Genomic DNA, 60948 nt, shown 5'->3' with positions numbered 1-60948 from the left:
TGGCCTCCTGTGTAGGTACTTCTATAGTAGATGGTGCACTCTGTGCATTTCCCATAAAGCAAATCTTCCCATGTGTAGTCCCTCCTTAAGTAGATGGCCCACTGTGTAGTTCTCCCTTTAGTATATGGAACCCAGTTTAATCCACCTTTAGTAGATGGCCCTAAGTATGGTTTCCCCTTTAATAGATGTCCATCTGTGTAGTCCCCCCATAAGTCCATGGCCCCCCAGTGAATATATATCCCCCAGTGTAGTCCCCTTTAGTAGATGGCCCCCAGTGGAGTCTCGCTCCTGCAGGGCCGGTGAGCGTACTAAAAACAAAACTCACTTCTCATATGCTTCCCCATCACTGCAGCTCTCCCAACACCCTTTTATTTTCTGGCGCAGGCAGTTGGCTGACAGGTGGGTGGGATTTCCACCGCTGCCTTCAATGGGCCAGCTGGATGATCTAAGGATCCCCTCCTGTTGATCCCCGAGGCCCCTTGTACTGTTTCCTGCTGCACTGATCTTTATATTTCAACATTAAAGGACAACTCCCCCAAAAAAATTTTTTGGCTTATTTAACACACATTACAAAGTTATATAACTTTGTAATGTGGTTAAATAACCGGTCTGGCCCCCTTCCCCCACTTTCCGACTTTGCACACCAGCAGCCTTTTCAATGGCTGGAGCGCATCACATGGCTTCCAGCTTGCTCAGCCCTGATTGGCTGAGCTTGCTGGAAGCCATGTGATGCGCTCCAGCCAATGAAAAGGCTGCCAGTGCGCACTGGCAGCCTTTTCTCTCCCATGGACCCGGAAGTGAGAGACATCGCTGGACGGAGGACGCAGGTGACGGTGAGGCGGACGGCGGGCGAATCGAGTGGCGATCGTCACCAGAGGGATGGTGAGTATGGTGTCTGTGTGTGTCTGTGTTTGTTTTTTTTTGGGGTCCCGCCGGAGTTGTCCTTTAAGCATGTGGTCTTTTAACATGCTCTATTACATCAAATGATTATTGGCCAGAATGGCCGATAATCAACCAAGTATGGTAGAAAATCGTTTGGTGTGGTAGAGCCTTTAGGGTCTTCTTAAGGGCCTCTTACACTGGACAATTGTCGTGTTAAAAAAATCATTAAATCGTTTGAATTTAAGCGATGATCTTCTGGTGTAAATGCAGCATCAAAAAAACTAAAGGAAATTGCATAGCGTAGCGATGATCAGTGTTAGAAATCCAATGTAAAATGTATAAAAAGTGTAAAGTAAAAAAATGTAAAAAAGTTTTTAAAAACACACAATAGCCCCTCCCCCAATTTAAAATTAAATCACACCCCTTTCCCATTTTATAAATAAAACACAAAAAAAATAAAAAAATAAACATATTATATACCGTAGCGTGCATAATCGGCCGATCTATTAAAATAAAGCAATATAGTTCCCGCACGGTGAAGACTGATGATTTGTTTTACATTTTATATATTTTTTTTTAAATTCATAAAAATGTATCAATGTGTCCGATAGATACAATTATGTTACTAATAAAAACTAGAGACCATGGTGCAAAAAATGATACCCCATACAGCTCCATAGATGAAAAAATAAAAGCGATATATATAAGAGCCACAATAGGGCCATCGTAATCACACCTATTTGCAAAGTTTTGCTGTTAATAAAAATAGTAAAACATTAGAAAAGATATATAAACTACAAATCACTGTATTCAGACTGAACTATAGAATAAATAGATCATGTCAGTTTAACCATAAAGTGCATTACGTAAACACGGAACCCCCCCCCCAATTTGTAGAATTGTGTTTTTCCCCCAATTTCACCCCATAAATAATATTTTGGGGTTTTGTCATACATGTTATGGTAGATTGCACTTACACTTTTATCATTCAAACGTCTAATGTTTAGAAAAAAAGATGTGCAGCAGATAATGATGATTTCCCCGGCCCCACAAAAGATTTTAGACAAACTGATTATCCATTGAATTCGCATTCCTATGAACTCTTATTAGTAATAATCGGCCTCCATAAAAGTTCCTTAAAGGGGTACTCCAGTGGGGGGCACTTTTTTACTGGGACCAGGGAGGAGGTGGCCGAGGAAAAAGACGTCCACCCACCTCCCTGGTTCCAGCAGCGGGTCCCGCATCGCGGCGTTCCGGTGCCCGGTTCCCGGCCGCTTCCGGGTGTCTGACGCGGGACCGAGACGTGACATCTCAGGTCCGCTTAACCACTCAGTGAAGGAGGCGGGATCTGAGCGGACTTGAAACAGATCCCACCGCTGGAAACAGGGAGGTGAGTGGACGTCTTTTTCCTCAGCCACCTCCTCCCCGGTCCCAGTAAAAAAGTGCCCCCCCCCACTGGAGTACCCCTTTAAGCGTTTCTCTCCCCGTCTCGGCCATTGCTGCTTAACACAGACTTTATATTCAATGGCGATCTAGATGGAAAGAAAAGTGCTTACACCCAGATCTCTACCAATCTAAACTTTTGATGTGTCAGGGTTTAAGTGACATGGAAATTTAATGCTCGCCAATATCAGCTGAACTTAAAACCGTCCAAGTATCGAAAGTGTGTGGGGAGTTCCCATTTCCCAACTGATGGCAGATGTTGAAGAGGGGGGGATCAATATCTAAAATTCTTTTAAATGCATAAAGAATTTATAATTGCCTGACATAAACCTTTGGTTATCATACACAGCAAGGGTTATAGTCCTATAGAACATTTTATAACTTTTCTATTATACTATATACTTTGAATATTTACAGTTATTTAAACTACATCACTAACATGGACAACTCTGACAAAAGAGATGGATGTTGTGTATATTACAGCCTAAACCCCTGGCTAACTGTTACAGGGATGGGACTCAAGTACGCTCTTTAGCTTCCCTGGAATAATTAGAGTCAAATAGCATTGAATTTTTTTTTATTAACTTTATCTTTAAAAAAAAAATCTGTGTTGACTTCTTTATTGTTAACCTCCTCCTGCTGCTGCACTGTAAATTAATGTCGCTCCAGCGACGTTAATTTACTGCAGAGGATGGCACAGGTGTAGGAGGTATGCCTGTGTTATCCGCAGCAGGTCCTGGCTATCAGTGATAGCCGGGGACCCGCCGCAACTCTCAGCACTGGAGCCGCTCTCCGATGCTGAGAGTTAACCCTATAGATACTGCGGCCAGCAAGACCGCAGTATCTATAGGGCTCCGAAGAGACAATTCTCCCTCTACAGAGGGAGAATTGTCTCTCCGGTGTCCATCGGTGCTCTACGAACTGATCGCAGAGCCCCGATGGTAGTCATAGAAAGCCTGAGGCTTCCGGTTTCTATCTACGGAGGCCGGTGGGGGGGAAGGAGGTAAGGCAGGACGCGCGCCTGTGAGCTCTGCTGCCTCCCCTCTCTCCCCTGCCGCTGTTATAAGATAGTAACAGCAGCAGGGGACATCAGAGAGGCGGAAGAGCTAGAGGACATCAGCTTATGGGATCTTTATGATCCCATAAGTTGACGTAAAATCAAAACCTGGGCATTGAGGCATCAATGATCCCAGGTCGTGAAAGGGTTAAACCATGTCTGATGAAAAGACCAGAGTGAGTCTGGAAATTGTACAATTTTTGATTTTTTTTCCCAGTTTTCAACTACTGGGAACTCCTTGAAAAAATATTAGACATGACGAGTCTTACAAGATTAACTATATTAGTTGAGACGAGAATAGCCCTTTAATTTGTCATGGCCAGGGGTGACTAATTTGCATATTGCCAAAGGCATCGTGACTATCACATAATTTTATGGTTTCATAAGTGGTGGGTTGGGATGAGGGTGGAGGCTTAACTTCTACACAGTGATTGGCTAGCCCCCCTTCTCTATGGGGTTTATATAGATCCTCCTTAGCAGGTGTCTTGGTACAGTTGAACAACCCGATCCACAAGATGATGGAGCTCAGCTTGGTGTTACTGTGTCTGGCTACTTTCCCACTTAGTCATGCTCTTCCAATACTGGTGAGTCAAGATCTGCTCTAAAAAAAATTCCTTCGTGTCTTCTGATATTTGTTAGAAGGAAGATGACAGCTTCTTGTAGTTCCCTCAGCACTAACTTGTTATTTTTTTCCCCCTCCTTGTAGGCGACTGGAGATGATCAAGGTAACTTGCATCTTTTTATTTTTTGCTTTATTCCCTTTTCACTTCTCTTATTTTAAGTATGTCGGCAACTCATTGTCCTACAGTAGCTTTATTTTATTTAGTGTTTTATACATCGAGAAAATACCTATAGGGTATTCTGCTATAGCAGTGCATGAGAAGAGGTGTAAAAGAAGCCTCCACCCCCTAAGACTCTCTTTAGGCAGTTGTGATGACTTGTGATGTTCTTCTCCTTCCCAAATAATAAGGACAATAGAACAGTGACTAAAATAATTGAAGCAATAACTAAAAGTTAAGGCCCTAGTACACGGGCCGATCTGGAGGAGCAAGCGAGCACCAACCTGTTAGATCAGTGCTCTCTTACTCCTTGATCCACGCTTGCTGCAGGAGCTAATACATGACCTGGTAAAATTGGGGCGGGAGGGGGCATGGCAAGCTGCAGGATCTTTAGATCATCCGGGGAGCCCATAGGCAGGGCCGGCGTTAGGGGGGGGGCAAAGTAGGCACTTGCCCAGGGCCCCCATCCCCCAGGGGCCCCCTAGCTCCTTCCTTCATTAGTGGAGCAGGAAGCAGAGCAGCACAAGCAGCTCCCCTGCTCCACTAATGATCGAAGGAGCTGAGCTGTGAGGACGGAGCGCCCCTCCTGCAGAGCTGCCTGTTCCCTACAGAAGAGGAGGAACGGCAAGCCCAGGTAAAGAAATAGAGGGGGGGGGGGGGGTGTTAGAGGGTCACGGAGACTGGGGGCGGGACTTGCGGCCAGGGGGCGGTGCTTACGGCCCCGGGTGGGCGGAGCCTCGGGTGTCTTTATAAAACAGTAACCCCCTTCCCATATACTAGCCTAGCGACCGTATACAGGAAGGGGGCAGGGGATCTTGTATGATGCAGTCCCCCCTTCCACCATATACTGTTCAGGGCCCTCCTCCCTCTGTATCTATGGCCACCAGGCCCTGAGCAGTACATGATGGAGGTGGGTGCTGAATCACACAGTATCCTGTATGATAAAGTACCCCCATATCTCTCCTCTGCTCTACTACTACCCCCAATACTACTCCTAATACTGCCCTACTACTACCCCAATACTACTCCTAATACTGCTCTACTATTACCCCCAATACTACTCCTAATACTGCCCTACTATTACCCCCAATACTACTCCTAATACTGCTCTACTATTACCCCCAATACTACTCCTAATACTGCCCTACTATTACCCCCAATACTACTCCTAATACTGCCCTACTATTACCCCCAATAGTGCCCTACTACTACCCCAATACTACTCCTAATACTGCCCTACTACTACCCCCAATACTACTCCTAATACTGCCCTACTATTACCCCCAATAGTGCCCTACTACTACCCCAATACTACTCCTAATACTGCCCTACTACTACCCCCAATACTACTCCTAATACTGCCCTACTATTACCCCCAATAGTGCCCTACTACTAGCCCAATACTACTCCTAATACTGCCCTACTACTACCCCCAATACTACTCCTAATACTGCCCTACTACTACCCCCAATACTACTCCTAATACTGCTCTACTACTACCCCCAATAGTGCCCTACTACTACCACCATCAATACTACTCCTAATACTGCTCTACTACTACCCCCAATAGTGCCTTACTACTACCCCAATACTACTCCTAATACTGCCCTACTACTACCCCCAGTAGTGCCCTACTATTACCCCCAATACTACTCCTAATATTGCTCTACTACTACCCCCAATAGTGCCCTACTATTACCCCCAATACTACTCCTAATACTGCCCTACTACTACCCCCAATAGTGCCCTACTATTACCCCCAATACTACTCCTAATACTGCCCTACTACTACCCCCAATAGTGCCCTACTATTACCCCCAATACTACTCCTAATACTGCTCTACTACTACCCTCAATACTACTCCTAATACTGCCCTACTACTACCCCCAATAGTGCCCTACTACTACCACCATCAATACTACTCCTAATACTGCTCTACTACTACCCCCAATAGTGCCCTACTATTACCCCCAATACTACTCCAAATACTGCTCTACTACCCCCAATACTGCCCTACTACTACCCCCAATACTACTCCCAATACTGCTCTACTACTACCACAAATACTGCCCTACTACTACCCCAATACTACTCCTAATACTGCTCTACTACTACTCCCAATACTGCCCTACTACTACTCCTAATACTGCTCTACTACTACCCCCAATACTGCTCTACTACTACCCCCATAATGCCCTACTACTACCCCCAATACTACTCCTAATAGTGCTCTACTACTACCCCCAATACTACTCCTAATACTGCTCTACTACTACCCCCAATACTGCTCTACTACTACCCCCATACTGCCCTACTACTACCCCCAATACTACTCCTAATACTGCTCTACTACTACCCCCAATACTGCTCTACTACTACCCCCAATACTGCTCTACTACTACCCCCATACTGCCCTACTACTACCCCCAATACTACTCCTAATACTGCTCTACTACTACCCCAATACTGCTCTACTACTACTACTACTCCCAATACTACTCTACTACTACCCCTAATACTGCTCTACTACTACCCCCAATACTGCTCTACTACTACCCCCAATACTGCTCTACTAGCATTGCTATTATTACCTCCACTCCTGATACTACTACTACTCCCAAAACTGCTACTCCCCTTATCTACTACTACACCCCTCATCTTATATGCTTCTACTATCGCTACACCCCTTATCCACTATGCCTATACTACTACACCCATCAAAAAATAAATAAAAAAAATCGAGAAAAGAAAAAACGAGATTTTATTTTTTGCCCACATCACCCCAGCCCTAGGAGATGCTATGTGCTGGGGGCGGGGGGGCATTTAACTATCAGTGGAGATGCTATCTGCTGAGGGGGCAACTATCAGTGGAGATGCTATCTGCTGAGGGGGCAACTATCAGTGGAGATGCTATGTGCTGGGGGGGGGGGGGACAGGGGAGATGCTATGTGCTGGGGGGGGGGGGGTAACTATCAGGGGAGCTGCTATCTGCTGAGGGGGCAACTATCAGGGGGCTAGCTAACAGGTGTAAAACCTACAGTGAGATGCCTCCTATATTGGTGGATACTACATACTGGGTGGTGGAGGTAACTACCAGAAGAATTACCTACAGAGGGATACCGACTATATGTACTATGGAGGCACAGAGGGACCTATCTACTATATAGGGCACAGAGGGGTCTTATTTAAGGTCACAGAAGATCACCCCACCTCGAGCAGCGCGCCAACCGCTGACAAAAAAGTATTGGGACCTTAAATTGCTGCTACAATGTTTTAGCATTTGGGGCCCCACCTTCAACTTTGCCCAGGGCCACATTTTGTCTAAAACCGGCCCTGCCCATAGGAGATGGCGGCGGTCTACTGCCGCCGCACCCATTACACAGAGCAACGGCCAGCAGTCATATTGTTGTCATTTTTAAAAATATGTTGAAAGACTACGATCAGGCGACATCGTGCATGTCGGCTGATCGTTGACTTTTAACACTAGCTATTACACCAAGTGATTATCGACTATATTGACCGATAATCTGCTAATTACGGCCAATAATTGTTAGTCTAATAGGGCCTTCTTCACCCTTTCATAGTGCATCAGTCTACTATTTCCCCTTTTGCTTTACCCTTACCGCATTATTAACCATCATGCAATGCAACAGCCTCCTCTAGCTTACCAATAAGCATCTTATCAATATAGTCTAAACTCCCCTTCATTTTGTAATAAAGTGCTATGATGTGGTCTCTGGGTGCACCATGCAATCTCTCTAGACCAGTCTTAATAAACCCTGGTGTGGTATGTCGGAGGAGCGGCCAGTCACTTGCTCTAGATAGTAAGGTGTGATGCCACTTCTGTGGTGGTTGGCCGAGATACAGCCGGGCCTTAAGATGTTATGTCGTGATGCCAGTGCTGGTTGGGCACACAGTTGTAATAGAAAGCCTGCTTTTATTTTAGAAGGCTGGTTGTACCTTGTTCCCCTGTGGACAGTGTCCTGCCGGGCTGCTACAGGGTCCCTTGGGTTAGTGTACTCACGGATGGCCGGAATGGTGTAGTGACCCTCCCGGACTATTGGAACTGCCCCCCACAGAAAGGGAAAATTTCCCAAGGATGTGGTAAATACTGTGTCGGTGTGAGGTAAACAATCACAGAGTCTCTTTCTCATAAATAATCTTGTTTTTACTTGAAAAGTACTTGTGTGCAGCAAATTATATAGCTGTGACTTGACAGGGTGTGATACACTTGATACAATAGCAAAGAAAGTTCATTCAGCTCACCTGGCTAGTGTTACGACCTAGAGGCATCCAAATCCTCAACAGCAGCAGACAATGGAAAAGAGTAGTGGTCGGCACTTTCAAGAGTATAAAAAAGTAGCTTTATTTTGTCATTTAAAATCCATGTCCCAAATCCAAAAATATGTACAAGGCACGATCTGACGCGTTTCTGGCACTCAGCCCTTAGTCATAGATAACGTGCATAAGACAAACATGTTACTTAAATAAGGGGGCCAGAGCCCTGGATCCTCCCCCACTCACACATGCTAGCTAATAAGCTAACTAATACAAGTAACTTGCTGGCTGCATATAACAAATGTAATCATATTAAAATACATCTAGAACATCATACATAAGTAAAATAAGCAGATCAGTAGTTTATTAACAAGTCTAGTCTATGATTAAGTCCTGCAGGAAAGGATGTACCCATCATGAGTATCCAAAAACCTTCACGGTTCAGGAGCTTCTGTTTTCTATCTCCACCCCGATAAGGGTTAAACACCCTTTCGAGGCCAGTGATGGTAAGCGTAGATACGTCCCATGCATGAACTAAGGAAAAATGTTTAGATACATTAGAGGGGTTACGTACTGTGGTATATTTAGCACCATATATATGCTCCCTCAATCTATCTTTTAGACGGCGGCTTGTGCAACCCACATAGCCGACATTACATGAAGTACACTTAATGTAATACACAACCCATGTTGTATTACAGTTTATGTACGATCTAATAGTATGCATTTTATTGTCTACAGATTTATGAATCATTTTGTCATTAGTGATATAATCACAACATCCACATCTGGTGCCACTACATTTGTAGTTGCCTTTATACTGTAACCAGGTGGTGGGTTTGGATGTAACTATATGGGAAGGTGACAACAATGTTCCTATTGTAGGGGGTCGTTTCGTAGAAAACCTACATCCCTTTCCAAGAATATTTTTTAATTTATCATCTTGGTATAGCACCGGAAGATATTTACTCAGGATGTTACGTATGGCATAAAACTGTTTGGAATATGTGGTAACAAATGTTGGAATGTTATTAGTTTTATTCTCAGGCATAACAACAAAGTTTTTGGGGAGAAGTAATTCAGTTCTATCCCTATTCCTCACTTTAGTGAATGCTCGCTCTATATTTTTGTCACAATAGCCGTGTCTTTTTAATCTGGATGTAAGCTGCTTCGCTTCCAATGTGAACGCTTCCATAGTGTGTTCAGGATGACATGAATCCGCTCGTAATAATGAATTACCTGCTGTAGGCTTTCTGTAATTTATTGTAGTTATCTCATTCCCATGTCCAATCAACTGAATATCCAAAAAGGGTATTTGATGGCGATTAAACTCATAAGTAAACCTCAACGAAAAAGGATTATTGTTACAATAAGAAACTTTATTTCTTATTGTAACAATAATCCTTTTTCGTTGAGGTTTAATACCCTTTTTGGATATTCATACCCTTTTTGGCATCCTTTCCTGCAGGACTTAATCATAGACTAGACTTGTTATTAAACTACTGATCTGCAAATTTTACTTATGTATGATGTTCTAGATGTATTTTAATATGATTACATTTGTTATATGCAGCCAGCAAGTTACTTGTATTAGTTAGCTAATTAGCTAGCATGTGTGAGTGGGGGAGGATCCAGGGCTCTGGCCCCCTTATTTAAGTAACATGTTTGTCTTATGCACGTTATCTATGACTAAGGGCTGAGTGTCAGAAACGCGTCAGATCGTGCCTTGTACATATTTTTGGATTTGGGACATGGATTTTAAATGACAAAATAAAGCTAAGTTTTTTACTCTTGAAAGGGATACACTTGATAGTTCCCTTGATAAAGCACTTGATAAGACACTTGATAATACAGCAACCAGATCTGTGATATGAATACAGTGAGGAATACAGTCGTGCTGACTGAGTAGTGTTTTGAGAGATACAAAGAATCAGAGTAGCAGAGAGGAGGATGTAGTGAGAGTCTCAACCCAAGTAGTACAGTGCTCTGCCGGGATGTTGGAGGATGAGGTAGAAGAATACTTAGAAGAAGAAGAGAATACTTATGCCTGTGTATTGACCTTTGGGTCTTCACACCACCCAATGCCCACCAGTGTCAGGTGACCCATCCTATGAGGGTGACACAAGGCCCCAGACCTTGTTACCTGGGATGAGTGGAATGCTGAGGGTTCCCTGCTGACAAACGTGCTGCAAGATAGAGTTCTTAGGCTCTTAGGCTCATTTCTCGATCCGGATCAGTTCCTAGCTTACTGCTGTCTGTGGATACTGTCCTGCTCTGTCACTCTTCTGCTCCTAGTGGGTTGAGGTTGTCTCTGACTTGTCCTCTCCTGTAGGAGTTTAACACTGCATAGTGTTGTGTACAGTAAGAGAAACTGTTAGCTGTGTCTTGTCTTGCTTCCTACCAATACGGGGATCTGACTAAGACTGTACTTCTTGAGAGTAGGGGGACCTGGCAGAGGGCCAGGGCCCAGAGAGGACCACTGTAGAGAGCTGTCTAGCTTGCGTCCTTCCTCTATAATGTCCAACACGAAAGACTGATGCACTTCCTCTATCCATGTGACTTCCTTCCTCAGCGTATCTAAGGTGGGCTGTGAGTGGGTGAAGAGTGCAATAGAAGAAGTAAAGAGAGAGGTGATAGGACAGAAGAAGGAAAGATTCCCATCAGTCAGTCATCTGAAATTACAGATACTCACCCCACCCTCCCCTTTTCCCATTTTACTAATTAAAAAAATATATATATATTGTGGGATTGCATTTTTTGTTACATTATATATCAGAAAATAATTAATAAAAAGTAATCAAAGATTCCCATCTACATCAGTATGAACACAATAAAAACTATATATTGTAGCACAAAAATTACCTCCAAACAGCCCCAAAAGTAGAAAAATAAGAGTTCTGGTTCTTAGAAGTTGAGGAGGAATAGATGTAGAGCACTGCTTCTGTGTGACCCGGACAGAACGTGCATCAATGGCCATTGGTCATGAAGGAATTTACTGGCCAAAATAGACTTATCCACAGGATCAGCTGCTCAGTGCCCACACTACACAGAGATCGGGGCCAGAAGCGGTAGCAGCAGCAGTAGCAACTTAAAATTGCAGCTCAGGTGCTGTTGACTTGAATGGGAGCTGAGCTGCATTCGTAGGTCACTGCCACTACAGAGCATGCTAACTGCTTCTAACCCTGTTCACTGTGTAGTACAGAGAACAGCTGATCAGCAAGGTGTGACACCTGTCACTCTTGCTGATCAGTGACCAATGACTTATCCTGTGGATAGCTCATCGGTCTATTATGGCCAGAAAAAAATCTTTAAGGTAAAGCTGAGTTTGGACAGCACTAACACTGTTTAAACGCAGCCTCACATGTTGATGCAATGTATTTTTAGGGGGCACTACAACTCCCAGCAGTTCCTTAAGGTCTATGGCTAGAACATGCAGGGAGTTGTAGCCAGGGCCGGGCTTAGGGTAAATGGCGCCCTGTGTGAAACCTTTTTTCGGCGCACCCACAAACCTTTAAGGCAACATAAAGCTCCTTCAGACTCCCAGCCCTCCAGACAACACCCATCACCCGACCCTCCCAGCCATTCACACAACTACCCCTGCCAAACACACAACTACCTTACCCCCCCAGCCATACACACAACTACCCTACCCCCAGCCATACATGCAACTACCCCTCCGCCATTCACACATCTACCCCCCCAGCCCAACACACTACCCCTGAGCCATTCACAAAACTAACCCCCAGCCATACACACAACTACCCCCCCCCACACACAACTACCACACCCAGCCCCCCAAAAAACTACCAACCCCAGCTCCCCAAAATATCTCCCCCCCCACACACACACACACAACTACCACCCCCAGCCCCCCACACAACCAGTAGCGGATTATAATAGGTCCATTTTGGGCGGTAGCCTGAGGCCTTGAGCTACAGGGGGGCCCATGGCCACCCAAACAGACTCATACATTTGGTGGTTTATTATCTCCTGGCTACAGTTCTGTCATGATTTGCAAAAAATGCTGCTTTTGTACATCAATTTTGCATATATCAGGGAATCATGACATTATCTATCCTGTACTATGAACACCATGCTAATTCTGCCATAGATACAGTGGGCTGGGGGGGCCCAGCCTTGGTCAACAGCCCGGGGCCTATGGTAAAGTTAATCCGCCCCTGCACACAACTACAGCCCCCCACACAGATACCCACAAACACACACAGACACACACATCACACATAGACACATACATACGCATAGCACATGCAGACACACACATACACACATAAGCCTCCACACCAAGGGTCTATTCATACAAGGGAAAATACACTTAGGATTTTCTGCAGCAGGTCTGAGTGCAGAAAATCTGCAGTCTATCAGCAAAGTGGAAAGGGAACCAATCAGCATAATTGGGCTGATATGGTTGCCAGGAGCGCTGTATAAAGCTTCTGCAGCAGCCATGGCATGTACAGGACATGGCTGCTGCAGAAGCTTTATACCAGAGAAAAACGAGTTTTATTCCCTTGGTGCATGACAGGCAAAGGCGGGGAGGTAGTCATCTGGGTGGCTCACCACCCATGTCTAGTCCCCACTCTCTGTCTGTCAGCACACTCGGAGGGATGATTGACAGGCAGAAAGGTCAATTACTGGCCTTTCTGGCCTCTACCCAGATGACTACCTCCCCGCCTCTGCCTGTTACGTGCCCGGGGAATAAAACTTGCTTTTCTCCAGTATAAAGCTTTTGAAGCAGCCGCAGACGGTACATCCCACGGCTGCTGCAGGAGCTTTATACAGCGCTCCTGGGAACCATATTGGTTCCCTTTAAATGTCTTCTTTCCCGCCAATCTCCCATGATGCGACTCATGACATAGATGCGCACATACACTTCATACATATACAAATACATGCATATATATATATATATATATATATATATATATATTTGCCTCTATAGTACTACCACACAACTAGACGCTAGAGATAAGCGAATACGATTCGATCGAGATGATATTCGATTAAATATTGCGGTATTCAAAAGACTCGAATTCAATCAAATAGTGTGGCGAATCCGCTGGAAACATTCGAAAGCCCTCCCATCGCAGTTGGCGCTTTTTTAATCCACTCACCATGCAGGGAGGCCGTGAGGGACCCTGGGAGTACGCACACAGCGCGAAAACGGCGTCTACCCTCATTGAATGGCTGAACCACATGACCTCGAATCTTAAATACTTAGCTACCGACTCTCGACTGCAGATGAGCTTTCAACCTAGCCAGGGAGAAATAGGTTTTAGTAGCAATTTGGTTAGGCAGGCTTACTAGAGAACCCAAAAGTCCTTTTCAGGGCTAAGATCCAGCAAAAAAGTCATCACTGAATCCAAAGTACTTTTCAGTGCTAAGAAATAGATGAGCAGAACAGCAGCATCAGCAGCTGTATTCATTCCAGTATCCTGTGTGTACAAGTGACTTATAGTGTCCCTGGTTTAGCCCACTAAGGGCACGTTATACATACTGTTCCAGTAGCCCACTAAGGGCACCTGATATATACTGTTCCAGTAGCCCAGTAAAAGGCACGTGATACATATTGTTCCAGTAGCCCAGAAAAAGGCACGTCATACATACTGTTCCAGTAACGTTCGCACAGCATTACGCGTGATACACACAAATAACACGACGCTCTGCAGACGCACATTGGAATCATGTATGTAACGCTGCGCAAGAAATAAGTATAAATGTGTGAGCATTGCCATAAACGTTCGCAAATATTTTTCCTTCGCAACTGCTGAGAGTGGCATTATACTGTGATTTTGGGGTGTTGGGTGCACCCAGGCATGCTCCCTCTAATGTCCCAGTGTCATCCCGGAGGTGTTCACATCATTTAGCGAGGTTTTATGGGGGACTTGGTGACCTCCAAGTGGTCGAATTTTGATTTCCAAGTGATTTCCAAATTTTTTTCCCATAGACTATAATGGGATTGAATATTCGTTTGAATAGTCGAATCTCGGTGCCTATTCGATTCGAATTCTCGAAAGCCGAATATTTCACTACTCGCTCATCTCTACTAGACACATAACACATACACAACACATAGATGGGCACATTACACAAGTACACAAATTACACAGATACAAACACATGCATATTATATTTAGGCTATGTTCACGCTACGTATATGTCCGGCCGCATATTTTTCGCGGCCAGACATATACGTGTGAAACTCCGGACAGGGATTTACGTAAGTTGCAGCCGGCTAGGTACGGTCCGCAAATTTACGCCCGTAGTCTGCTTACGCTTCCCGAGCACCGTACGGAACGATCTGACAGCGGTCTTTTACTTGGAAATCTTCGGCTAGCCCCGGACAACCCACAGAACCTTTTGGATCGGCGAATCAAAGTGCAAAAATGAAGAAATCACCACTCCGTACGGGACCGCTTGTTACGCTACGGGCATAAGTTTCAGCATTTCCGTCCTCAAACAATGGTCTGGTTCATTTTCTACGGCGCCGCATACGATCCTGGTGTATGTTCTTACGTAGTGTGAACTGTGCAGCCGTAGATCGTATACTTTCTATTGTACGCAAACTACGTAAATCTCCGGCCACTTATTCACGGAACGCGCTACGGCCGGAAACTTACGTAGTGTGAACATAGCCTTATACTTTACATGTATAGTACTAACCCACACACAGGCAAACACATGACAGAGCTATGTACACACACACACAGACAGACAGACACATGACAGAGCTATGTACACACACAGACAGGCACATGACAGAAATAGGCACATCACAAAGACAGACACATGACAGAGCTATGTACACACACAGACAGGCACATGACAGAGATAGCACATCACACAGACAGACACATGACAGAGCTATGTACACACATAGACAGGCACATGACAAAGCTATGTATACACACAGACAGGCACATGACAGAGATAGCACATCACACAGACAGACACATGACAGAGCTATGTACACACATAGACAGGCACATGACAAAGCTATGTATACACACAGACAGACACATGACAGAGATAGGCACATCACACAGACAGACACTTGAAAGAGCTATGTAAACACAGACACACAGACAAGACTCATGACAGAGCTATGTACACACACACAGACACATGACAGAGCTTATGTACACATACACATACACACACACAGACACATGACAGAGCTATGTACACACACAGACAGACACATGACAGAGCTATGTACACACACACACACAGACAGACACATGAAAGAGCTTATGTACACACACACACACGCACACACAGACACATGACAGAGTTATGTACACACACAGACAGACACATGACAGAGCTATGTAAACATGCGGTAACCAGGCCCCGGGTTGCCACTTGCAAGGTGGTATGGTCACGGTTATGGAAGAGGGTACGTGGCTAGTCCACGGGAGCCTGATCACGCAGCCCAATTCTTCGTCGTCCCTAGTCAAGGCACCAATGATGAGACCAATGCCAGGGTCCGGAAACAACGGTAGTTGTATGTTTATTTGAGCAGCAACTCTATTAGCAACAGTTTCTGGATGCAACCAGGGATGATCAACTTGACAACAGGCAGAATTATTTATAACTGGAGATATAGGTGGGGTTGCAATAGGCCGAGATCTATCAAGACTAGAGAGGAAGTGGCCTAAACCCTAGCCAAAAGCTCGGTGGCTATTGGAGTTGCTATGGTAGTAGGGGATCACATGACACTAGGCCTCTTGCATCACCACACTACATGACTGACAAATAAGTACACCAATATACATAGCAGGATTATAACAGAGAAAGATGCAATACCATAATTAACCACTGGGGGCAACATGAGACAAGCTTTTGCAGTGTCTATTACACTTTCCAGCACTATACTAAGCAGGATACCATATAAAGAAAAGAACCTATGTGCTGGGACACTGCATACCTCCACGCTAAGAATGAGCCGACCTCGGTGAATCAGAATTTAAGAGACTTACAAGGGAAATAGGTTTACAAGACAACATAGACATGAAAGAGATTATCTGTACGTTCCACGCTCAAGGACACAGGTAATAAGAGACTTGAAGAAATACAAAGAAAACCCTAGTGGCAGGACTTAAGCTAGGGGTGCCTAACGTACTCTGGTGACCAGGTAGCTAGTGCGTGAACCATCTGACATGTGAGCCAGGACTACTCTACTGTTGGCGGGAGACCCTCAAATTCCATACAGTTTGGACAGTAGGTTTACAGTATCCATGGGTTACCCTACTGGAGAAGATACTTCGGAACCTGTGTTGATCCTTGGGTGTTTGACAGACTTGAGAATGTGTGTGAAGTTTATGAAGCATTTTTGGACACCTTAGGAAAGGGAAAAGAATAAAATAAAAAACACAACCATACATTGGGGCCCCATACATACCAAACAATCATACAATTCCATTATTCAATAGACCATGCGCACAAAAAAGGTGCCAAAGGTGTAGTATAGTATATAGTTAACAAGTGTATGTATTTAATGCCACTATGTGTAGTAACTACTGGGTATTAAAAGAATGTGTTACGGAACAGACCATGAATGGACAAAACAATTAAGGCACATTGAGAAGAAATATAGAATACATAGACTATTCTGAGGTCTTGAAGGGCTGGATTATGAAATCTTCCCAGCTGGAAAATACAACAACAGCACACAAAATATTATAAGGATGAAATACTTCCTGAAAAAATACACTCTCTTCCTGAGGTTACTCATGTAAACTTCCACCTTACTCAGAAGAGGAAAATATATGAAAATAAACTCTTTGCTTTAGTGCAATAATCAACCACATAAACAATACACCTTTTTTTTGGAAAGTGCTTTTAGGAAGAACTTTTTCCTTTTTAGTACTGGAACTGGATAAGTGTCTCTGTGATAGGAGAGTCTCTTTCAGCAATTATGACCATTGTCCTTCAAAGGCTCTAGGAGCAGGCACTGAAGAAATAGAATAACAACAACTGAATGTCCTGAGGCAATAAGGTGCATGGTCTGGAGGACCAGGTTTTCTGAGGCTTAAACGTTACAAAGTTTACTAACTAAGGTAGTGCATTTCAGAAAGAAAACATATGTACAGTGGCATATAACACTAGCAGAGTCTTTACTCCCTGTAGCGAACTGGTGGTGTTCCTCAAGTTGAGCGCTCATACCGTCTCAGCATAATGGTACCTTCATCGGTAGCTTGCTCTGGAGCCGGTTGATAGTCATCCACTGTAGCTAGCTGGGGGGAAGGAGCTGCAGGAGGAGGCGTGACTGGGGTGTCCACGGGGACCCCTTGATAGCCCACTGGAATGAGGAACGGAACAGTTTGCAACATGTCGGTGGCTTAGGCGGAGTCTCTGGAGTAGACTGATGTACCTGAACAGGTGCTGGATAGGATGCTGCGAGGCCTTGAAGATCCTCTTTTGTACAGCGCTTCATCCTATTTCAGTGCACAGTTTGAGGTGCTAGTCCTAGTTTTTTGACCTCATATACGTCAGGCTCTGGATAGGGGATTAAGGAGATGGTGTAAGGTTCAGGTTCCCAAAGGCTTTCCAATTTGTGAGAGCGATGGTACTTTTTGAGCCAGACTTTATTCCCCACTTCTAGTCTCTCTGATTATAGGAGTTTTCTTGCCGTTGGTGAGCTTCTCCCATCTTCTGATCGACAATCTCTCTAGCATCCTGGATCCTCCTCTGATGTTCCTGCACCCAATCAGTATTTGGCAGAGGATTGAGGGTGTCAGGAACCTGAACTCCGAGGGCTCGGTCTTGAGGAAGTTGACCTTGACGACCAAACATTAAACAGAAAGGAGAGTAGCCAGTGGAACAATGAGTGGTGTTATTGTATATCTCGACCAGCTCGTCCAGCAGATGTGGCCATTCGACTCTCTTAGACACAGAAGCCGTCCTCAGCAAATTTATAAAGACTTGATTGATTTTCTCATAGAGGCCATTCCCTTGGGGGTGATAGGCTGTAGTACGAAGTTTCTTGCACTCGTGATAGGTACACAGTTCTCGAAAGAGCTGGGATTCAAATGCAGGGCCCAGGTCTGTTAGTAGGGATTCTGGGCAGCCATAATGTTTCACGTACTCTCTGTAGAAGGTGATGGCTGTCGTCCTGGCAGTTAGATCCCTGACAGGCACTACGACTACCCACTTCGAGTAGTAATCGACCATAGTTAGGGCATTTGTATATCCACACCTCGTCGGAGCCAACTTCACATGATCCAAGGCGACAAGTTGATTCGGCCTGTGAGACACGATAGGATGCAAGGGAGCTCTGGTCTCCTTCCTCCCGGCTTTAGATATATTGCAAGCGGGACAGTCGGTACACCGGTTCTCGATATCGGCCCTCATCCCTATCCAGTAGAACCGCTGGCGAATAGTTGCTTCAGTCTTGTGGACACCGAAATGGCCGGACTGGTCATGATAGGCATCAAGCACTATCTTGGCATCACGCCTGGTTATAAGGATTTGATGGCACTTTTCCCCTGAAACTGGATCCAGTGAGTTCCTCAGTATTAGGCCTTTGTGAAGGAAGAGTCTCTTCCGCTGCCTCCAGAGACGCCTCAGCTCAATGTCTGGGTAGGGTCTTCTGATCCGCATAGGGACTCTACCAGTAGAGAGGTAGTCGTAGATCTCTCCCAGAACTCTGGACTCATTTTGAATGGTCTGCCATCTAGACAAGTCTTGATAGGGACTCGTTTGGAGTGAGGTTCTCCTGCCTTAACCACGGTCACGATACTCTGTGTGGCAAACCTCTGATAGAAGGGAGGCATCTCTACATCCTCCCAATCATCGTCCTCCGGAGGCTCTTCACCTTTAGGCAACCGGGACAATAGATCAGCGTTCACGTTAGCCTTGCCACTTTGGTATTTGATCTCGAAGTTGAAGTTCGCCAACCTAGAGGCCCAGCGTTGCTCCAAGGCACCCAGCCGTGCGGTGTTGAGGTGAGCTAGCAGATTGCTGTTGGTGTGTAGATGGTGAACGGTGTAGCTGCGAGGTAATCCTTGAATTTCTCAGTAACGGCCCACACTAGAGCAAGCAGTTCCAGCTTGAACGAGCTGTAGTTGTTATCATTCTTCTCCGCACCTCTTAGGCTTTGGCTGGCGTAGGCGATGACCCTCTCTCTATTGCCTTGGACTTGTGATAGGACAGCCCCTAGGCCTTGGAAACTGGCATCAGTATAGAGGCGAAAGGGGTGATTATAGTCAGGATAGGCCTAAGACTGGAGGCAACGTCAACAGGGTCTTCAAGGTTCGGAACGCTGTCTCCTGACGTTCGGACCACTCTACAGGAAGTCTTCGGTTATAGTTCTCTCACGGACACCCACGGAGTAACTCATTGAGCGGCTCTGCTACTTGCGCAAAGTGATGTATGAAGCGGCGGTAGTAGCCGGCAAAACCGAGGAAACTTCTCACTTCCTTCACTTTTCTGGTGGTGTCCCAATTCTCCACAGCCGAGACTTTCCCAGGATCTGGCTGTATCCCTTCGGCACTTACGACATCTCCCAAGTAGTTCACTCGTGGCTTGAGGAGATGGCACTTAGATAGCTTTATCTTTAAGCAGACAGAGGATTAGAGGACAGTGGTACAGTACATTAGAGGAGACAGTGGTACAGTACATTAGAGAGGATAGTGGTACAGTACATTAGAGGGGACAGTGGTACAGTACATTAGAAGGGACAGTGGTACAGTACATTAGAGGGGACAGTGGTACAGTACATTAGAGGGGAGCAGTGGCACAGTACATTAGAGAGGACAGTGGTACAGGTCATTAGAGGGGACAGTGGCACAGTTCATTAGAGGGGACAGTGGTACAGTACATTACAGTGGACAGTGGTACATTACAGTAGAGAGGACAGTGGTACAGTACATTAGAGGACAGTGGTACAGTACATTAGAGGACAGTGGTACAGTACATTAGAGGGGACAGCGGTACAGTACATTAGAGGGGACAGTGGTACAGTACATTAGAGGGGAGCAGTGGCACAGTACATTAGAGGGGACAGTGGTACAGTACATTACAGTGGACAGTGGTACAGTACATTACAGTGGACAGTGGTACATTACATTAGAGAGGACAGTGGTACAGTACATTAGAGGACAGTGGTACAGTACATTAGAGGGGACAGCGGTACAGTACATTAGAGGGGACAGTGGTACAGTACATTAGAGGGGACAGTGGTACAGTACATTAGAGGGGAGCAGTGGCACAGTACATTAGAGGGGACAGTGGTACAGTACATTACAGTGGACAGTGGTACAGTACATTACAGTGGACAGTGGTACATTACATTACAGTGGACAGTGGTACATTACATTAGAGGACAGTGGTACAGTACATTAGAGGACAGTGGTACAGTACATTAGAGGACAGCGGTACCGTACATTAGAGGGGACAGCGGTACAGTTCATTAGAGGACAGCGGTACAGTACATTAGACGGGACAGCGGTACAGTACATTAGATGGGAGCGCGGTACAGTACATTAGAGGACAGTGGTACAGTACATTAGAGGGGAGCAGTGGCACAGTACATTAGAGGGGACAGCGGTACAGTACATTAGAGGACAGTGGTACAGTACATTATACATTAGAGGGGACAGTGGTACAGGACATTAGAGGGGACAGTGGTACAGTACATTACAGTGGACAGTGGTACATTACATTACAGTGGACAGTGGTACATTACATTAGAGGACAGTGGTACAGTACATTAGAGGACAGCGGTACAGTACATTAGAGAGGACAGCGGTACAGTTCATTAGAGGGGACAGTGGTACAGTACATTAGAGGGGACAGTGGTACAGTACATTGGAGGGCAGTAGTAATAGTTTATTAGGCAAACTACATTGTGGGCACAGTATAATATGGGGACAGTAACACTATTTAATATAGGCACAGTTTATCCAGGGGGCAGTGGTACAGTTTATTAGGACAAAGGGGTACCATTTATTTAGCACAAGGGGGGGGGGATAACTGCAGATGGAGGCACAAAGTGGGGGCTCAACTAGTGATGAGGGCTAAAAGGGGGTGGGCCTAACTGCGGAGGGCAAAGAGTGGGAGCACAACTACAGATGAGGCACAAAGAGGGGGTCTCATTACAGATGAAAACACAATGATGGATCCTAACTGCAGATACAGGCATGAAGAAGGGATCTAAGTATAGAAATAAGCACAGAAAAGGAAAATGACTACAGATTGGTCTTCAAAGAAGTCTCTTCTACTGTTTAGGGGCACTATGATGGAGAGTTTGTATAGAGGTGGTTAAAGGTGCGGTAAAAGTAAGGTGCTGAAGATGTTTGTCTGGCAGATACTGCTGAGATGACTTGTGGTTGAAGAAGTCTTCATGACACTGACACTGATCAGAGAAGACGTCACCTGTGAGTCACTAAATGTGTCTACACTGTACATACATGGTAGACAGAGCTTATGTACAGCTGGTATCTACTGCTATTTGTTCACTGTATGGGGGGAATATTGGCCCCTGTGTGGTGGAGTGTAGTACCAGTATAGTAGTAATGCTTGTGAAGTGATGGTATTATTAAGTAACCATTTATAATGTAGTTACTGTGTGATTATAGTATGTGGTCGTGGGGGTATTATTTGACCCTTGTATTATTGGTTATATTAATATACAGGGTTTGGTCAGTAATAGTATGTTCTCCATGTCCATACCAGGTACAATCCAATCCAGAGCAGATTAAACTCTGGCCTGGAAACATAAAAAAGAATCTATACTTACCCATCCCCATGCCCCTGAAGCACAGGGTCACCAGCTCTCTCACAGCTGCTGTTATCCTGTTCCTCATGCTCCTGCATTTTCATGTCCCGGCGGGAAGTACCCACTCGCCCCAGTATATGACTTTGCAGGACCAGGAGCTGCAGGAGGCTGGTCTGTGAGCAAAGACGAGCAAATACTGCGGGGGCACAGGGACAGGTAAGTGTGGATTATTTTTTATGTTCCCCTCACCCCCTTGGGATGTTTAGGTTTGGCAACAGTTCCCTGTGCCCTCACGATTGTCCACTACTCATGGGCCACTGCTGTGTGCTTGCCCCCCAGACTAAAGTTTGCCAGCCAGCCCCTGAATGGCGGCCATACCTATTTAGTTTATTTATTTGGGGGTATTAGGCCAATTAGTTTATAAGGTTAAAAAGGACAGGTGTGCATCAAATTCAACCTGTGCTGATCAAGAGGAAGGCAAAGAACCCTTGTGAGACAGACGATAGCCTCATCATAGGGGAAAAATTCCTTCCCGACTCCATAATGGCAATCAGAATAATCCCTGGATCAACGTGACCCCTGAAATAGAAATAAGGGACAGAATTTAGATAATGTAGAACTCCAATGACGTGTGGTGCGCCTTGAAGCGATCCAGTATGCAGAGGCCGGGGTGATCAGGACAGGTGTCACACTGGAAAATGGTGTCCTTCCTGATCCCCCTGTTACGCTACACTCCACACTTCTTCTGGGGTCTCCCTTTCTCCAGTGTGGGGGACGTCAACTGGAAAATGTTGTCCTGGTACGATGGGTTCTTCATATGCAGAAGCGCTGGGTCCGCTCCATGGCTGCTAAATATTAGGGCTCTATTACTGCTTCTGATATTTTTGGATTGTGCCGCAAGTTACAGTAGCTTGGGCAGCGAGGGACCGGAAGAGGGGGTGCTGGTTTAAAAGTTATCCCCGTACAGGTGGTAAACTTTATCCAGCAGTGGGAAGATCAGTTCCCAAACTATCTTCCCACTAACTCCGAGGAAGGGGAGGGGGGGGGACATCTGGGGGCTGGATTCAGTTGTCCCTTCCTTCATACAGTGTAAGGGTACGTGCACACTGCGGAATGGCGAAGGATAACCCTTTGTGCATTCTGCAGCTGGCACCCACCAGCGGACTGATGTGGACGTGCACGTCTCCGCTCGTGTCATAGACTCCATTCTATGCCATTCCTTCACCATTCCGCAGTGTGCATGTACCCTTAATCTGTAAGTGTACCCTGAGGTACTCTCACAGAGTTTGTAGAATTTCATGCCATACCGTAATCTCTTATTGGGGTGGTACTGGCAGAAAAGACGTGTCGGGGGGCAGCGTATGCTACGCTACCCCCAGACATGTCACTGGATGATGATGATGAGGATGATGAGGATGAATGGAGGAAAAAAGGATCCCCCCATTCATCCTCACTGGCTGTTTCGGTGCCGGAGGCAATAATAACGTATGCGTCCGACGCCGAAAACACCCTGGGGGCCATCTTTACATGGGGATTGGTATATGGGGTATGTAAATGTGTACTGGTGTAGTGTAAAACTTTATTCCATGTAGTGTGGTGTAATGTAGTGTTTTTTTAAGTTTTTTTTTTACAGTAAGAAAAAATATACCTACGCCAAGAAAGGAGTTGCTGATAAATGCCGCATATGCGGCACTTATCAGCAGACAGTGGCGGTAGGCTATAGGAGGGGGGGAAACGCCCCTACAGCAAAAAGGAGGAGTTGGTGATCAGCAGCGCACTTATGTGCGATGCTGATCAGTACTCAGCGGCGTTAGGGTGCATAAAAAGAAAAAAAAAATGTGAAAAAAAAAAAAACTTTTTAACCCAAAGCAACTGATGAGCCGCTAGGGGGCAGTAGAGCAAAGCAGCCGAAGCCCGCAGAGCCGAAGATCTCTGACGATTTCCGAAGACCTGAACGAAACCCGGAAGTAAGCCGACGGATGCCGCGGACAGCCGATCGTCGCTTCGGACAACGGGATCAGGTGAGTATAGTGCACCTACACTACACACACCTGTTCTGTACCTCTCAGCTACCTAGCTGAGGGGTGCAGAACCCGGGGGGACACTTTTTTTAACACTTTGATCGCCATGATGGGCCGGCCGGTACTGGTCGGCCCATCACGGCGATCGTGGGGGTGGCACCGGCACCGTTTTTCCGGAGCACACTAATGGCGATTGGTGCTGTCTCAGACAGCTGTCTGGCCATTCCGATGTCTTGCTGTCTCGCCATTCCGATGACCCGGAAAGCTGAATTTAGCTGCTTTATGCTGATCTGTATTGATCAGCCTATAGCAGCGATCGTCGGCACTGGGGGGGGGGGTAATCACCCCCCCGTGCCGACGAGCAGAGATGGCCTGCTATACATTATAGCAGGACATCTTTCCCGATTGCTGTTACACAGCGAACGGGGAAACATTGTAAATGTACGTCCGTTTGCGCTAAGTACCAGCGTGTGGGGGCGTACGTTTAAGCCCAATGTCGTTAAGGGGTTAAAAAATTCCTGTGTATAAGGTAGACCCACTTCTGAATGACAAAGCATGATACATGCATTGCGAGCTTTTATCGAAACATATGGCACCCTATTTATCATTATTTTCCCCAAATCCTTTAACCCCTTAAGGTCAAAGCCAATTTTCGTTTTTGCGCTTTTGCTTATTCCATTTTAAGTTTAAAAGTCCATAGCGCTTGCATTTTTTCACCTAGAGACGTATATGAGCGCTTAGTTTTTGCGAAACCAATTGTACTTTGCAATGACAGGCATTATTTTTCCATAACATATGCTGCGAAAACGGAAAAAAACAATTTGCGCTGTCAAATTGAAAAAAAACTAATGTGTTTTGATTTCGGGGAGTTTTGCATTTACGCCGTTCGTCCTATGGTAAAATTGACTTGTTATGCATGTTCCTCAAGTCGTTACGATTACTATGATATATAATATGTATAACTTATATTGTATCTGATGGCCTGTAAAAAATTCAAACCGTTGTTAACAAATATACGTTCCTTAAAATCGCTCCATTCCCAGGCTTATAACACTTTTATCCTTTGGTCTATGGGGCTGTGTGAGGTGTCATTTTTTGCGCCATGTTGTGTTCTTTCTATCGGTACCTTAATTGCACATATACGACTTTTTGATAGTTTTTTATTACATTTTTTCTGGATTTCATGCGACCAAAAATGCGCAATTTTGCACTTTGGAATTTTTTTGCGCTGACGCCGTTTACCGTGCGAGATCAGGAATGTGATTAATTAATAGTTCGGCCGATTACGCGCGCGGCAATACTAAATATGTTTATTTACTTATTAATTTATATTTATAAAATGGGAAAAAGGGGGTGATTTGGACTTTTATTAGGGGAGGGGATTTTTTATTAATAAAAACACTTTTTTACTTTTTTTTTTACTTTAACTAGAAGCCCCCCTGGGGGGCTTGTATATACATAGCACTGATCTCTCATAGAGATCAATGCTGTGTATATACACAGCAAAGATCGATTAGATCGGTCATAGATTACTATGGCCTGCTGCAGGCCATAGCAATCTATTGCCGAGCCGGGATCAGCGTCATTCCGACGCTGAGGCCCGGCACGGGCAGAAGAACGGATCTCCCCCCCGCGATCGCATGGGGGAGATCCGTCCCACTAGACACCAGGGACACAGAGAGCACAGCATCTAAGTGCAGCTGTCAGGTTTGACAGCTGCACTTAGAGGCTTAATTAGCCGGCGCGGCAACGGGACCCGCGCCAGCTAATAGAGGCACTGCCCGGCTGCACGTGTCAGCCGGGATCAGCACCGTTCAGAGCGGGGTCCCGGCGGGACCCCTCTCTGAACACCCCGAGCGGCACCATGACGTATCAGATACGTCATGGGTCGCTAAGGGGTTAAGAAGGTAACTGGTTAGTTATATATTTCCTATATGTTCCCTGTCAGAGAAGGCTTCAGTAATACAGTATGTTCACATACTGACAGGGAGGACTAAAAGATAGAGTCCCTAGGCATATGCCCAGTTTACCATCCCATAAAACAAGCCCCGATGATAGCATCCTATTGTGTGTTCAATTTCATGTCAGCTACGCTCCTATATATATAACCAATATATAACCAACTTAGCAACAGTTATATGTAAATCAATAAATAATGATTTTTTTTTTATCATAATCTTATCATTTATCTGTATGGACTGACTCTGTTATCTTGGTTTTCATAGTGATGACCCATTGACTTCACATACTAAAGTTTACTTTTTACTAATATATTTTCATCTTTGGCAGGTAACAATGAGCCTGACCTGGACCCCTATATATTTGATATGATTTTGGAAGCTAACCAAGGTAAATATAATATATATATATATATATATATATATATATAAGGTTTTTGCTCATGTTGTTCATAGAGGAGGGTTTATGTACTTTTCGTGTTCCTGAAGCTAGTTTTTTGTTATATAGTTTTATATATGGCTATATACAGGGCCGGATTAAAGGGAGGGCACCAGGGGCACATGCCCCGGGGCCTCCACCACTTAGGGGCCCCCACCAGCTCGAACCCTAGCAGAACGGTGCTGCTTACCCAGGATATCAGGCCATGTAATAGGGCCCTAACACAGTGGGCAACAGCGCACAGAAAGTGCTGTGTTCTCACATTGCGTTATTAACACAAACACAATGTGGGAATACACTCTGATACTTAGTCCCCCCCCCCTCTGCTCCTGTCTCTAGGGCCTTGCATCTTCCCCTGTACTGCAGCCTCTAGTGGCCACGTGCATAACAGAAGAGGATGCTGATCCATACAGCCAGGAGCGAGGAGGGGTCTGTGCTAAGTCATCTACAGTAAGCAGCCATCTGTATAGATTGCGGTATTGTTTATCTATATTATTTTTTGTGGGGGGGGGGGGGGGGATTGTCGCCCCGGGCCTCCACCAACCTTAATCCGGCCCTGGCTATATAGAAAGGGTTTATGTACGTTTCGTGCTTCTGGAGTACACAGCTAGTTTTTTGGTAGATTGACAGGGAACATTGTGAATCATAAATTGTACAGCTCATTCATTACAGGAGTATTCCGTAGGTGAATTTCTTTGTGTAAGAACTATGCCTGGACAGCTGTATAACACAAAAATAACACGGATTTATCCTCTATGCTCCACCACCTACTTTACACCTGCCTTGGCATAGTTCTTAAAAAAAAATAATAATCTTAAAAAATACCCCTTTAAGACCACCTCTAATTGTGAAACCCCAGCAATCAGGGTAAGCTATGTCTGGTTATATATTTCCCTGCAGTGGCCTCTGCAGGTGAAAGCTAGCATTACATGCCAGTCATTTAAAGGGGTTATCCAGCAAAAATCTTTTTCTTTCAAATTAACTTGTCTCAGAAAGTTATACAGATTTGTAATTTACTTCTATTTAAAACATCTTCCCATACTTATCAGCTGCTGTATGTCCTGCAGGAAATGTCATTTCCTTTTCAGTCTGACACAGTGCTCTCTGCTGCCATCTCTGTCCGAGACAGGAACTGTCCAGAGCAGTAGCAAAGCCCCATAGGAAACAGTTCCTGTCTCGACCAGAGATGTAAGCAGAGAGCACTGTGACTGAAGAGAAAACATTTCAAGTAAATTACAAATCTATATAATTTTCTGAAACCAGTTTATTTGACAGAAAAGGATTTTCGCTGGAGAACCCCTTTAAATTAATGCACAATCATGTAAAGCATGGACATAATGGGTCCTTCAGAGGGAAAGATGATATGTTACTGTCTATCTATTCTGGATGTAAGGGTATTTGATGGCATCCATATGTGCTAACAGGCTGTATGTACAAGGATTATTGTTCCCTATGTGGCTGGAGTGTGTTTAGCTGTGGCAGATGGATGAGAGAATGACAGTAGGATCAGACTACACAGGGATTGTTTGTAGTCTGTAACCATGGTGACCCATTTTACTGTATAGACATAGTGTTAGTGTAAACGAAAGTGTATATACCTGAGTCATGCATTATAAATACTCCCATTTTTCCTGCTACATTGCTGAATTGTTCGGGCTCGGCAATGTTCCTGAACCAGAACCCTCTGCTTTTGACTTCTAGTGGCTGGAGAGGAACTTCAGTGTGTTTAGGTTCAGAGAACAGTGCCAAACCTGAACAGTTCATAAATTTCACTCAACACTAATAATTTGTTTTCTTAGATATTACCCTTACTCAAACGCTGAAGGAAGGGGATATTGCCGTTGACAATACCCGCAATGCTTTAAATTGTGATGGATGCCTGTGGGACAAAAACAACAATGGAAACGTCATAGTACCATATCTTTTGGATCCTAAATTCTGTAAGTGCTTCCTATTTGTTTTAACATTTTGTTTTTATATGTTTTGGGTACCCTAAGCAATATCAACAATAAATTATATTCAAGCCCAACATTTAACCTATACACTGGGAAAAGCTCCATGAACAATGGTGAAAGTGGCAATGTAGACAGGATCTTTTGTTGTTTTGTACCATATTAGCCTTTGGTTACTTGCTTCTAGCAGGATTTACTGAGAACTGGATATTAACCCATCATAAAGGTCCTTTTAGACCTAAAGATTCTTGGCCGGGCCGCACAAACGATGCCTGTATCGTTTGTGCGGCCATTTAAAGTAGTAAAACTGACAGCACAGATATGCATACATCCGTGCTGCCAGTTTCCAGATGCCGATCATAGCGGCCAGAGAGCGGGGCTGGAGCAGGGCCCAAAGGACACTAGAAGGAAGAAAGTGAAGATGCCAGATCACACAGCAGCGCTGATGGTAAATATACTCTACTGATGGTGATCGGCATCTGGAAACTGAAAGCGTGCATATATGCATATCCGTGCCCTCAGTTTCCTTTTTTCCATTGGCCTCACATCTTTTGTATACACAGGAAGATGTGTGGCCAATAACGATAATATTTGAACCCTGCTCTAGAGATCAAGGATTGGGGGTTTTCCCGCTGATCACTGTCACTGATATGCGGACTGATTTTTGGCCAGATGAGTGTTTCTAGGAACGCTTGTTGCAGATAATTGGCTCATGTAAAAGGCCCCTACAGCTTTGTATAGGACCTAACAAGCAGGAGGAGGCAGGTGCAGATTTCTGACTCCCTGGTCAAGCCAGGACTAACTAAAAAGTTCTAGCCATCTGGGGAATGAGAGTGATCAGTTGGGGGACTAGGAGAGTGTCACTTGTTTAAGATGTTTACAGCGCCCCCTGCTGCCCAACACTTTTTTTTTTATTTTACCCAGACATCCCCTTTAAGACAAGTTTTAAGTTTTCAGAAACTGGTAGAAAAAGGTAATTACTCCTATCGCTATAATATAGTACTATATGGAGTTACCACATGATAGTGCCTATGATACTGAACTGTAGGGACTTTGTATGTTATTCTAATGGCTTGGTTCACACAGCTAAGGTTTATTTGACTTATTCTCTTCTTCAGCTGAAACAAATGCTGATCGGATCAATCAGGTCTTTAAAGAATTTGAGGCGATGACCTGTGTTCAGTTTGTGACCCGGACCTCGGAAAAAGACTATCTCAATATAAAGTCCGATCAAGGGTAAGTCCCAATATTCACTTAAATAATAAAAAAGAACCTGGTTCCCATTTACTACAGTACTACATAATCTACATTATTAAAGGGGTTGTCCAGCGGTCGGCCTTCTTTAATATATTGCAGCTGGTGCATATAAAAGAATTAACATGTTATCCTTACCTGTCTACACTCCGGGATGTCCTCCTCTAGTGTTGCCTGTGTCCTCCACTGACTGCAGAGCCCCCACTTCTGTGACGAACTTGTCTCGGTAGTGATAGCCAATCACCGGCCGCAAGGCTGTCCCGTCTCAATCAGTGATTGGCTGAGCAGGCTGTCACTCCTGAGACAAGTTCATCTCAGGAATTGGGGGCTCTGCAGTCAGCAGGGATCACTGGTGACACTAAAAGACACTGAGGGAGCATGCACAGGTAAGGGTAACATGTATATTTTTTTTATATGCACCAGCAGCAGTACATTGAAAAAGGCCATTGGACAACCTGTTTTAAGCGGCTCTGTACCTGGGGTCGGTTCAGCAGGTGATGCAGTTATTGTCCTAAAAAAGAACTTTTAAACTTGCAGCCTTGTGTCAAATTGGTGTGGCCTAGAGTGTCTGTGCCCTAGACCTTCACCGATTCTTTGTCCTTCCTCCGCGCCCTCTTCCCCATAAGGAACATCCCTGGGCAGGATTTCTCCTAATCACCACTTGTCTGAACACTGCACATGTGCTGGATTAACGCCCATGTGCAGTGTTTAGACAAGTGATGAATAGGAGAAATCCTGCCTGAAGCATTCCTAATGGTGAAGAGGGCAGGGAGGAGGGACAGAGAAGTGGTGCAAGCCTAGGGCACAGACACTCTACGCCACGCCAATTTGACACAAGGCTGCACAGGGTTGTTTAAAAGTAGTTTTTTTAGGACAATAACTGCATCTCCTGCTGAACAGACCCCAGGACAGATCTTAGATTAAAAGCAGCTATCCAAAGGTACAAGAGGTTGGGGGGGGGGGGGGCAGATTGTGGGTACAGAGTCACTGTAAGCGATACTTGTAAAAACCCTTATTTGGAATTGAGAACATTAGCATGATGCCAGAAAACTGTTTCATGTGTCCTTCTTGATAAAGCATTTCTATTGTCTTAAGGTGACTCTGTACCCACAATCTTACTCCCCCAACCCACTTGTACCATTGGATAGCTGATTTAATCCAAGATCTGTTTTGGGGTCTGTTCAGCAGGTGATGCAGTTATTGTGCTTAAAACAACTGTTAAACTTGCAGTCCTATGTCAGATTGGGATGGCCTAGAGTACCCATGTCCTAGGATTGCCACACTCCTCCGTCTCTCCTTCCTGCCCTCTGCATCATTAGGAATGCCCCTAGAACAATTTCTCCTATTCATCACCTGTGTGAACACTGCATATGTGCTGGATGGTTAAGGCACCTGTTCACTATTCAGACAGGTGATGAATAGGGAAATCCTGTCCAGGGGCGCTCCTAGTGATGAGGAGGACAGGGAGGAGGGGCGTCGCAATCTTAGGGTACGGGTACTCTAGGCCACGCCAATTTGACACAGGGCTACAAGTTTAAAAGTTGTTTTTTAGGACAATAACTGCATCACCTGCCGAATGGACCTCAGGACAGATCTTGGATTAAAAGCAGCTATCTGATGGTACAAGCAATTTGGGGAGGGGGGGGGGCAGATTGCGAGTACAGAGTTGCTTCAGGACCACAAAGAACCTTATTTTCAAGGGAAATTTCAGGTATTACGGAATAAAGATATATTAATAGAAGGGGTTGAAGGGAAATTTGCTCATCAACAGATGTCAGGGTTTACCCCATGGTATCAAAGGTGCTGCCATGTTAGGGGAGTATAAGAAGGAAGTGAAATTAATAGTTTACCCAATATAGCTCGTTCAATGTGTCAACGCTTATCAGAGTTACCATCTGACCTAAAGATGGTGCCCAGTAATATTTAGATATATCTGAAAGGTTCATGCCTCCACAGGATTTGTTTCTGGTCATGGTTGCAAACTTAATTCTAGTCCTGTGACTTGTCCCAACAAAATCACCAAAAATCTTTTGTAGTTTTTAAAGTATGAGTTTGCTAGTTGGACAACAAGACGGTGAAAATAGTAAAGAATCTTAGGGGGAACCATCTTGCCTGTCCAGGAGAAGAATACATGGGAATATGACTGAAGGATCCGAGGGATGGGATACTCTCTATCGAGTCTTCTCTGCGTCCAGAGTCAGCAGTAGAGAAGGCATTGGACAAGCTCTTGCTACATGAATTAGATTTTAGTTTATATAATTTTTGTAAAGTTTAAAGTTTAAAAATTAAATTCCTACATTGTTTTTTATTCTTTTAAAGGAGACCTGTCACCCCCCGTGCCAGGGTGACAGGCTCCCGACCCCCCGTTAGAGCCCCCTATACTCACCTGATCCCGCCGGGTCCCACTTCCTGAGCCGGTCGGGTCACGGAGATATCAGCGCCCGAAGCCCGGCGCACGCGCTGACAGTAGAGTTAAATGCCCATAGAGAATGAATGGGGAGTCCGATGCTCCGTCATTCTCTATGGGCATCGGACTCTCCTGTCAGCGCGCATGCTGGGCTTCGGGTGCTGATATCTCAGTGACCCGACCGGCTCAGGAAGCGGGACCCGGCGGGATCACGTGAGTATAGGGGGCTCTAACGGGGGGTCGGGAGCCTGTCACCCCGGCACGGGGGGTGACAGGTCCTCTTTAACAGACGTAAATCTTTAGGGTTAGCTGGCTTCCCAGCACGTTCATGAAATATCAGTAAGAAATGCATCAGATCTTCAAAATGGAATCTTTACAGTCAATATGAAATATATCTAATATTTCCTCTTCAAATCTTAGTGGCTGCTGGTCGAACATTGGAAAAACGTCTGAGGAACAAGTAGTAAGCCTCAGTGCTGATTACTGCATGGTGTACGGAACAATACAACATGAAATAATGCACAGCCTTGGTTTCTTCCATGAACATACCAGAAAGGACCGGGATGACTACATTAACATCTTATGGGAGAACATTGATCAAGGTAAGAAGGGTCACAGCCATCCATAGTCTCTGACAGAAAAAAGGGTAAATTTCTAAATGATTATCCTCGTATCAACCAATATAGTTATACTTATATATTTTTGAAAATACAATCATTTAGCAAACTTGTCTCCTCCTGATATGCTGCTCTTTCCATCCCATTGTTGACAGCTCGTTGTCTAGGATACCAACCACCACTCTGCTATAAAAGCAATGATCTGGCTGGTGTATATATACTGTATAACATATATACTAAATATCCATATGTATACTATAGCTACATATATACCAGCCAGGTGGTCTGTTACCTAGGCAACAAGATGTACACAATGGGAGGAAAAGACAAGCATATCAGGAGATGGAGGCAAGTTTGCAAAATAAATGTATTTGCAAACATTTTTTTAACCTGACGAGTCCTACAAATATAACTATATTCGCTGAGATGAGAATATCCCTGCAAATGTGCACTATGCACAAAGACAATAAAAGTGAACCTGGTCAGCCCTTACATACACTTGCGGTAATAGATAGTAACATCTTCTCTTTCTTCCAGGTGGTATAGGAAGTTTCGACATTAAGAATGGGGACACCTTAGGTCTTCCCTATGATTACGCCTCAGTACTGCATTACCCCCCGTAAGTTTAGATGTGTTATATTCCTTTGTTTCCTGTCTCCTTCAATGTACTCTTATTTTGGGTAAAAATAATATCCAGAATCTAACCACCTCAGAGTCAAATTTTCTTCACAACAATTTTTTTCCATTGAAGCAGAGGTCTGCAAACTTAGACCTGTACCAGTACTCTATAACTTTAGACCTGTACTAGTACTCTATATCCTTACACCTGTAACAGTACTCTATACCTTACACATGTAACAGTACTCTATAACCTTACACCTGTATAACTACTCTATATCCTTACACTTGTACCAGTACTCTATAACCTTACACCTGTTTCATTAATCTATATCCTTACACCTATAACAGTACTATATAACCTCAGGGTGATAATTGGCCAAATTGGCCCCGATTCAGACGATTATCGCTCGGTGGAATAGAGAAAACGATCAGCCGATGATCATGTCAACGGCTGAACGTTTATTTAGGCCCAAACCTAAAATCATCGGTCACCCAGCACACATCGCTTCGTAAAATAGCGGTGTGTGGAGGGAGACCGACGATTTGAGAATCACCATACATTACCTTGCAGGGCTTCTTCTTCGCTCCGTCTTCCTCCCCGGGTCCGGCGGCGCAGCATCAACTCCGGAGCGGCCTGACTGAGCTGTCAGACCGCATAGCCAATCACAGGCCGCGGTGGTCCTGGCCAGTGATTGGCTGAGCGGTCTGACAGCTCAGTCAGGCCGCACCGAAGCTGATGTTGCGCCGCGGGACCCGGGGAGGAAGACGGAGTGGAGGAGAAGCCCTGCAAGGTAATGTATGGTGCAAGGGCTGCAAGGACATCGGTAACGATGTCCCTGCAGCCCTCGCGTAACGATCATCGGGCCTTGGAATAGGCCCAGTAAACGAGCGCCTATCTAGCAGAATGGCGCTCGTTTACACTGTTGATCGGGCCCATGTAATAGGGCCCTTACACCTGTAACAGTACTCTATAACCTTACACATGTACCAGTACTCTATAACCTTACACATGTACCAGTACTCTATTACTTTAGACCTGTAACAGTGCTCTATAACCTTAGATCTGTACCAATACTCTATACCTTAGACCTGTACCAGTACTCTATTACTTTATACCCGTACCAGTTCTCTATAACCCTACACCTGTACTGGTACTCTATAACCTTACATCGGTAATAGTACTCTATTACCTTATACATGTAATGTATATACATGTATACGTGTACTCTATAGTCTTAGACCTGTACCGGTTCTCTATAACCTTATCAGTACCCAATAGGCTTACAACTGTAACAGTACTTTATACCCCTAGACCTTTGACCCTAATGACTTAATGTTGCCCCTATTGGTACCCTATTTTTCCACTATGCAACATAAAGACCTGAAGACCCCAAGGTCAGTGAGGATAACTCAAAACTTGTTCTACCACATATAATTAAATGGTTATCTTATTTGGAAAAAAGTTATCTCAAGTCCAGCTTCTGGAATTGGGCTACATTTTGGCGGCTGTATGTAACAGTTATTTGACAAACTGTAAAAGTCTACAATCCTATTAATATAGTATACAAATTGATCATCCATAGAGATGCCTATTCGAAAAATGATTTGCCTACTATAGTCCCGAAGCCTGACAGTAGTGTACCTATTGGACAACGAACAGGGATGAGTAATCTGGATTTGATGAAGATTAACGCCTTATATAAGTGCAGTAAGTTCCTTACCATATATATTATTTGAAATTCTTATTCTTCTTATCTATGTGTTATTTGATGTGAACTTTATGCTCCTCGCTAACAATTATCTTTTATATAACCACAATTCTAGACCTTTGTAGGACAAAGTTGATGACCAATTCAGGATCTTTCTCCGGAAACAGTAGTTTTGCAAACCAGTACGGTGGAAACTGCCTCTGGCTTATTCAACTGTCGAGTGGCAAGGTAAAGTCCATAAACATACATTAATAAATCAACATGCAAAATAGATATTATGGAAATTTTTGAAGCTTTCTCTCAACTTAATGGCCACCTCTTTGGATTTGTTCCAGATTTCTTTGCAGTTTAGCAATCTTGCCATCTCTTCTACTGATTATATTAAAGTCTATGATGGTGTCAGCAAATCATCACGTGTCCTCTTGGATAAGACCTATGGAACGAAAAACATCTCACCTGTAGTTTCATCTGACCGTAACATGCTTGTAGAGTTTGTGAGCAAAGCCGGTTCCAAATCAAGTCAATTTAGTGTCTCGTATCGCACCAGTAAGTGACTAGCATTTATCTAAAGATGGTCCTTAAGAATTATCCAACAAAAAACAAGGAATCGATTGTAACACAATGTCCTCCTGTCTCCTGTCCCAGCTTGGCCTACTCCATTACTGAGCATGTAAAGCTTCACCAAAGGATCATGTTATTTCTGTTCATGAGGGAAATAAGGGATGGTCAAACATGCCCCATAGACATAAAATAGGATCCAGTAGTTATGTCTATGATCTCTTTATGGTCACAGGTCACACACAAGATGTTTGGCAATTGCCTATTTCCTTAAATATAGAGCCAACAGCTGTCTTAAGGTGACTATACACCTCCAATAACTGTTATCTCATCCTCTCCCCATCATCCCTATACATAGGGTTAAGCTACATTTCCAGACTTCCCTACTAGTGGCTTATCTCCAACATTATTATGGAGTTTTGGTAGAACCCCAGGTACAGACGACAAAAGTATAAAGTGTGTAAGACCTTTATGTATATTGCTAGATTTAATGCCAGGTGTCCATTTATTTATTTATTTATTTTGCTAGATCTAGGCAACTTGAAGGGATTTTGGCGAGTATTTAATGGTGAAATTGCTAACACAGCAGTGACCCAAAGATAACCCCTTTTGGAGCTAACTTTGGAGCTACTCAGTTGCTACCAAGATTTTTTTAATTCCTGAGTGACTCCCGAGTAAAGGTCAAAGCCTGATGGCATTGCGCTGTGGGGAAGTGAGCACCGACCAATCAGCTCAGCGCTTGCTTCCCCTCATTCCATTGTTCGCTAAACTGTGCTATTACAGTGACCAGAGAGCAGCTGGGGGGAGTCACCCAAACAATTGTTAGATTGTTTGGAAACCCCATTGAAGTCACTGACGGTCTGATGTTGCATCTGCTATTGCATGGATTGATGCGGAATGCCAATCAGCCCACATCTGTAAAATTTAATAGATGGGAAATGGTCTGCAGCTCATCACTCTGTGTAGAGACGGTTGATCGTGGCCTTTCGACATGTGTTATTACACTGAACGATTATCTGCCTGAATGGTTGGTAATTGGCCAAGTAAGGCCAATAATTGTTCAGTGTAATAGGACTTTTCCTCACCTGTCCAACCTAAGGTTATTGAGTGTAGTAGCTTCAGTGGGTGCCCTGATCTCTGCTAAGATTCCACACTTGACCATTGCAGGGAATCCGTGTCCTCAGTGGTTACGTGCAGTACTCCTGGCGTCACTGAAGTCACTTATTGGCGGCAGTGGTCACGTTTCGATCACTAGTAAACAAAGACTTGTTGACTACTGGAGTTTCTGGCCTGGATCAGTGAGAATATGAGCAGTGGAAAGATGGTGGTGGTGGTGGGTGAGAGTAAAAAGCAGAAGTCTACTCAAAAGTTATAACCATTTCATGATTCATAATTCATAATTTCTCATTACTTTTCTTCTTTAGCTTCTTGAGGAAGAGAAGAAACAAAGATACCAGCGAGAGGAGCTGCAGATAACCGGGATGATAAACACTTTTCTTCTGTTCATTTTACATCATCAATTTTCTTTGTATGTGTAGATATTTTTATTTTTAATGTCATTGATTGTGCTACGTATTCATTGTGAATTTCAGTTCACAATTTGAATTTAAACATCATCTTTACATCTTGGTACGCTCCGGTATAAGCTTGGTTGTAATTTTGTTTGAAAATATAAAAGAATAAAAATATAGCAAAAACAAAAAGACAAATAACTCCTGGGCTCCATCTTTCATGTGTTATTAATAATACTTGTGTCTTTTTATATTGCTTTGCTATCTAAAGTAACCTTCCATACCCTACATGTACTAGCCCCAGGGATCAATTTGTCGAAGAACTTCTGTCTATAAGGTCAAAAGCAGAAATATGGTCTCCCCCCAAAAAGGGCTCCCTAAATGTGGGCAGCTGATACATTGTAAAAAGTCTATACAGAAGTTTTTAACTATCTCCTGGACAGGGAAAGGGCAGCCCAAAAATCGTAACCAAAAGAATGCTCAGAGCGTTACACATGGCCCCCCTCTCTTATCCAAACTGCTGCCCATGCCCCCCCTCTGTTCTCCACACTAGCGAATAGTGAAATATTCGAATATTCGATATTTGTATCAATATCTTCCGAATAATCGAATATTCGATACCATTAGAGTCTATGGGAATAAGTATTCGATTGTTGAAAAACATCTATTCGTCCACTTGGAGGTAAAAACCGGAAGCTGGTGGATTTGAACGCTTATCGAAAATTTATCGAATATTCGGCAAACTATTCGATAATATTCTATAGATCGAATACATTACTATTCGATCGAATATCTATTCGATCGAATATCTATTCGATCGAACAGTATTCGATCATCACTACTCCACACTGCTCCCATATATTGCTTTGTAAAATAAACAAATTTATGTACTATTATACAATGAGTGGCTGCAGTAAGTTGTGACATGGCCCCCCTGCTGTCACTAACATTTGTGTTAGAAACTGCAGGGCTGCCCAAGCCCTTGTTCCTGCTGACTTAAGGCCGTATTACACAAAGTGATTATTAGCCATATATTGTCCGTTAATCGTTTTGTGTAATAGAAGACAATGATCAGCCGACTTGCACAATGTCGGCTGATCGTTGCCTTTCAACAGGCTAAAATGCCAATGATTGGCTTGGTAACGATCTGCTGCCATCGCTTCATACAACAAGAGCGGTGGCAGCAGACCGCAGCTGTCTTCTATGGGCTGCCCGGACAATCTGACTATCACCGGGGCAGCCCCCCGCAGCCCTACTGGCTCTTACCCTCTCCTCCTCATGTAATAGCACTGGCACTGGGTGAGGGAATGAGGAGCAAACGAGTAGAGATGAGCGAACTTTTCAAAAGTTCATTCCGACCGGACTTCCGGATTTTTTCGGAAAGTTCGGTTCCACTATGCAGGAAAAAGGCCACAAATGCAGTGAAGGAGCAGCAGTAGTCATTGGAGGCCAGTGGAGGTCCAACACGTATGTCATATACACTCTCACAAGGGAGACAGTATAGTACTTATATATCTGTAGAGACCTTTTTTTTAGAGTTTTATTCTCCACAAATGCACAAGGTATATTTGTGCCTCAGGAGAATACCTATGTCATATACACTCTCACAAGGGAGACAGTATAGTACTTAGATATCTGTAGAGCATGTTTTTCTTCTGTGCACCCTTTGCTTTCCCATGCCTAATCTATCTATCTTTCACCCTCTCTATTTTTCTCTCTCAATCAGTATATGTTTCTCCTCTCCGCTTTCGTAATAATCTTGTGGTCTTTTCTTTTGTAAATATCTTCTCAGTAGTCAGTACAGCAGAGTACAGCAGCAGCAGCAGCGTTTTAACACTGACGAGCTGTGTACAGTAACAGACTCCTTCCTCTCTCTCTCTCAGTGCAGACTGCGTGGTGCAGTCATGTGACCGATCCTCTTAAAGCAATACCACGTCACACAGGGGGTGGGCTAGTGCAAGATTCCTGCTGATTGGATGTGTTCCGGGCATCATGGGAAAGCATTTTTTTCGCCCAGAACACTTCCTGCTTTCTAAAATGGCGGCTGCAATTTTGGAAAGCAAGAAAAGAAAAAAAAATCAGAGCGGACTTCCAAAAATTCCACCGGATTCGGACTTTTGGAAAAATCTGAACCGGATCCCATACTGGCCGAACCGGTTTGCTCATCTCTACAAACGAGCACTGACCTGACAGGTCGGGGCTCGCTTGCTCTCCATATCTTCCCGTGAAATAGGGGCTTCAGCGCTGCTGTAGTCACAGGACTACTGGTACAGAGCCCCCCTTGACTTCTGTTATCAGAATTATCCACTTTCCCTTCTCTTCTCTATTCAGTCCGGACCATCATGAAGACTTCTTTTATCTATGACTTGTCCCTGCAGTAGGGATGGTCTGAACCTGCCGAGGTTTGGGTTCGTACGAACCTGAACTCTTGGCAATGATTCCCGCTGTCTGCCCGCTCCGTGGAGAGGGTGGATAAAGCCAGAGGACCGCCTGGAAAACTGGGATACAGCCTATGGCTATGGCTGTATCCCAGTTTTCCAGGCAGTCCTTTGGCTGTATCCACCCGCTGCACAAAGCGGGCAGACAGCGGGAATCATTGCCAAGAGTTCAGGTTCGTACTGTCCCACAATATCTATGTCTGTAGAGTGTTCACACAATGCTTTAGGAATGTCCCACAGTAGAAGCATTCAGAGGTATCGATATCTCTTTGTGTCAAGTAAAGAAATATTGCATATAAAGAAAAATTGGTGTAATACACCTCTCACCGGGTCACTGTTAGATAAGCCACCTCGAAGGAGATATGTGCCTTGTGGTGTGCTGGAGAGTTCTCCGCTCCGCATTAGAGACCGCTGCCGCGAGTCGGTGGAGCCATGTTGGCTTCGGTCTTGTGGATGTCAGATCAACGCACAGAGTCCTTCCCGCTGGTGGCCACCATGGACTGCGCTCGAGTTTGCAATGTAGCGCAATGTCAAAAAATGTGATAAATGGAGCCCGATGCCCCTAACCACCGCCAGCATAGTGGGGATATATTTCCATTGAAATTATGCAGCAGTTTGGGGTGTGATACCACATTGTGAGTAATTTATGTTGTGTTTCCTTGTATTTTTTAACAAATAGATGAGGTAGCCGCCCTATCCCATATAATCCTCCAGCATTCAGGAGATATTTCTTTTGCAAGAGCTGCCTTGCACCTATCCATATATTTATGACGGGTCGGCTAATCTTCTACAGAAGAACTCAGGATCTTGTATATGTCAAAAATTAAGCCCTTAGCTGACGGTCCAGCTCTTACTAGACATAGTAGGTTTGGAGACCGTGGTGGAACTCAGACTTGACCTCATATAAGGTTGAGTCTGGGTTCCACCACGTAGGTAGGTATACCTCTTTGAAGAAGGAAGGCTGTAATTAGCGGCTAGGTTCCCAAAAGGTAACAGCGCAAAGGATTTACCATGTCTGGGAACTGGAATAGCCTTTTGCCACTCTAAGCGCAGACCACTACGGACTCCAGCCAGGAGAAAAAGATGGATGGAGCAAAAAGGAAATCAGTGGCCGGTGCGATGGGGTGACCCGCTGGGGGTAGTAGTAGTTCGTTAGTAGTAGGTAGGACCCAGGCAGCCACTTGCCAGATGCCAGGTCACGGTTATGGCACGAGGGGAGGTGACTAACCCATGGGAACCTGACCATGCGGGGCCCCAACAAGTCTTCGTTGTCCTTGGCACCAATAACTAGACCAATGCCGGGGTACAGAATCAACGGTAGTTTAGGTTTATTAATACGGTGGTTGTCAATAGCAACAGTCTCTCTGGATACCACCAGGATTGAGGCAAACTTAAATACAACTGAGAGGAATGGATGGTGCTGCAATAGGCCGTGGTGTGGTAGCGTTACTATGAGTGAGAGGGAACTGGATGATGGGGGTAGTAGTCCCGGAGAATGATACTAGGTAGGACAGACTGAATAGGATACTTGCTGTTGGTAATGACGAAGTGACTATGACTGAAAACGACGCTCAGATCTTGAATAAATATGACAGGTTGAGAGTCAGGATGGTCCGAACTGGACTGGAATACTTCTGAATAACAAATAGAGAGGATACCACAGAGTTGTGGCGTTTTCCAGAGGAACAACAGAATACACGTCCTCCTCCCTTGAAGGTAGAGAGTAGAGATGAGCGAACCGGTTCGCCCGGTATGGGATCCGGTTCGGATTTTCCCAAAAATCCAAGTCCGATCGGATTCGGATTTTTGGAAATCCGCTCAGATTTTTTTTTTCTTGCTTTCTAAAATGGCAGCCGCTATCCCATGATGCCCGGAACACATTCAATCAGCAGGGATCTTGTACTAGCCCACCCCCTGTGTGACGTCGGTATTGCTTTAAAAGGAGCGGTCCACGCAGTGTGTAGAGGGAGAGAGAGAGAGAGAGAGAGAGGAAGCAAGCTGCTGTTGTGTACTACAGACTACTGAGAAGATATTGTGCAAAAAGAAAGGAAAGATTAGGAAAGCGGAGAGGAGAAACATCTAGTGATTGAGAGAGAAATATAGAGAGGGCGAAAGATAGATAGATTAGGCATTGGACAGAAAAGGGTGCACGAAACCAAAACGTGCAGTACAGATATACAAGTCCTATACTTCTGATAGTGTGTATATCACATCTGTCTTATCCTGAAAGGCAAAAATACCTGGTGCAGGTGTATAGCATTATATCTTTAAAAAGTGCTATATACCCAATTTCTATACTTGGACCCTTCTGACTGGAAGTGTGTATACCACATCTGTCTTTTCCTGAGAGACTTAAATACCTGATTTAGGTGTATAGCATTGTATCTTAAAAAAGTGCTATCTATATATATATATATAGACAATTTCTATAGTTGTCCTATATATAACAAATCCTATATTATATATATATATATATTTATATATATGCAAATCCTATATATTACAGAAAATACTGTTCTCATCTACCATGTGTAGAAATTATAATTTGAATATAAAGTCATGGCACAGCGGCAGCAGGAAACCTCACAAAGCGTTTCAGGCAGAGGGCAGGGCAGAGAGTCTGGCTCAAGGGGCAGAAGAGGAAGTAGCGCAGGAAGAGGGTCCAGTGGCAGGCCTGAGCTTTCTTTGTCACACCAGGGTCATGTCCACACGTCTAATTCCACAGTCCTGGAGTGGCTGGTTCCCACTTCGACGTCCACAAGGATGAGTAGTGAGACAGACAGCCAGGTATCTGTGGGTACCTCGGACACGACCCTGACTTGGCACGGGCACGCAGCAATTCCCCAACGTCCTCATCTGACATCCTCAGCAACATTCCGTTAACTTTTCACCCGCCGCCTGCAAGGGAACTGTTGGCGTCTATGAGCAGCAAACTGCTCTTTGATGACGATGAGCATGTGGGGGAAGAGACAGGGGAATATCAAGTGCAGGGCATAGCTGTGTCAGAGGCGATATCAGAGCAGGCCCATGTTAGGCCTGGCAGGAGAGCAGTAGGCAGTAGACGAGAGAGGGCTGGGCAGGAGCCTGATGAGGATGAGAGCATCATTCTGGAACAGGATGATGCTACATCGGATGTTACATGGGATCCACGGCAGGATTTGGCTTATTTGACGGATTCTTCAACCGGAAATCCGTCCGCCAGCAGGCCCGCCACAACTAAAAAGCAGACAGGCAGCAGTAGTCAACTAACTAAGTCGGAAGTGTAGCCGGGACAAGCAGATGACCACTGGGGAAATCTCCTCCACTGCAGGTCCTAGTATCAGCAGCTGCTGACTCGCTGAGACATTCAGTGAGCAGACATGTACATTTAACCACAGACATCTGGAGCTGTAATTACGGGCAAGGGCAGTATATGTCCATTACTGCTCAGTGGGTAAATGTAATATGGCCGGCGGACCCCCAGCAACTTGGCCAGGGAAGGGCGATGACACCACTGCGTTGTCACAGCAGGGTTCCTGTGTCGCGGTCCTCCTCCACCTCCTCCAGTAGGTCCAAAACCTCCTCAACCGCCAGTGTTCCTCCCTTGTACCACTTGGTTGTAGCATGGAGGTGTCACACTGTGCTGTATCTAGCCTGCCTGGGTGAAAGGAGACACACAGGAGAAGAGCTGCACTGCCTGCTCGAGACGGAAATCCTCTCGTGGCTGACTACACGCCATCTTAAAGTTGGGACGGTGGTGAGTGACAATGGGAGCGACATTCTCTCCGCGTTGCGTCGAGGAGGTATAAGGCACGCCCTGTGTATGGCACATGTTTTAAACCTAATATTTACACACTTTCTAAAGTCTTCATCCCATTTACAGACTGTGCTGTCAATGGCTTGAAAGCTGTGTAACCATTTCAGCCATTCAAGTCGCTCTTACCACATCCTCCTCGACCTGCAGTGGAGGAATGGTCTTCCCAACCATCGTCTCATTTGTGATGAAGCCACGCGGTGGAAGTCCATCCTCCACATGCTGGACCGGCTCTATGAGCAGAGGAAGGCCTTGACTGATTTCCTCTTGATGCAGGCGGGCACGGCGACTCCCCCATGTAACCTGGAGTTCGGGCAGTGGCAGCTCATGCGTGACACCTGCCGCTTGCTACGACCCTTTGAGGAGGCCACCTTTCTGGTTAGTGGGCAAGACACAGGACTGAGCGCCATCATACCCATGCTTCATGTACTGGAGCGGATGCTGATGCGACTCAGTGGCGAGGGGAAAGAGGTCTTGCCACTGTCGCAGCCTGGGTCACTGAAGGAAGGCTTGGCCGAAGAGGAGAGAGAGGAAGTTGAGAAGGAGGAGGAGGACCTGAACGCACAGGAACTCTTAGGGGAGGCAGGTGGAGGAGAAGGAGATGAGCCTTCCTGCCAGACCAGAAGGGGGCCAGAGGAAGATATGCAGGGCTATGAGGAGGATGAGGAGGATGGAGGCAGTACCCATTGGCAGTATGCTGTGTAGACGGAGGCGGGGACTCTTTCCCACTCCCTGGTGGAAATGGCTAAGCGCATGTTGATATGCTTTCGGGCTGACCCAAGCTTAAAAAGGATTCGTCAACTGGACAAGTTCTGGCTGGCCACACTACTGGACCCACGCTATCGCAACAAGCTGTGTGAATTCATTCACCCTTCCCAACAGGAGGAAAAAATGAATTATTATAGAGAGGAGCTGGGTGCACAGTTAATGGCAGCCTTTGGAACACAACGCTCTCATTCATGCCATTCCCACTAGGGCCACACCAGCAGCGCTGCCTCCTCCACATCCTCCTCTAGCAGCTTGGGTGGCATGAGCAGCCGCACCAGTCTGAGCCTGATGTCCATGATGCACGCTTTCATGCAGCCACAGGCCGGGGTAACAGGAGCACCCGCACAGCAGCAGGACATGGCGGCACACCTCAAACAGCAAGTCCAGGTGTTTTTGGACTGTACATTGCCACCTACTGTGCTGGAACCCCTGGACTATTGGGTGGGAAAATTAGATGTCTGGCCACAACTCACTGACTTTGCTTTGGACATACTCTCCTGTCCGGCCAGCAGTGTGTCATCCGAGCAAGTTTTCAGCACAGCAGGTCATATTGTCAGTCCCAGGAGAACCAGATTGTCCTGTGATAGTGTGGAACGTCTGACTTTCATCAAAATGAACGCCACATGGATAGATAAGGACTTTGTGACACCTGCTTCTGATACCACAGAGTAGGATTTGGTCCTGTTGTCACCAAGATGTAGGACCTTTTCTACATCTATTATGGCCTATATGTGAACTAGCTCTTACTGGTCATTCCACCATTCCTGCTGCCCTGCTACCTCTCGCCTGTCCATGGACCTCATTATTCTGCTTCTGCTGCTCATGTCTACCCATTACAACTGCTACTCCTGCCCTGGCCTCCATCTTGGCTACTGCTGGTCCTTCACTGGCCTCCATATTGGCTACTGCTGGGCCTTCACTGGCCTCCATATTGGCTACTGCTGGGCCTTCACTTGCCTCCATATTGGCTACTGCTGGGGCTTCACTGATCTCCATCTTCCCTACTGCTGTGCCTGCCCTTGCCTCCATGTTGGCTACTGCTGTGCCTTAACTGGCATTCATGTTGACTACTGCTGTGCCTTCACTGGCCTCCAAATTGGCTACTGCTGGGCCTTAACTGGCATCCATGTTGACTACTGCTGTGCCTTCACTGGCTACTGCTGGGCCTTAACTGGCTTCCATGTTGACTACTGCTGTGCCTGCTCTTGCCTCCATGTTGACTACTGCTGTGCCTGCCCTTGCCTCCATGTTGGCTACTGCTGTGCCTTCACTGGCCTCCAAATTGGCTACTGCTGGGCCTTAACTGGCATCCATGTTGACTACTGCTGTGCCGTCACTAGCCTCATAATTGGCTACTGCTGGGCCTTAACTGGCATCCATGTTGACTACTGCTGGGCCTTAACTGGCATCCATGTTGACTACTGCTGGGCCTTAACTGGCATCCATGTTGACTACTGCTGCTCCTGTACTGGCCTCCATGGTGGCTACTTCTGTGCCTTAACTGGCATCCATGTTGACTACTGCTGTGCCTGCCCTTGCCTCCATGTTGACTACTGCTGTTCCTGCCCTTGCCTCCATGTTGGCTACTGCTGTGCCTTAACTGGCATCCATGTTGACTACTACTGTGCCTTCACTGGCCTCCATATTGGCTACTGCTGGGTCTTTACTGGCATCCATGTTGACTACTGCTGTGCCTTCACTGGCCTCCATATTGGCTACTGCTGGGCCTTAACTAGCATCCATGTTGACTACTGCTGTGCCTGCTCTTGCCTCCATGTTGACTACTGCTGTGCCTGCTGTTGCCCGCATGTTGAGTACTGCTGTGCCTGCCCTTGCCTTCATGTTGGCTACTGCTGTGCCTTCACTGGCCTCCATGTTGACTACTGCTGTGCCTGTCCTTGCCTCCATGTTTACTACTGATGTTCCTGCCTGGCCTCCATGTTGGCTACTGTTGCTCCTGCCTGGCCTCCATGTTGACTACTGTTGCTCCTGCCCTTGGCTCCATGTTGGCTACTGCTGGGCCTTAACTGGCATCCATGTTGACTACTGCTGTGCCTGCCCTTGCCTCCATGTTGGCTACTGCTTGGCCTTAACTGGCATCCAGGTTGACTACTGGTGTGCCTGCACTTGCCTCCATGTTGGCTGCTGCTGGGCCTTAACTGGCATCTAGGTTGACTACTGGTGTACCTTCCCTTGCCTCCTTGTTGGCTACTGCTGGGCCTTAACTGGCATCTAGGTTGACTACTGGTGTGCCTGCCCTAGCCTCCTTGTTGGCTACTGCTGGGCCTTAATTGGCATCCATGTTGACTACTGCTGCTCCTTCCTGGCCTCCATGTTGGCTACTGTTGCTCCTGCTTGGCCTCCATGTTGGCTACTGCTGCTCCTGCCTGTTCTCCATGTTGGCTACTGCTGATCCTGCCTGCTCTCCATGTTGGCTACTGCTGCTCCTGCCTGGCCTCCATGTTGGCTACTGCTGCTCCTGCCTGTCATCCATGTTGGCTACTGCTGATCCTGCCTGCCCTCCATGTTGGCTACTGCTGTTCCTGTCTGCCCTCCATGTTGGCTACTGCTGCTCCTGCCTGCCCTCCATGTTGGCTACTGCTGATCCTGCCTGCCGTCCATGTTGACTACTGTTGCTCCTGCCTGGCCTCCATGTTGGCTATTGATGCTCCTGCCTGGCCTCCATGTTAGCTACTGCTGATCCTGTCTGCCCTCCATGTTGGCTACTGATGATCCTGCCCGCCCTCCATGTTGGCTACTGCTGATCCTGCCTGGCCTCCATGTTGGCTACTGCTGCTCCTGCCTGGCCTCCATGTTACATAGTAACATAGTAAATAAGGTTGAAAGAAGACAAGAGTCCATTAGGTTCAACCTAGGGAAACCCTACTGTGTTAATCCGGGGAAGGCAAAAAACCCCACACAGCAGACGACAACCACCCCACCACAGGGAGAAAACTCCCCCCCGACTCCAATGGCAACCAGAATAATCCCCGGATCAATGTTGACTACTGCTGTTCCTGTCTGCCCTCCATGTTGGCTACTGCTGATCCTGCCTGCCCTCCATGTTGACTACTGTTGCTCCTGCCTGGCCTCCATGTTGGCTACTGATGCTCCTGCCTGCCCTTTATGTTGACTAGTGTTGCTCCTGCCTGGCCTCCATGTTGGCTCCTGCTGATCCTGTCTGCCCTCCATGTTGGCTACTGCTGATCCTGCCTGCCCTCCATGTTGGCTACTGCTGATCCTGCCTGGCCTCCATGTTACATAGTAACATAGTAAATAAGGTTGAAAGAAGACAAGAGTCCATTAGGTTCAACCTAGGGAAACCCTACTGTGTTGATCCAGGGAAGGCAATAACCCCCACAAGGCAGGCGACAACCACCCCACCACAGGGAGAAAACTCCCCCCCCCCCCCCCCCCCCCCCCGACTCCAATGGCAACCAGAATAATCCCCCGATCAATGTTGACTACTGCTGCTCCTGTACTGGCCTCCATGTTGGCTACTGCTGCTCCTGCCTGGCCTCCATGTTGACTACTGCTGCTCCTGTACTGGCCTCAAATGACTATTGCTGGACCTCCACTGGCCTCCAATGACTACTGCTGCTCCTTCACTGCATTTGTGACCTTTGTCCTGCATAGACCCTGTAATGGTGAATTTCCTGCATAGACCCTGTAATGGTGAGTTTCCTGCATAGACCCTGTAATGGTGAGTTTCCTGCATAGACCCTGTAATGGTGAATTTCCTGCATAGACCCTGTAATGGTGAGTTTCCTGCATAGACCCTGTAATGGTGAGTTTCCTGCATAGACCTTGTAATGGTGAATTTCCTGCATAGACCCTGTAATGGTGAATTTCCTGCATAGACCCTGTAATGGTGAGTTTTACTCTATAGCTAGAGGTATTACCAGGTGGAAGCTGGAGATTGTGATCCCGCTGTATAGAGCTCTAGTGACATCACATCTGGAATATTGTGTCCAGTTCTGGAGACCTCACCTACAAAAAGATATTGAATAAGTAGAACAGGTCCAAAAACGGGCTACAAAAATGGTGGAGGGTGTCAGGCATGAAACATATCAGGAAAGACTTAAGGATATGAATCTGTATAGTCTGGAGGAAAGAAGGGAAAGGGGGGACATGGTTGAAACCTTTAAGTATGTTACAGGACTAAATAAGGTTCAGGAGGGAAGTGTTTTTAGAAAAAAAAACTTCCAGAACAAGAGGACACAGTTAGAGAGGTTAGTTAGGGGCCCTCTTCACACGTCCGGAAAATCAGCCCGGATTTATTATCAGAACATGCGGACGGATTTCTGGACCCATAGGCTTACATTAGTGACAGACAACCTTCAGGGTTTCTCCGTTGCAGAAAAAAGGTGTCAGTTGCGGTGTCCGTTGCGGAAAAAAGGTCAGGATTTTTGAGATCCTGTCCTATTTTTGTCCAGAATTCCCACACGGACGCCCCCATAGAAGTCTATGGGAGCGTCGGAGTCAAGGGCACTTTCCTGATGCACATTAGGAAAGTGCCCGGAATTCCGGAGTGGTTGAGAGCCCGTGTCATCTAAGCACAATGCTGCCCGCTGTCCCAGCGCTATTTTCACTGCCCTGCACCCGGACCACGCGAGCTCCTGTCATCAACCCGCCCCCCGTCGGACCTCAACCCAGCGCTACTCGGCACCCGGACCCCAGCCGCCCAAACACTCGCTGCTTCCCCCCCTACAGCATGCTTCTGTGTGGCTGTGGTTGAACAACAACAACTCTTAGTATGCTCCTGTGTGGCTGTGGTAGAATTACAACTCCCAGCGTGCTCCTCTGTGGCTGTGGTAGAACTACAACTCTTAGCATGCTCCTGTGTGGCTGTGGTAGGACAATAATTCCCAGCATGCTCCTGTGTGGCTGTGGTAGAACAACAACTCCCAGCATGCTCCTGTGTGGCTGTGGTAGAACAACAACAACTCCCAGCATGCTCCTCTGTGGCTGTGGTAAAAGAAGAACAACTCCCAGCATGCTCCTCTGTGGCTGTGGTAGGACAACAACAACTTCGAGCATGCTCCTGTGTGGCTGTGGTAGAACAACAAAAACTCCCAGCATGCTCCTGTGTGGCTGTGGTAAAACTACAACTCCTAGCATGCTCCTGTGTGGCTGTAGTAGAACAACAACTCCATCATCCTAAGCCACCCACAACGCTCCTCCCCCGGACCAGTGACAGATGAGCAGTATGATCCTCCACTCCACCTCCTCCTCATGGGCAGAGACAGGGCCATCCTTCAGCGGAAACAGCTCCCAGCGGATCAGATATAGCAGCAGCATATAGTCCGTCCCTCCACCGCTCTGAGGGACAGTGAACTGGCCCCCCTGTGTAAAAAGTTTGGGGACCATTGGTCTAGGGTATATATGCGCCTACTTGTATGTGTATATGTAACTGTATGTGTGTATGTGTTAGCAGGATATATACACTGTGTGCCTGTATGTGTCTGTGTAAGTAGTATATAAAGTGTGTGTCTCCAAGAGATAGGCTAGGGATGGGCTAGCAATCAGCCTGGGGGGGGGGGGAGAGAATATTCTGCAAGGGGCGCCATCTACCCAAAGTCCAGCCCTGCTTGATGCAAGCCCCAACCTGTGGTGGATCTGCCATTATTTGGAAGGTGAGGGAGACTTCCTCGGTCAGAGTACAGGGCTGCAGACCCCTCTATGTAGACCATTCCCCTCTCCCACTCCCCCTCCCATATAGTACAGGGAGCTCTTAAACCAAAGCAGTGATCTTAAGCCAAGTCCCAATTTTTTAAAACTGTGAGCTGTTCTTGCAAAACGGTCTTAGACCAAGTTACTCCTAAACCAAGGTACCACTGTATCTCAGCCGACACTAAAAGCTCTGAGATCTTTTTCTAGTGTCTTTTTATTAAGCTCCCAGAGCCGGAGATACAATGAACTAAAGAACTAAATCAGTCGATCTTCTGAACAACTCTTTTAAATAAACTAGATCATAGTGACTTAATCCCACAAATGAACTTGATTTCACATCACTGCTCTGCTCTGGACAGACAGTGTGTCAGACTGGATAGAATACACCACTTCCTGCAGCATATATACAGTGTCCCAGGGCGGGTGTCCACTGCTATTGTAGCAGCATGGATAGGTCGGTATTGTTTGTTATAAACTCTGGGGCTGAAACTTATAGAATGCTGCTCCCACCACTAGGTCAAAAGTATGTAAGGGTTATTAATCATTGCTCAATTGATTATATGAGTCACGCCACTGTTCTTTGCACTACACTTTAGCCAATCTCTGAGCAAGCTACCTCAGGGGGTTATTACAGAGGGTTATTACATCTCTTGCTCAATGAGATTTCCTCCATAAGGCCTAAGTTATATAGTGGGGTTGGGACTGAGTCAGTGGAGAGTGGGGAGTAGTGTGTGGTTGTTAATGGAAGAAGCAACACTACTTCACAGAGTCTATTGAGAGTATTCTCCCTGGGCCTGGCCAGGCGGCCAGGGCCCATGTGCGGGACTTTTATCTTTCTTCTATATCCTGATACCCTAGCCATGTCCAACTAAAGCACTGTGAGTAAGGGGCTGTGGAACTCCAGGACTAAATCCTATCCATGTGTGGCTGTCTATTTCTTCTTCTTCTACATCTGACTGCAACACACAAGGAACTGAGGTACTGTACAAGTCAGTAGTATAGCACAGTGCAAAGGCCAAGTCTCTACTGCAAACTTGCTAGGATTCCTAAGGAATACCCCCGATTGCTAGCTCCCCCTCTAGGTAAGCCCGTAATCCCTGATCATGTGTCACCCTGTGCCCACATGGTAGCTTAGATGGATGTTCATTCTTATGGATACAGAACTTGCTCTTACAGCCCCATTAGTGTATTCCCCGCTCCTAAGCTGGGTAAGTATCACAGTTATCTGCTCTCATCTACCAGTGTACTTGCTGTGTCTTCTATATCAGAGAAAACCACAAAGTCTATTGCATTGCTAAGATTCTGAAACAGTGAAAAGTATTGTTTATCACCTCACAAGAACGACTGCAAAGCTGTATTCGTTTATATATATATATATATATATATATATATATATATATATATATATATATATATTTACATGCCATTATACTGTATGCAGAGTTCTTCAGTAAAGACTTTAACTGTTTGAAAGCTCGGAGTCTGTCTTAAATAGCGTGCAACTCAGACAGCTCACCATCATCTGCACTACAACTTTTAATGATTGGCAGTGCTGAGTCAGTGTATTTAGGGGTGGGCATAGTGTGTTGCCGCCTTGCTGTGGTTGACTGGTCACTTGTTAGGTGGTAACGGGTGACGCCACTGCTGTGGTGGTTGGTCAAGATATAGCTCAGCCAGATGGTATGGAGGCACACTTGCTTTTAGTTTAGAGTGGCGAGCTATGCCCTTTCCCATGTGGTCGGTGACCTGCCGGGCTTTAAGGGGGTCCCTTAGGTACTTATCACGGTGGTCCGGAGTTGAGTTGTGGCACACCCAGACTATCGGTACCGCCACCCACAGAAAGGGGAGATGACCCAAGGATCCTTATTGGTGTAAAGATTACAATAAACAATAACCCTTTGGTTACTTGCAGCTGTGCAAAACATAAGTACAGTTACACACAATAGTGACATTTTGTGGCAAAACTTAGGTACTACTTCATCACCACAGCAACTTGAAGCACAGACTTTTGCCGACAGCCAGGGGGTGGTGGTTGACCCCCCCCCCTTCCTCCCCCTGGGACCTCATTCAGCGGAGACAGAGCACATGAGACAGTATTACTATGGGGACAGAGCACAGGAGACAGTATTACTATGGGGACAGAGCACAGGGGACAGTATTACTATGGGGACAAAGCACAGGTGACAGTATTAGTATGGGGAGATAGCACAGGGGACAGTATTACTATGGGGACAAAGCACAGGGGACATTATTACTATGGGGCACAGCAAGACAATGGGCAGTTACTGTGGGGGCACAGCAGGGATAAGGGCATTGACTATGGCAGCACAGCAGGGAAGGGGACATTGCCACTATATGTGGGGGCACAGCAGGCTTTACTGCACATGACACAAAAAAGTGGAATGAAGTTGTTGTATAATGCGTAGCTTTACATTTGTCTGGCAGTTTCAGAAAAGATACATTGTAGCCGCAAGAAATCATCATGGTGGTCTGGGCCAGATGGAGAGAGAAAGGAAAGGGATGCCTCAGATAAAAAATAATGTCACCTGTGAGTCACCGTATTAGTTTTAAAAAGGTCGGGTAACATTGCTCTTAATACACACACTGCTTCTTTCTAGCAACATTTTTATCAAGATTTATCAAGATTCGCCCTGTAGTCAAAAAGACCTAGAAACTGCTCTGACCAGTATTATACAAATAGTATTTTTTGTATTTGCTCGAAACTTCTATTTCTACTGGTAATTAACTAATAAATCCCCATGCAAATTCATTAGATTAACATTAGTAACATACATTTTGAGTCCTCGTTACGCACGTCAGGGAACGGCTTACAGACCATAAACCAATTATACAGTAAAAGGTGCAGAGATTATAGCTGCTGAGGAAGAACCTAAATATTCCATGTACACAGACCCTGCAGCCATTGTACAGACCTGTAATCTTTATAGGACGGGTGACACCGGCTATTATATTGTCTCCCGTTTCACTGTTTTTCTTTCTCTGGAAATAGAATTAATAGGCCTGTTAGTGTAATGTGATTGAGAAAAGTGGGGAAATAAAATATAATTTCAATCAGTAGATTATTTTTATATGTATTTATACATGGGAAAACAATTATCATCCTTACCAGGGGACAAGTCACCATTAGGACAATGGCTAAATGCATTCTATGGCATCTTCAACAAGTTTCGGAATTCTAGTCCTTAATCATGGCTTTTGTTATTGAGAAAAATGTGAATTTTCTGCAGGAAGAGGCGGAGGCGGATTAATTGCACCCTGGGCCTTGGACTATCCACCCAATTTGTCCCCTCCTCCCTCCCCAGAGCACAGGCGCACGAATGTGGGTCCTGAGATCGATGAACTCTTGTATCTGTGCGCTCTCTGTGAGTTCTCTATATAGTAGGTGGCCTCCTGTGTAGGTACTTCTATAGTAGATGGTGCACTCTGTGCATTCCCCATATAGTAAATAGTCCTATGGCTATGGCTGTATCCCAGTTTTCCAGGCGGTCCTTTGGCTGTATCCACCCGCTGCACAAAGCGGGCAGACAGCGGGAATCATTGCCAAGAGTTCAGGTTCGTACGAACCCAAACCTCGGCAGGTTCGGACCATCCCTACCCTGCGGCATCTATAGGACAAACATTTTAGACTCCACACTTTTCCAGCACCCTCCTCATCCTTATACAAGACCCCATCCATAGTGTCCAAAACATGAATAGTTTCCCATATTTAAGACCAACACAGCAATTAGCCCCTTCTGTTTCTCCACAGAGTAAATACCGCCATTTATACCTTGACACTTTAATAAGATCCCTTCTGTGCCTCCAAACTAATTTGAAAAATTAAAATATCTTGCAGTGGAGCTCTCTAAACTGTAATATACCCGAGGTCAATAGTTAACCCTGTACCAGGGGGATTAGAAAGGGTAAGTATATAGGAAAGAAAAGTAACTAATCCTCTAGGGTAGTTTACATAAATGGATATACAATTTTAATTAATAACGTGAAGAAAAATGTAAGATAAAATACAGAATTATGACACAATAATATACAGGATTATGACACCATAAAAATCCAATAAAGAAATCAGTGTAATCAAATAATGAAATTCATATGGTTAAAAAGTCTTTATAAAACTCAAATCACTTCAAATCGATTTGAACACATCTATATTAGGCCCAGATGGTGAGTATAATGTTCACACAATGCGTTAGTACTGTCCCACAGTAGAGTGTTCACACAATGCGTTAGTACTGTCCCACAGTACAGTGTTCACACAATGCGTTAGTACTGTCCCACAGTAGAGTGTTCACACAATGTGTTAGTACTGTCCCACAATATCTATGTCTGTAGAGTGTTCACACAATGCTTTAGGAATGTCCCACAGTAGAAGCATTCAGAGGTATCGATATCTCTTTGTGTCAAGTAAAGAAATATTGCATATAAAGAAAAATTGGTGTAATACACCTCTCACCGGGTCACTGTTAGATAAGCCACCTCGAGGGTGATATGTGCCTTGTGGTGCGCTGGAGAGTTCTCCGCTCCGCATTAGAGACCGTTGCTGCGAGTCGGTGGAGCCATGTTGGCTTCGGTCTTGTGGATGTCAGATCAACGCACAGAGTCCTTCCCGCTGGTGGCCATCATGGACTGCGCTCGAGTTTGCAATGTAGCGCAATGTCAAAAAATGTGATAAATGGAGCCCGATGCCCCTAACCACCGCCAGCATAGTGGGGATATATTTCCATTGAAATTATGCAGCAGTTCCGGGGTGTGATACCACATTGTGAGTTATTTATGATGTGTTTCCTTGTATTTTTTAACAAATAGATGAGGTAGCCGCCCTATCCCATATAATCCTCCAGCATTCAGGAGATATTTCTTTTGCAAGAGCTGCCTTGCACCTATCCATATATTTATGACGGGTCGGCTAATCTTCTACAGAAGAACTCAGGATCTTGTATATGTCAAAAATTAAGCCCTTAGCTGACGGTCCAGCTCTTACTAGACATAGTGGGTTTGGATACCGTGGTGGAACTCAGACTTGACCTCATATAAGGTTGAGTCTGGGTTCCACCACGTAGGTAGGTATACCTCTTTGAAGAAGGAAGGCTGTAATTAGCGGCTAGGTTCCCAAAAGGTAACAGCGCAAAGGATTTACTATGTCTGGGAACTGGAATAGCCTTTTGCCACTCTAAGCGCAGACCACTACGGACTCCAGCCAGGAGAAAAAGATGGATGGAGCAAAAAGGTAATCAGTGGCCGGTGCGATGCGTTGAGAGTCAGGATGGTCCGAACTGGACTGGAATACTTCTGAATAACAAATAGAGAGGATACCACGGAGTTGTGGCGTTTTCCAGAGGAACAACAGAATACACGTCCTCCTCCCTTGAAGGTAGAGAGTAGAGATGAGCGATCCAGTTCGCCCGGTATGGGATCCGGTTCGGATTTTCCCAAAAATCCAAGTCCGATCGGATTCGGATTTTTGGAAATCCGCTCAGATTTTTTTTTTCTTGCTTTCTAAAATGGCAGCCACTTTCCCATGATGCCCGGAACACATTCAATCAGCAGGGATCTTGTACTAGCCCACCCCCTGTGTGACGTTGGTATTGCTTTAAAAGGAGCGGTCCACGCAGTGTGTAGAGGGAGAGAGAGAGAGAGAGAGAGAGAGAGAGGAAGCAAGCTGCTGTTGTGTACTACAGACTACTGAGAAGATATTGTGCAAAAAGAAAGGAAAGATTAGGAAAGATAGATAGATTAGGCATTGGACAGAAAAGGGTGCACGGAACCAAAACGTGCAGTACAGATATACAAGTCCTATACTTCTGATAGTGTGTATATCACATCTGTCTTATCCTGAAAGGCAAAAATACCTGGTGCAGGTGTATAGCATTATATCTTAAAAAAGTGCTATATACCCAATTTCTATACTTGGACCCTTCTGACTGAAAGTGTGTATACCACATCTGTCTTTTCCTGAGAGACTTAAATACCTGATTTAGGTGTATAGCATTGTATCTTTAAAAAAGTGCTATCTATATATATATAGACAATTTCTATAGTTGTCCTATATATTACAAATCCTATATTATATATATATTATATATTACAGAAAATACTGTTCTCATCTACCATGTGTAGAAATCATAATTTGAATATAAAGTCATGGCACAGCGGCAGCAGGAAACCTCACAAAGCGTTTCAGGCAGAGGGCAGGACAGAGAGTCTGGCTCGAGGGGCAGAAGAGGAAGTAGCGCAGGAAGAGGGTCCAGTGGCAGGCCTGAGCTTTCTTTGTCACACCAGGGTCATGTCCACACGTCTAATTCCACAGTCCTGGAGTGGCTGGTTCCCACTTCGACGTCCACAAGGATGAGTAGTGAGACAGACAGCCAGGTATCTGTGGGTACCTCGGACACGACCCTGACTTGGCACGGGCACACAGCAATTCCCCAACGTCCTCCATCTGACATCCTCAGCAACATTCCGTTAACTTTTCACCCGCCGCCTGCAAGGGAACTGTTGGCGTCTATGAGCAGCAAACTGCTCTTTGATGACGATGAGCATGTGGGGGAAGAGACAGGGGAATATCAAGTGCAGGGCATAGCTGTGTCAGAGGCAATATCAGAGCAGGCCCATGTTAGGCCTGGCAGGAGAGCAGTAGGTAGTAGACGAGAGAGGGCTGGGCAGGAGCCTGATGAGGATGAGAGCATCATTCTGGAACAGGATGATGCTACATCGGATGTTACATGGGATCCACGGCAGGATTTGGCTTATTTGACGGATTCTTCAACCGGAAATCCGTCCGCCAGCAGGCCCGCCACAACTAAAAAGCAGACAGGCAGCAGTAGTCAACTAACTAAGTCGGAAGTGTAGCTGGGACAAGCAGATGACCACTGGGGAAACCTCCTCCACTGCAGGTCCTAGTATCGGCAGCCCCCGCCCATCCTCGCAGCCTGTTGGTACTAGACACTACACCTCGCCAGTGTGGCAGTTTTTTAAAAAGTGCCCGGATGATACCTATGTGGTCATCTGTCGCCTGTGCGACAGGTGCATTAAAAGAGGCAAGAGTTGCCATCCTGGCACCAGCGGGGGCCTTTCACAGAATCAGACCTCCTCTGTGGAAGGGAGTGTGGCTTCACTCCCTTCTTCGGCTGGTGGCCCCTGTGTTGCTAGCAGTAGGCAGCCTGGCATCATGGAGTCCCTATACTGGAGGCAGACATATGCACCCAGCAATCCCCCAGCAGTCAAGCTGAACGACCACCTGGCCAAGTTGCTGGTGCTCCAGGCTCTGCCGTTTAAAGTTGTCAACTCAACACTACTTTTCCAACACTGCTATCCCGGCCATGTATAGCTATGTTCGCGAAAAGGTTGCTGACTCGCTGAGACATTCAGTGAGCAGACATGTACATTTAACCACAGACATCTGGAGCTGTAATTACGGGCAAGGGCAGTATATGTCCATTACTGCTCAGTGGGTAAATGTAATATGGCCGGCGGACCCCCAGCAACTTGGCCAGGGAAGGGTGATGACACCACCCCGTTGTCACAGCAGGGTTCCTGTGTCGCGGTCCTCCTCCACCTCCTCCAGTAGGTCCAAAACCTCCTCAACCGCCAGTGTTCCTCCCTTGTACCACTTGGGTGTAGCACGGAGGTGTCACGCTGTGCTGCATCTAGCCTGCCTGGGTGAAAGGAGACACACAGGAGAAGAGCTGCACTGCCTGCTCGAGACGGAAATCCTCTCGTGGCTGACTCCACGCCATCTTAAAGTTGGGACGGTGGTGAGTGACAATGGGAGCGACATTCTCTCCGCGTTGCGTCGAGGAGGTATGAGGCACGCCCTGTGTATGGCACATGTTTTAAACCTAATATTTACACACTTTCTAAAGTCTTCATCCCATTTACAGACTGTGCTGTCAATGGCTTGAAAGCTGTGTAACCATTTCAGCCATTCAAGTCGCTCTTACCACATCCTCCTCGACCTGCAGTGGAGGAATGGTCTTCCCAACCATCGTCTCATTTGTGATGAAGCCACGCGGTGGAACTCCATCCTCCACATGCTGGACCGGCTCTATGAGCAGAGGAAGGCCTTGACTGATTTCCTCTTGATGCAGGTGGACACGGCGACTCCCCCATGTAACCTGGAGTTTAGGCAGTGGCAGCTCATGCGTGACACCTGCCGCTTGCTACGACCCTTTGAGGAGGCCACCTTTCTGGTTAGTGGGCAAGACACAGGACTGAGCGCCATCATACCCATGCTTCATGTACTGGAGCGGATGCTGATGCGACTCAGTGGCGAGGGGAAAGAGGTCTTGCCACTGTCGCAGCCTGGGTCACTGAAGGAAGGCTTGGCCGAAGAGGAGGGAGAGGAAGTTGAGAAGGAGGAGGAGGACCTGAACGCACAGGAACTCTTAGGGGAGACAGGTGGAGGAGAAGGAGATGAGCCTTCCTGCCAGACCAGAGGGGGGCCAGAGGAGGATATGCAGGGCTATGAGGAGGATGAGGAGGATGGAGGCAGTACCCATTGGCAGTATGCTGTGTAGACGGAGGCGGGGACTCTTTCCCACTCCCTGGTGGAAATGGCTAAGCGCATGTTGATATGCTTTCGGGCTGACCCACGCTTAAAAAGGATTCGTCAACTGGACAAGTTCTGGCTGGCCACACTACTGGACCCACGCTATCGCAACAAGCTGTGTGAATTCATTCACCCTTCCCAACAGGAGGAAAAAATGAATTATTATAGAGAGGAGCTGGGTGCACAGTTAATGGCAGCCTTTGGAACACAACGCTCTCATTCATGCCATTCCCACTAGGGCCTCACCAGCAGCGCTGCCTCCTCCACATCCTCCTCTAGCAGCTTGGGTGGCATGAGCAGCCGCACCAGTCTGAGCCTGATGTCCATGATGCACGTTTTCATGCAGCCACAGGCCGGGGTAACAGAAGCACCCGCACAGCAGCAGGACATGGCGGCACACCTCAAACAGCAAGTCCAGGTGTTTTTGGACTGTACATTGCCACCTACTGTGCTGGAACCCCTGGACTATTGGGTGGGAAAATTAGATGTCTGGCCACAACTCGCTGACTTTGCTTTGGACATACTCTCCTGTCCGGCCAGCAGTGTGTCATCCGAGCAAGTTTTCAGCACAGCAGGTCATATTGTCAGTCCCAGGAGAACCAGATTGTCCTGTGATAGTATGGAACGTCTGACTTTCATCAAAATGAACGCCACATGGATAGATAAGGACTTTGTGACACCTGCTTCTGATACCACAGAATAGGATTTGGTCCTGTTGTCACCAAGATGTAGGACCTTTTCTACATCTATTATGGCCTATATGTGAACTAGCTCTTACTGGTCATTCCACCATTCCTGCTGCCCTGCTACCTCTCGCCTGTCCATGGACCTCATTATTCTGCTTCTGCTGCTCATGTCACCCCATTACAGCAGCTACTCCTGCCCTGGCCTCCATCTTGGCTACTGCTGGGCCTTCACTGGCCTCCATATTGGCTACTGCTGGGCCTTCACTGGCCTCCATATTGGCTACTGCTGGACCTTCACTTGCCTCCATTTTGGCTACTGCTGGGCCTTCACTGACCTCCATCTTCCCTACTGCTGTGCCTGCCCTTGCCTCCATGTTGGCTACTGCTGTGCCTTAACTGGCATTCATGTTGACTACTGCTGTGCCTTCACTGGCCTCCAAATTGGCTACTGCTGGGCCTTAACTGGCATCCATGTTGACTACTGCTGTGCCTTCACTGGCTACTGCTGGGCCTTAACTGGCTTCCATGTTGACTACTGCTGTGCCTGCTCTTGCCTCCATGTTGACTACTGCTGTGCCTGCCCTTGCCTCCATGTTGGCTACTGCTGTGCCTTCACTGGCCTCCAAATTGGCTACTGCTGGGCCTTAACTGGCATCCATGTTGACTACTGCTGTGCCGTCACTAGCCTCATAATTGGCTACTGCTGGGCCTTAACTGGCATCCATGTTGACTACTGCTGGGCCTTAACTGGCATCCATGTTGACTACTGCTGGGCCTTAACTGGCATCCATGTTGACTACTGCTGGGCCTTAACTGGCATCCATGTTGACTACTGCTGCTCCTGTACTGGCCTCCATGGTGGCTACTTCTGTGCCTTAACTGGCATCCATGTTGACTACTGCTGTGCCTGCCCTTGCCTCCATGTTGACTACTGCTGTTCCTGCCCTTGCCTCCATGTTGGCTACTGCTGTGCCTTAACTGGCATCCATGTTGACTACTACTGTGCCTTCACTGGCCTCCATATTGGCTACTGCTGGGTCTTTACTGGCATCCATGTTGACTACTGCTGTGCCTTCACTGGCCTCCATATTGGCTACTGCTGGGCCTTAACTGGCATCCATGTTGACTACTGCTGTGCCTGCTCTTGCCTCCATGTTGACTACTGCTGTGCCTGCTGTTGCCCCCATGTTGAGTACTGCTGTGCCTGCCCTTGCCTCCATGTTGGCTACTGCTGTGCCTTCACTGGCCTCCATGTTGACTACTGCTGTGCCTGTCCTTGCCTCCATGTTTACTACTGATGTTCCTGCCTGGCCTCCATGTTGGCTACTGTTGCTCCTGCCTGGCCTCCATGTTGACTACTGTTGCTCCTGCCCTTGGCTCCATGTTGGCTACTGCTGGGCCTTAACTGGCATCCATGTTGACTACTGCTGTGCCTGCCCTTGCCTCAATGTTGGCTACTGCTTGGCCTTAACTGGCATCCAGGTTGACTACTGGTGTGCCTGCACTTGCCTCCATCTTGGCTACTGCTGGGCCTTAACTGGCATCTAGGTTGACTACTGGTGTACCTGCCCTTGCCTCCTTGTTGGCTACTGCTGGGCCTTAACTGGCATCTAGGTTGACTACTGGTGTGCCTGCCCTAGCCTCCTTGTTGGCTACTGCTGGGCCTTAATTGGCATCCATGTTGACTACTGCTGCTCCTTCCTGGCCTCCATATTGGCTACTGTTGCTCCTGCTTGGCCTCCATGTTGGCTACTGCTGCTCCTGCCTGTTCTCCATGTTGGCTACTGCTAATCCTGCCT

General features: G+C 46.1%; 1 protein-coding gene across 1 annotated transcript; it reads left to right on the top strand.

The window, feature by feature from the left end:
- The first annotated feature begins 783 nt into the window (after positions 1-783).
- On the top strand, positions 784-37250 carry LOC138795052 (astacin-like metalloendopeptidase). Its single transcript, XM_069974000.1, has 10 exons — positions 784-882; positions 26489-26548; positions 28396-28536; positions 29667-29784; positions 32630-32811; positions 33364-33445; positions 35031-35155; positions 35272-35384; positions 35492-35702; positions 37139-37250. The coding sequence occupies exons 1-10, from the start codon at positions 786-788 to the stop codon at positions 37144-37146; spliced, it is 1137 nt and encodes a 378-aa protein (XP_069830101.1). The 5' UTR covers positions 784-785; the 3' UTR covers positions 37147-37250.
- Positions 37251-60948: the final 23698 nt, after the last annotated feature.

This window comes from Dendropsophus ebraccatus, chromosome 6, assembly GCF_027789765.1.
Source record: "Dendropsophus ebraccatus isolate aDenEbr1 chromosome 6, aDenEbr1.pat, whole genome shotgun sequence".
Taxonomy (NCBI): domain Eukaryota; kingdom Metazoa; phylum Chordata; class Amphibia; order Anura; family Hylidae; genus Dendropsophus; species Dendropsophus ebraccatus.
This window is presented reverse-complemented; position numbering and strand designations above follow the sequence as displayed.

What these genes read in the sequence shown, in the direction of transcription:
- LOC138795052 (XM_069974000.1), top strand. Translation starts at nt 786, where the DNA reads ATGGACCCGGAAGTGAGAGACATCGCTGGACGGAGGACGCAGGTGACG. An exon ending in CGATCGTCACCAGAGGGATG is followed by an intron (nt 883 to 26,488) that starts GTGAGTATGGTG and finishes CATCTTTGGCAG; the next exon opens with GTAACAATGAGCCTGACCTG. An exon ending in TAACGCCTTATATAAGTGCA is followed by an intron (nt 35,156 to 35,271) that starts GTAAGTTCCTTA and finishes CCACAATTCTAG; the next exon opens with ACCTTTGTAGGACAAAGTTG.